At 32.1% G+C, this 72,089-nt stretch overlaps 3 protein-coding genes and 1 long non-coding RNA gene across 5 annotated transcripts; 2 read left to right on the forward strand and 2 right to left on the reverse strand.

Moving 5' to 3' along the window:
- Positions 1-11,075: 11,075 nt before the first annotated feature.
- Positions 11,076-13,098, reverse strand: LOC149583083 (uncharacterized). Of its 2 annotated transcripts, XM_089864084.1 has the most exons (6): positions 12,782-13,098; positions 12,502-12,726; positions 12,217-12,438; positions 11,895-12,157; positions 11,744-11,774; positions 11,586-11,686 (listed from the first exon to the last, which is right to left on the reverse strand). In XM_089864084.1, coding segments are annotated over exons 1-4 (657 nt in total). In that variant the 5' UTR covers positions 12,784-13,098; the 3' UTR covers positions 11,586-11,686; positions 11,744-11,774; positions 11,895-11,949. The 2 variants fall into 2 exon arrangements, with proteins under 2 accessions (XP_089720209.1, XP_089720210.1); XM_089864083.1 differs by having other exon boundaries at positions 11,076-11,774.
- Positions 13,099-13,581: 483 nt separating this feature from the next.
- Positions 13,582-14,559, reverse strand: LOC149583084 (uncharacterized). Its single transcript, XR_016380577.1, has 2 exons — positions 14,434-14,559; positions 13,582-14,363 (listed from the first exon to the last, which is right to left on the reverse strand). It is a non-coding gene; the product is annotated as an uncharacterized LOC149583084 (long non-coding RNA).
- A 159-nt stretch (positions 14,560-14,718) lies between these two features.
- LOC149583085 (uncharacterized) lies at positions 14,719-21,396 on the forward strand. Its single transcript, XM_089864103.1, has 5 exons — positions 14,719-15,088; positions 15,176-19,957; positions 20,384-20,435; positions 20,545-20,966; positions 21,091-21,396. Exons 2-5 carry the CDS (start codon positions 15,176-15,178, stop codon positions 21,394-21,396), a joined length of 5,562 nt encoding a protein of 1,853 aa, XP_089720229.1. The 5' UTR covers positions 14,719-15,088.
- A 643-nt stretch (positions 21,397-22,039) lies between these two features.
- LOC149583086 (uncharacterized) lies at positions 22,040-23,152 on the forward strand. The gene has a single exon (XM_089864104.1). It carries the CDS (start codon positions 22,040-22,042, stop codon positions 23,150-23,152), a length of 1,113 nt encoding a protein of 370 aa, XP_089720230.1.
- The last annotated feature ends 48,937 nt before the right edge of the window (positions 23,153-72,089 follow it).

The following is a 72,089-nucleotide window of genomic DNA, read 5'->3' on the forward strand; positions in this document are numbered from 1 at the left end:
AGCTATCAATGTTTGCCGAATCGTTCGTCCAGCTTGAAGCAGCTTGTTGTGGTCATGGGCTTGTTCTGCTTCAAGTTCGTCATCGGTGTCATCGGTATTTGGTTGCGGATTTAATTCAACTGGTGCAGCTAAAACAAAAACCTTAGATTAAAACTGGTTCTAATCAAATGGAGTCATGAAAGCTGTTGTACCTAATTTAGATTAGTACACACCCTTTACTGACCATGGGGTTAACAGTTAGATTACAGGATGATGCGTAATCTGAGAGAAAAGCGCACGCTTAATGTATCATAGCTCAGGTCGGATAGGACCCCAAAAAGGGGGAGGAATCGCCGGACTCAACACTAAGGGCTACAGATGAAGCAATTCCTATTGAATCCTACTCTTTCTTCCCCATTTTTGGCGACCCATCCAACCTGAGATGTGACACATTAAGCGTGCCGGTTTCTCTCAGATTACGCATACTCCCCCATCATCCTAACCATAATGATGTACATATATCCATGCACATGAATAAATTTAACATTCAACATATATAACTATAATTTACCTTGCTCCCTAGGCATTGGCTCATCCAAACAGAAGTTGTGTAAGATGCAGCAAGCATAAATTATGTCAGTGACCGTTCTAGGGTTATAGCAAAGGGCACCTCCTGATATGTCTAGGCATCTCCAAAATGCCATTGACGGGTTCAATAACCTAAATATTAATAACAATTCATTGACTAAGTTAATACAGCAACACTAGCTTTGATTATGTCAGGTATCAACGTGACCAATTGTTTAAAATATTTTTGAAAATATCACAAGTGACAACTATCACTTAAATAGTTAATGTCAGTCAATAGCTATCACTTGCGTAATTGGTCAGAAAATTGGCCAGAATGGTCTATGTTATTTATCAATTACAGAACTAATCAAAATGCAATTACCTGACATACGACGCTGATTATAGCGTTGTTCATTTGGTGTTTCAGGGTGGAGTATGGGTGTCATTAGGAATGGCTGTAACGGGTAACCACTATCGCCCAAAAGATACCCTTGTGGCATTGTTCCAGCCTTAAAACGTCCAAATATGTCGCTGAAACGCCAAATAATTGAGTCATGCGTCCCACCAGCATGTTTTGCCACAACATCGGTGATACGCATTTCATTATCGCAAATCTGGTACAGAAAAGGACTGTCAGTATGCACATTGTCATTCAAGGTGGACACCATTTACCAATTGGACATTAAGGGAGTAATTTCCTTTCCTATCCATGTGGGCATTTGGTTCAACAACTGGTAGTTTGATTAGCACATGAGTGCAATCAATTGCACCCAAAACATCTGGGAAAAAGCACTTGGCTCTAAATGATGCCTGTAAAAACCATAGGAGATACTTAATTTTCAATTTTGTCTCTATGTTCAAGAAAAATGGAACTCTGAATTGAAGTTAAAATTTTTGGCTCCATAAAAACTTTCTTGCAAACTTAACTCGGCATGATGAATGTAACGCTAAAAACCCCATTTAAAATGCATGAAAGTACATAAGCAAATATCACCAAATCTAAACCAAATCACATTTCCGAAAAAACATTTTGATTGCCTCTGACCAATTCGCGGTTGTTTAACATGAATATCAACATAGTTTTCAAACAAATGTCTAATAAAGGAGACATATACCCGATATATTCAGAGCTTTATGCTGGGGGAGAAGCTACGATCGAAGAATACTTTAAACGGTGCTTCTGATTTTTATACAAAAGTATAGTTGAAACCCCGCATGCCCGCCAAAACCGTGCTAACACTTTGGAAGGTTTCTCGTATCACATAATACCAACCCATACCGCAGCCACTTCAGCTTCACCAGTCGGAAAGTTTACGAGCTCCTTCATGGAAACAACGATTGCCTCGGTAACATTCTTTATGGCTCGGCTCACAGATGGCTAACTCATGCCGTGCTCGTAGTTACTGGCGAGCGCATGCAGAAAGCTATCGGAACCATAAAATAGAAGGGTCACATGAACTTGGTTCTCCACCTTCAAAACATATTCTAGGAGAGCGATAGCTCTCTTAGATAAGACTTCATACCGACTTTAATGTATAAGGATGGTTTTTTGATTGGTTATAACTTTTTTTGTATCGTATTAACTGCTTTGAAAAATTTCCACAGAACTACAATTCGGGCCCTCAATATGTGGTTAAAATTTCAAGAAGATCCACTCATTAGTTTATTGTATAAAAAATAAAGTTGCTAAGGGTGGTTTTCATTTCCATAAAATAAATCAGCCCTTTTGGTGAAAAAGTTAAATTTTCCCATAGAAATAACAGGAGTTTTTTTCAAATTTAGCCATTTTGTCGCCACCCTTTTGAAATGAAATATTCGTTTGTTACGTTTGGGAACGGTTTTATATCAAAATTTAAACCTTTTTCTAGGACCATTTTTAAGGTTTTTGAGAAAAATTAATTTTAAGTATGTTTAATTTTAAATTTTAAAAACTACCCCAATCTGCGATATTTTAGCATGGATACGCTGTTTTATTGGTAAATATCAGCGCGACCAATATTGGCCTTTTTTACGTATAGTTGCGTCATAATAATCCGATGGTTTTTTCTTAATGCCTTGTGGTTGAAATGGCCTATCGATAGTGAGATAAGACTGCTTTAATATTGCCGCCGTGACAAATTACCCCGTTTGTGGCCGCCATTTTTTTAAGGGGAAAAAAATTTGAGAGTGGGTACTTTTTCGTTGCCATTTTCATGTTTTTTGAGGATTTGCTCATGGATGGATTTTAAATATAATATAAAGTAGGTTTCAAGCTTTAATATAAGCCTAATATCATAATTTTCCACCTTTTTATTGTCCCACAATCTATTTCTAAACTTAGCACTTTCTTTAAGGCGGTGAAATTGCGCTAAGCCTTGGCTTACCGTTAATTTTTGCCATTTATAAAAATGTTTACCTCTTGTTGTTACTTCGCCTTCTCGTATCGTCGTATTTTTAAAGTTTAGACTTTGAAAGTAGTGCTTAGTTTTCTTAAATATTACTTAATTGTATAAAATTTCAATATTATAATTGCCTAAAACGTCCGTATTAACGAATTCAATGTTTTTTGTTGAAGGGACGCGCCTTGCATTTGAATTTCGTTCCCTCGAAACTACCCCCTTTAAGAGACCGGCCGCCGGAGGCTTTTTCTTTTACGCCCTCTCGGTCGCTCGTTCAGCCCCGAAAACAGCTGTAGTGACTCTGTTATTTACCAAAAATGTATGCGGTCAGTGTGTTGTTTTTGCATTTTAATGCTTCTAATCGTGATGAACGTCGAGGTTTACGAATCCAACGTGTGGTGCGTAATGAAAACCAAGGGTGGATGCTATATGATCTAATGATCTATGATTTAAAAGGAATTTGACGGCGACAGTCATGCAAAAACGTTATTAGGCCTTGCCAAAAGTTGACTAAGCTATAGTGAGCCTTCGTCAGTCATTGATATAAGAAATTGACACTCGGATATCCTCGGACTAGGAGATGGTTATAAAGTTACTAACTCTCGATTTTGGAGGTAGATACTGTCTAGTGACACTTAAAGTAACGATTTAATCTTATAAACAGACTAACATCATAAGCCCATATCGTAAATTCACCGATGTTGATATCTAAGCTTACTTGAAATACCAATACCAATTTTTTTAACTCCATGAATCTTAAATATCAACATCAAAAATCATCTACTGAAAGAGATATCTACTTATATTCCATTCAAATTTCTCGCAACATTTCAAATTAACGAATAGAAATGTGCAAATGAAGTTCAAACTGATTAATTGGGCAAATTGCTATATTGGTCACCATTACCGATCAGGGCCGAATTAACAATATTTTGGGCCCTAGGCAAGGCCTTAGTTCCGGGCCCCCAACAGACCACAGTTTAAGAGAATCTAAGAGACATACTATCTTTTATATCTTTAATTGACTTAAAACTTAACTGCATATTTAAATTTCTTTTTGAACTCAATAGTTAAATTTCTTTCTTTCTAACTCAAGAAATTTATCAATTATCTCTTCATAGTCTATGAAGTCGTTTAGTAAATCCTATTCAATATATATCAAAGATAAAGAACTTAATTTTTCATGGGCTAATGTGGCTATTAAGTAGTTTTTCACTCTTTTTAAAGCTGAAAAGGATCTTTCGCCACTTGCATTGCAAACACAAGTAAATTCTCAAATTAATTTCAAAGTTTCGAAAAGTAGAAATGACATTATTGGTACGAATGAGGGAATGAAATAATTCTGGGTTTTTGCTTTCTTCATTATTCACGAAATCCTTGAAATGTAGCAGTTCGTTTTCAAGCTCTTCAAAGTTAAATCATTGCAATACGTTTCTGCCAATTCTTGGAAAGCTCCAGAGAAAGATTCATTGGGGGCATTAATGTTAAAAATAGGTTTGATCTTTTCATCAGTGTCCTTGTTAACTTCAGATTGTTTTTTTTTAGTATTTGTCATTAGATTGTCACATAAAACGTAAAACACTCAGTGTGTTATCATCGTTTTTAGCCACATCGTATGATGTACATCTACGATGAGGCTCTTAGTCTGGCCTGCCCTTTTGTACTCGTACTCGTACTAGTAATAGTACCAGTAGACGTGAAAGAGTAGCGCGTTTGGGAGTATAGAATTTTCGTTCGTCATTTAAGGGAGAGTGAATGGGACAGATTTGAGATGTGATTTTTACGTTCGTGTATTTTAAGAGGATGGGGATTATAATAGTAACTTTAAGCATTGCATTTAATTGCACCAGTAAGGTTAAGCATTTTGAATTGTGTTTTACGACTGCTCGACATATTTAATGCGAGATAGAGGATTATGGTGTTTCCTTAATCAAAATGGAAGGTTTAATACTCCCTTTAAAATCCCTGTCATCCGTCGACAGTAAAGGTTTCACGCTTTCAATCCCGCTCCCCTATTTCAAAATTCAAAGAAATCGAAGGGAATTTTTAAAAACCAAAAGGAAGTATATTCCGACGTTATATTTAGAAATGGTTTAAGGTGATGTTTATTATTAGAAGTTACGTGTATTTCACCACAATTCGCGAAGAATTTTAAAAGGAAGTACTAGCTTATGGCCCTAAATATTACAATTATAACGTAATATTTATTGAAGTAAGGATTCAGGGTTATTATTTTTGTTAGGGCATCACCCTCATTTTCTCGACTCCTTTAATTGGGCATTTATGGATATTTCGTTTAACCACTGTTAAAGAATGTATAAGCCTTTACCTGCCTTTCTTCATTTGTTGTTTATGGGGGTGGGGTTAGGTGTTAGACGTCTTACAAGAGGGGTTAAGATGCAAGACAAACACCTACCTCTTTTCACTTATGATTCAACCTCGCTAACGCTAGACAAGATGTTAGAATGCAGTCAGTTGTAGAGAGTTAAGGCCTTTTAACGGGAGCGAGGGGCTTATAAAATTTCTGAATCAAAAGTGACCGCGTTTGATGGTTTGTGTCAATTAAGAGTCAAAATAGTTTCTAATCCAATTTTTAATATTCAACACAATATTCAATCTTATTCATAAATTTTCACAAACTTTTATAGGGGTTAAAATAAAGTAATTAAACAAAAAATCTAACTTATATCTAAGGGAGGTTCATACTTTAAAACCTCTATGGAATGTCTCCTTTAAATTTCAAATTTAGGGGTGTTTGGGTTAAAATCGTGCAGTTATGCACTAAAACAAAAACTGATTTATGTGTGAAGAACGTTGAAGGTAGCAAATTCACTACCCATCCTCGCATACTTTATTGAGAAACGTCGTCTGCTAATATTTTAACTCCACCCACAAATTCTGTATATCTCTATTTTCGTGGTTAAATATACAAAGAAAGAAAAACTAGATGCTTAAAAAAGAAACATCAATTATTAATATTCTTAACTTTAAATCTTAATTCCACTAAATCGGGAGTTATATAGCATTGTTATCCACTTTGCTTTTTTACCACTGGCGCAATTTCGGAAAAAAATATTTAACCACGAAAATAGAGATAAGAATGACATTTTCGATCTTTAGAAGTCGCTATATACAGAATTTGTAGGTGGAGTCAAAATATATGCAGACGAAGTTTCTCAATAAAGTATGCGAGGATGGTACCAGAGGCTAAAGCTATGATCCCACGTTCTTAGCACATAAATCCGTTTTTGACTAAAATAATAATGTTCAAAAATAGAAAGTTAAGATTTAAAAAAAAATGAATCAATCCGTCAACCATAATCTAAGTTCTTTAACCATAGTTTCAAGTCAGTTTATCAAGTTGCTCCTCTTCCATATTCTCCTTAAGGGTTAAGGGTTCTTTTTTCTTCTTTCTCGAGTTAAGAGATAATTATGAATTTTTTCTTTTCTCGCGATTTAAGGGTTAATTATTATTATTCTTCTAATATTTCGCGCACTCGCGCTCCTTCTCTTCTTTTTAGGGGTTAAAAAAATATCTCCGAGTTTTCTCTGAAAAATTAAGGATTAAAATTGATTAAAAATAAAGTTATCAAAATGAATAAAATAAAATCTCCGATTCTGTTCCGAAAAATTAGGGATTCAAATTGATGAAAAATAAAGGTATCAAAATTAATAAAATAAAAGTTTCGATATAAAATTTTCTCCGTACGTCTTTGGATTTCTTAAGGGTGAGCCGACAGGGTTTCGTTTAGACAGTTCAGGTATCGACTGAGGGTGGGACAGGAGGGACTTCGTATATATAACTTCTAGTTTTCGCGAAGATCTCTGGACAATGACGTTTTTTGATTGACTTCGGTTTGGCGAATAGTGGACCATATTTGTGACGTAGCCGGGCGGATTCATGTTATCAGCGAATAGACATAACTTTTAAATCTGGGACCAAATTGGGATTGGTCAGTTTAAGGGTTAAAAAAATGTTCTAGAAGTTTCTCGGGCCCCTCAGATATCCGGGCCCTAGGCAATTGCCTAACTTGCCTAGTGGTTAATCCGGCCCTGTTACCGATCACAGATAGATTTGCGCCCTTCAGTAGTGTTTATTATGCTTGTGAAATGGTAAGCGAAATCTGTGATTAAAATTTAAAATAGACATGAGCAAAAACAGCTATATTTATATCAACTCGATTACCGAATATCTAAATTTGACTAAAATTAACAAAATATTCTATTCAGGGTTAAAAATCTTGTTTGAAGCAGCAAGCCATCTAATCCTTATTTACCTTCTTTTGAAAAAAAAATAATAGGTTGATACCTCTTTCAGTAGATGATTCATTGATATTTCAGTTTCATTGAGTTTAAATAAAATTAGTTCCACCATTGGTTGATTTTCAATATTGACCAATCGATAATCCCAAATTTTAATAACTAAATCACAAAAACCGGTTCAAAACCATATTAGTTTTGAAATGATTAAATTATAATTTTAAACATATATACTAGTGAATTCCTCGTAGTCGTAGGTAATTAGTTTATTTCCTTAGTGAAATTAAAATTAATGCTGAATATTATATACACAAAGTAAATAATAAATTAACTTCTAAAATTTAAATGTAAAGTGTGTGCATTATTTCCCAATTAATAAAAGATATCCACCTATTTTCATTCAAATTAATTACTAATTTGTGGATAATGGATAGAAAATGTCGAGCTCTAATTGCGATATAGCTAAAATCAATCCCACTGGCTATTTATAATACAATATAACCTTTGCCCTATGTTTACTGTTTTGAATTTTATTTGTAAAATTTAAAACATAAAATAGTATTAAAATTTTTTTAATTAAATAATTATTAATAAATTTCAATAAAATAAATTCTGGTTAAATACATAACACTACTTTTTATTAATTTTCTGAAATTATCAGAACTAAATATCAAAGACACATATTTAATTGCTCTCATTTCGACACAACTGCAACCGTATAGATTTATTCATTTAATAACATTTCTCATTTCTAATTATTTAAATTCAAAGGGCTGTATTAACTTTTAAAGGGGAAAACCCAGCTGACTTAGAAGTAAAAAAATAACAGGCTGCCAGGCTGTCTCTTACACAACAGAGTTGGCCATTCTCGCTTATGAGAAATGAATCCTTGTCATATGCATCTCTGGACTTTAGGAGCTCCAGGACTCCCAACTGAAGCAGGGTGGGAAATAGGGATTTTTTTAAAACTAGACATTGGGCCAGCGACCCCCTCCCCTGCCCTGGAATAAATGAACTGGTCCATGACCATTGACCAGGGCGCGGCGTCTGCTAAACTAAAGAAGTGGGTAATTAAAATAGTTGAGATAATGTCTGGACCCTGCTCCCCCTCCGATTTAATTTTTAAACTGGTCATTTTCCCTGTGCCACCGCCTTATTTACAACGCTGAACTGAAGATTTCTTTTGACCGGACCATAGCCTACTCGATCACGCGCAACACGTCGCAAGCTGCTTGCTATAGCGCGAGTCAGGGTGGGAAATAAGGATTTTTTAAACTGGACATTAGGCCAGGGGTACGTTCAGTAACCCTCTTTGATGGCAGCGCTTACTAAGCGATGTGAGATTTTTCCTACTGTACGCTTTTTCGCGTTTCCGGTTTTGACGTCATGATGCTCAGCGCTTGCCCATCAAAAAAACCATCTAATCGATATGGTTTTTTTGATGGCGCGACGTAGCGTTTGACTGATGAACACTTGACAGACGAAAAGTTGGCGCGGGATTTAAAAATTAAATTCCAATAATGCTATTCCTACAGTAATTGTATTAGTTTTCATTTCAAAATTACTTCTACCATTCAAATAGACATAATTTTCTTAAACAATTTCATTATTTGTAAGCTCGTTTATACTTAAAAAAGAGCCATTTGCGCTTCGTAACGTTTTGAGGGCCGGTAAGACGTTTCCCCAACTCCATTTTCTAAACCAGCGCTAACTGGTGTCACTTTTCCGTTCAACAGCCTTTTACGTCACTGTGACGTCTCGAGCCCATCAACCACACATCAAGAAAACAGCGATTTCCTTGAGATTTTCGTTACTGAACGTACCCCTACTCCCAGAGACCCTCCTGACTTGGATTAAATAAACTGGTCCGTGACCATTGGCCAGAGCACGTCGTCTGCTAAGCTAAATAAGTGGATAATTAAAATATTAGAATTTTAATGTGTGGACTCTGGTTACCCTTGAATTTTTTAGTAGTCTCGTGGACCACTGACCCCCCTCCGATTTAATTTTTGAACTGTACCAGGCAATTTTTAAACTCGCCATTTGCCCTGTGTTACCGCCTTATTTCCCACGCTGGCGCGAGTTGCTTTGCGTTGTCGAGTGCGTGATGGAGCGGGCTATGCCTGGAGTCCCAACCCCCGTTACTTACTACCAAAATACCCACTAGCATAGCCCACTCGATCACGCTCTCTTTTCCCCGGCTACATATTTTGAAGAGGGCACTTTTTAGGCGTATTAACAATCTTGGATCACCTTTGTGGACTTTTAGGGTAGCCCTTATAAATTGAGTCGGTATTGCCCTGACTATATTGTGTTTAAGATTTATAAGCTTAATATCAAACAGACGTTAGTTAATGCTACAAAAAAGTTTGAAATTGATAATCTCGGATCGTCTTTGAGAAGTTTTAAGGATATCATATTGGGTTTATGAAAAGTTTGAGCTAAAGGTTAAACAGGCATAAATCAGCGTTTTAAAAAATTGTGTAAAACTGTCAATTTGGTCCTATTTGTGGAATTTTTAGGGGAGCGCCTCGCGTTTCAATAAAGGGTTGTAAAAAATTGTATAGATAGTTTTCACACATGGAGGATTCATACCATTTACACCAGGAGGCCGGGCTATCTGGAGGACAAAACCCGTCTGCTTTTGTCCTCCAGATAGCCCGGCTTCCTGGTGTAAATGGTATGAATCCTCCATGTGTGAAAACTATCTATTATGTTAATTACAATAAGAATACAAACTTTCAATGAGTTACGTTTTTATTTTTTGGAGTATCATTATAAATAAATGACTGATTGAGCTAAATTTACGGTCCCCTTTTTATATGTTTCTGATTAGTGTAGATTTTGAAAATGTAAAACAGTTTCTTAACAATCTTAATTAAAATGAAGACTGAAGGAGCAGATATTAATCAAAAATGTCTTGATTAGAATCAAGTCCTAAAAAGTATCGATAAGACTGAGGTTATCACTTGTCTGAAGGATCAGATATTAATTTTTCTTTTTAATTGAAACTTAAAGGCATGCTTAAGAAAAAACAACGTTAGAGAATAGTAAGCCTCGATACCCGCGGGCAGCGCAGGGGGGATGAATTTTTTTTCCCCCATGGTTTATACCCGCGAAGGGGGGGACGAATTTTTGCCCCCATGCCTCCATCCCCGGAGGGGGGTTGGTGTGTCTCCCCCTCACCTCCTCCACCTGAAGGGTGGAGGTTGTTCTTGAGTGTATGCTCTCTCTTTGCGCTAAGTCCCCTTTTTTTTTATTCTGACTTTCACTTTCTCTTTACCCAGCCCGATACCCGCAAGAGCGCTGTGAAGGCTGGAGAGTTTTTTTTCTCTCTCTTGGTTCCCTCCTGACTTTCACCGTCTCTTTCCCTTTGACCATCTCTTTATTTTTACGCTTGCGAATGTACTAGCGACGAGCGGCGCGAGAGCGCTGTGAAGGAGAGTTTTTTTTTCCTCTCTCTTGGTTTCCTCTCTCCGTTACATGCGCAAGGCGGGGGAATGCATGTACAAGCCTAGCTGCGCTCGTTTTCTCTCCGAATAGCACTGAAATGTTATAGGAATATATCTCTCGGGTTCCTCTTCTCCGTTACGCGTGCAAAGCGGGGGAATGCCTGTACAAGCCTAGGAATTTCTATCCCAACGTTTTTTTAATTTTACACGGAATTTTAATTCCGGTAATATTTTTTTTTTTTACTTTTGCAATATGTATAAATCAAGAGGCGTTAAATACTTTATCCATGTTTTATTTGTCTATATATAATTTTAAATATTTTATCCATGTTTTATTTGTATATATATATATAATTTTAAATATTTTATCCATGTTTTATTTGTATATATATATATAATTTTAAATAGAAAAAAATTGAAAGATTAAAGGCCTGTTTGTAAATGAACATCATTTGCTACAGCTATGAGGAAACGCTTTTGCCTAAACCGGTCTAGGACTCCCTCATTGGGGGTACCCGCTCTCCCCTTGAAATAGTCGGTGATAGCGGCATTGAGACTAAAAATAGAAAGAAAAGATATTAGGGATCCATCTTTAAAAAAATAATGCTAATTAACTTACGAGCCCGAGAGAGACGTGTTAACGTAAACCGGCATAGGGTTTCCGGGAGTGGGTGTTATGTCAACGAATGGTATGAGTCGAGAACTCAACTCCCGGAAGACAACGTCGTCCTCGCGGAGATCAAAACCATGTCCGAGATTCTCCGCGCGAATCCTCACTAAGTCCTTATGGACATCAGCAAGGATCCTATAAAAAATGTTTGAATATAGCCATTAAAGTTTTAAAAAATATAGAGACTTTACCTGAAGAGGCTGCAATCATTTGGCAGATGTTCATTTACTCTCGGCGGGTTTTCCTGGGGTTGATGTGGGGGTGGCTGACGCTGTTGATGTGGGGGTGGCTGACGTTGTTGCCACTCGTAAAAATTTTGTCTCGGGTCCTCCTCGTCGTCCGTGTACAAAAGAACATCGTCAATATGACTGTACGCCCTAATAAGTTCAAAAGTTAGTCTTTCCACGATTTCAGAAAAAAAACAGTATGCTCACATGATAATGGTGGATGATGTTCTGGCCGAAGCTAAAGCGAGAATGATTTTAGTATTGGGAAAATCTCCGTATATATAGTATGGAGGGGGACCGTTGAAACCCAGACACTCTTTACCCCCCCCCCCCTTATAATACAAAAACGGTTTCTTACCTTTGGGGGCTAGGGGCGGGAAATTGAATAGCCCCCCGAGACGCGGATATTTATGTTATCGAAAAAGCCCTAGATCTACCATCTGTTGGGCGAGCACCCCGTAGGCGACTTTGTCGAGGAACAGTTTCGCCCGACGTATGTCGTGCTCGGTTGCTCTCCGAACGGACGCGGCGTCAATCACGCCGTCAGCATCAACCTCCCCTTCGGATTCCCTGTATATTCGGGCTCTCCTTTTAAAAAACTTTAAGATGGCCGTATTGAGACTGTAAAGAAAAAAGAAATTAGAAATGGTCTTAAAAAAGAAAAAAACTATATAACTTACAAGCCGGAATAACAGTTAGCTATGTTTAAGGGCTGTTCCTCGACTAGGGGTGCCCCCTCTAGGGGCTCTACAGGGAATACCATGAAACCCAATAGGGTTTGACCCAGGGCTTCGATAACATAATTTGTCTCGACCGAGTACACTTGTTCGATGGCCGGGCGTACTTCGTTGTTGGCAAGCCATTCTTCTTCCTCGGCCTCCTGACGGATCTGGGCTAAGATCCTGATCAAATTTTATGGAGGAAATATAGCTACTAAAAAATAGGAGAAAACATGGAATGTTTACCGTTGGATGTTGCAATCCAATGGCGTAGGATCTTCATCATCCTCATCCAATTCCTCATCCAATTCCTCATTCTCCCATTCCTCCTCCCCTCCCTCCTCCCCTCCTTCCACCACCACTTCCTCTAGTTCAGCTAGAGGAAAAGGTTCTTCTTCCAAAGGTTCATCTTGGACAGGTGGGTTTAGGAATTCAAATACCTCATTCCCAAACGGTAAAGGGTTGGGTGCCCTAAATAACCAAAAAACTTATTCTATGGTTTCAGGAGAAAAAACATTATACTCACATGTTGAAAGTTTGGTGCAGGATTTAGTCTTAGTAGTAGTGGTTCGTCAGTGTTTAGGCTGAGAGTGATTTTTGTATTGGGTAAATTGCCGTATTTATAGAAACCATGGAGAAACCGGGGGGTTCTTTTAGTCTCCGACGCTCTTTCTATATACCCCAATACAAAAACCTTATGATCTTTCCAATATTCAAAAGTTGTTATTGAAGCAAACGAGACCCCAAAATAATACAAGTCTAGACCACCTCACATATCTAAAAAAAAACAAGAATTTGACCCCGAGTTCAAATGATTTCTAACGATAATAACACATTCCTAGCCGATTTCCATGTACCCTAGCTTTCAATACATTAATAAAAACAAGTCTAGACGCGGTCACATTCCTAAAAAAAACAAGAATTTGACCCCGAGTTCAAATGATTTCTAACGATAATAATAACACCGATTTCCATGTACCCTAGCCGCATGTCTTTCAATAAATTAATAAATAATACAAGTCTAGACCATCTCACATATCTAAAAAAACAGAATTTTGACCCCGAGTTCAAATGATTTCTAACGATAATAATAACACCGATTTCCATGTACCCTAGCCGCATGTCTTTCAATACATTAATAAAAACAAGTCTAGACGCTGTCACAAAAAAACAAGAATTTGACCCCGAGTTCAAATGATTTCTAACGATAATAACACAATCCTAGCCGATTTCTTTGTAGACTAGTTAATGTTGTCCACAATGCTTTAGAAACGTCTTGTTATGGTCCTATAAATATATATGCCTATCCAGATCAAATGACAAAAATTACGTTTTAAAAAATTTATTTCAATACAAATTTACACCAGGCCAAAAAGATTGACAACGCTTATACGTTTCTTTAAATAAGAAGTTTGAGACATTAATATATTAAATATATTATACGATTGAAAATCAAAACTTATTCCGCGTTCCTTTAATCTACTTTCAAAAGCCATTAATATTTTATACGGTGAAACGTACGAGCCAAAATATGATAGTACACGATCAAAATTAATATGATCTTCAATTTCTTCGAAAGAAAAGAATTCACCGTAACCTATGTGTAATATTTTATATATGGTAATAAGTTCAGCGCAGATCAAATCACCAAGTAATAAATACACCTGTTCGTTCGATACAAGCTTTTTCACATGTTCATTAATATATGGCATTAATCGATTTAACTCGCTTGCTTCTGAAGCGTTCAATGTGAAGTCGATACTGTCTCCACCCCTGATATTCGTTTCCAGCTTTAGATTGTTAAAGGTTGCGTGTGCTGATGTCGAAGATAATGGAGTATCGGCTAAAATAGCGTCGTATGATGTGGGTTCTTGGCAACTTGTCCATCCGCTAAGCGGACCAATTTTGGATGCAAAAGCTTGCCAGGTGTCAACATCAAAGCGAAACGTGGACAAATCTGGTTCTTTCTGGCATATTCTAATCTCTATATTGAGATCAGACGTGAATCCGAAAGATAGAAATACTTCTCCCAAATGAAATCTCGAATTGATTTTACGAGGTTTGGACGGGAGTTTTCGTTTACGAAAATTATCAACTTCCATTCTTATCTTAAAAAAAGCAACCGTTGCTATTATACCAAGCGAGCGCCCAAAACTGTTACGCAAAAATTCTACTTACAATTCAAGCGACCTTCTTATTCGACTGTCAAAATCAAAGTGAGCCCTAACATGGCTTATGTCTTCATTCTTTAGAGGGGGGAGAAAGGGGGGTTAGTTCTAGTTCTAGTTAAAGGTTGGCTTCTTTCATATAGGGTAAACATGTCTGGGCAAAGATTTGTTCTAGTTAGAGTTTAGCTTGGGGGTAGAGAGAGAGGGGGAGTTCTAGTTAGAGTTTAGTTTTGGGGAGAGAGGGGGAGCTCTAGTTAGAGTTTAGTTTTGGGGAGAGAGGGGGGGGGGTGGCAGTTCTAGTTAGAGTTTGGTTTTGGGGAGAGAGGGTGGGTGGCAGTTCTAGTTTAAGGTTGGCCTCTTTCATATAGGGTAAACAGGCCTGGACGAAACTGTGTTGGTCGGTTCTTGTTAGAGTACAGGCTCTTTAGAGGGAGAGAGGGGGGATGTATCTAAAAAAGATTACATTTTTGCTTCGTAAAAAGCCGTTACGTACAACATGTGGGGGGAGGAGGGGGGTAAGCTGAGTGTTATGACCTATATAAGGCGATATGTTGAGTATGCAAAACTCATTCTCTACTTCAGAGTTATAAAGTAAAGACGAATAGCATAGTCTCGCTTTTAGAAAAGTTTTACAAAACCTGCCCGGACACGTCTTGATTTGAAAGGTAACGCATTTTTATATTCTTTTTTGTTTTTCATGGGGATAGCATTTAACGTAAGTTTTTTTTTTTTTACTATAAAAGCGCGTAAAGATGGATCAAGAATCTATTTTATTCGAGATCGAGGAATTGGCCGCGTTACGACCATGGCCAATTAAGAAAATTTACGCTTTTTTCTTTAATTTATGTACATTTCTCAAACTTAACCCAGCTACAGTCGGGGAAATTTTACCGCCTTGTTTGTCTAATAGAGGATACGCTATTCTTGAAACATTTACAGACATATTTAAATATATGTTAAGCGTACCGCGTGAACCCGAACAATGCCGCAACGCGGAAGAGTTGGACACACTCTATAATAATGTGCCTTTAGCGTATCGTGATCTATATAGGGCCCGTTTCGAACAAAGAGCGTTAGAAATAAATCAACGCGATATAGACGCTCAAGAATCTATTTTATTAGAGATCGAGTCGTTGGTTGTTTCGCGACCTTGGCCCATTGAGAAAATCTACGCTTTTTTCTTTGATTTATGTACAGTACTCAAACTTAACCCAGCTACAGTCGGGGAAATATTACCGCCATTTTTGTCAAATAGAGGATACGCTATTCTTGAAACATTTACAGACATATTTAAATATATGTTAAGCGTACCGCGTGAGCCTGAACAATGCCGCGACATTAAAGAGTTGGAAACATTCTTTAATAATCTGCCTTTAACGTGTAGTGAGCAATATATGGCTCGTTTCGAAAAAAGGGCGTTTGACATAGGTCAACGCGATATAGACGAAATGCAAGCTGAAAATCTACTCGTTGATGAGCAAGATGAAAACATGATTAAAGCTTTTAACATTTTCGAAAAGGAAGAATCAATTGTGCGGGAATTTGAATCTTCCCAGAACGATCGTATAGCTCGCGACTTTTTAAACAATAATCCAGAGCTGGGTTTCGCCTCTCAAAACGATTTCGCCTCTATAGATTTTTCGGGTCTTAGTAATTTCCCTGACCAATCTGGAGGCGGAGCGAGGGGGGCAGTTATGACGCCAATAGATTCTCTACCTCACTGTGAAATTACGGATCAAAGAGTGCAAATGTACCCTAGATTTAACCTAACGGGTCTCGAAATCACCGTAAGAATAACTAATAATTTGGTTGAAGGCTTAGCCAATATTGTCCAGGCCGTTCTTAATAGGTTAGCTCCATCTGATATGATTCAGATAACGGCCGAAAGTTTAAGCTTGCCAAACAGGGGCGAGATATCACTCTCATTTCGTAGAGCTGACCAATTGGACTCTAAATCTGTTTTAGATGAGATAGAGTCAGTTTTATACGATGATGAGTTTGAAAGATTCTTTTTGGGACCCATCGTCTTAAAATTTCACGTGGTGAGAATCCCGGTAGAAGGGTTTGGCCGTGCTGCTCCCAAAGGAGTGCGGTCCTTTGATATCTTTTCTCGTGACTCTCGAGGAATTATCAGGATAGTGAACAATGATAATCTGTGTCTAGCGAGAGCGATTTCCGTGGCAATTGCACATTCGGAACATAAGAAAAACCCGACTAATATCGCGCTTAAAAACAAATTTAAGTCGATTTCGTACACACGAGCGGATAGAGGCGATACGGCCTCTCAACGAGATGCCGCTATAGAGCTTTGCCGCAAAGCTAAAGTTAACCCGAAAGACTGCGGTAAAGTAGAATCTATACAAAAATTTAAAGCCGAATTAGCGCAATATAATATATTAATATATATTTTTAAAAATAATTTGCCCGAGTTGATTTTGGGGGAAATCGACAATGACGACAATAGACCTCGTTTGATATTAATTAATCAAAATAGACATTACAACGTCGTCACGTCTTTAAGACCTTTGTTCGGGATGGACCATTACTGTGAAAATTGTCTGGTAGGATTTAGAAACAAGAGAGATCATAGTTGCAATCTTTATTGTTACAATTGTTTACGAGATCAAACTTGTACGGGTGCTGACCGAGCGTGTGACAAATGTCTCAAGGTTTTCAAAGGAGATGAATGTTTTAATTATCATAAACAAGATGGTGTAGACGGGAAGAGTATTTGCGCACAACTATTTCATTGCAAACAATGTTTCACGCAAATAAATTTATTTAAGCGTAAAAATCAGCCCCATACGTGCTGTGAGACCTATTGTTCTGTGTGCAGTAGATACACTCCCAGTCCACACTATTGTTACGTTCAGGTAATTAAAGAAGAACCTCCTAAAGTTCGCCAAGCTAAGAAACAGAAAGTTGTCCCTGATTTGCTTTATATTTTTTATGATTTTGAAGCGATTCAGATATTAGAATCTGAGGAAAAAAAAGGGGCGTTAGTCCACCAGCCTCTCCTTTGCGTATCAGAGATGGTATGCGAAAGTTGTATCGATGTGCCCGAGGCTGGTTTCGTCTGCGGGAAATGTGGGTCACTAGGCCCGAGACAGAGAGTTTTTGAAGGAGCAAACCCTGTTTCAAATTTTTTAGCTTTTCTAAGAACATTAGCCTCTGTCAAGAAGGTAACTTTATTGGCTCATAATGCTAGCGGATACGATAATCAGTTTCTATTGCGAGAGATTATGGCTCTAGGCGAAGAATTTAAACCTAACTGCATAATTAACGGCACTAAAATTATAAATTTAACTGTCTTTAATTTAAATTTCCTTGACTCTTTCAATTTTATCTCCGTACCACTCTCTAAATTCGCCGCCACTTTCGGCTTAGAAGATGCGGCAAAGGGTTATTTCCCTCATTTTTTATTTAACGTGGTTAAAGATCACGTCTTCGACCTTAATAATCAATTAGCAACAAATTATGTCTTAGAAAACCAAATGCCTCCTCCAGAAGCTTACGGGTCGGAAAATTTAACCTCCAAAAATCTCAAAGAGTTTATGGAGTGGTACGATAAACAAATTGAGGAGAAAAAAGGCTTTAATTTTCTGGAGGAATTAAAGTTTTATTGCATCAAGGATGTTGTGATATTAAAGTTAGGTTGTCTAGCTTTTAGAAAAATTTTCTTGGACATTGCCCAGGTGGAACCTTTCCAGGTCGCGTGTACTATAGCCGGTTTGTGTAGCTGGGTATACAGGAGACACTTTATGGATAAAGATTCTATAGGCATTATTCCTCATAACCTCTATAGAATGATTGATAATCAGTCACTTGTGGCTATAGAATGGTTATCCTGGTATGCTCACGAAAACGGCGTAAATATACAGTCTGCGTTTAACGGCTCTGAAGCCAAAGTTTTGAAAATGAAAGTGGACGGCCTTTGTGATAAAGATGTTCTAGAGTTTAACGGGTGTTATTTCCATGGTTGCCCCAAATGCTACAAAGTCAACCGTAACCAATCTTTGCAAGGTGATCCTGGTCAAACCTTGAACACCTTGTACGTCAGAACTTTAAAAAAGAAGGAACGAATCGAGAAAGCGGGTTTTAAAGTAATAACGAAGTGGGAATGTGATTGGACTAAAGATAAAACCGATAATCCGGCTATTGGTGTTTTTCTGGAAGCAGAAAACATTAAAGAAAAAGTACGCGAACCTTTAAATCCTCGCGATGCCTTTTTTGGTGGAAGAACGTCGGTACTTAAACTATACCATAAAGTATCCGGCAGCGAGAAAATGCATTACGTTGACGTAACTAGTCTCTATCCTTTCGTCAACAAGAGAAAGAAGCTGCCAGTCGGGCACCCAGAAATTTTACTGGATAATATTCCCGACATTTTCACATTCGATGGATTTCTGAAATGCGAAGTTTTGCCGCCAATTGGCCTCTTTCACCCTGTTTTGCCCACAAGGTTAAACAATAAATTAGTTTTCACTCTTTGCCGGGAGTGTGCCTTGAAACGTTTCCAAGGAGACTGTCGCCATTCCGACGAAGAGCGAAAACTAATCGGCACTTGGGTGATTGATGAACTTCGTGCCGCTGTAAATCGGGGTTATGTTATCCTAAAAAAGATAGAGGCCTGGAAATACAAGGTGCGACAATATAACCCTGAAACGGGCGAGGCCGGCTTGTTTCAAAAATACGTTGATTCGTTCCTTCTTCATAAGCAGACGGCTAGTGGTTACCCCTCGAATTGCGTTACCCCCGAGGAACGTGACAATTATATTAAAAATTTTAAAATTAGAGAGGGGGTACTTTTAGACCCAGTCAAGATTAAAAGAAACGAAGGGTTGCGTAGCGTAGCAAAACTTGCCTTGAATAGTCTTTGGGGTAAATTCGGGGAAAGAGTGAAACCAACCAAAACGGAAATTATCAAAGAACCCCGCAGACTTTACGAACTCTTAAGTAACCCGGATGTTGAAGTAAAAAGCGTTTTAACCATAAATGAAGAAACGCTGCTAGTCAAATGGGTTCCTACGACTGAGGCCGACGTTGTTTTGAAGCATACCAACGTCTCTATAGCCTGCTATACAACGGCCATGGCCCGTCTTTGTTTATTAGAATATCTGGAAATTGTCGGGGATAAATGCTATTACTACGATACAGATTCTCTTGTGTACATGTCCCCCCTGGGAATACCGCTAATAGAAACTGGTAACTTTCTGGGTGAAATGACCAACGAATTGGAAGGTTATGGTAAAAACGCCTACATTGATACCTTTGTCAGTGGAGGATGCAAAAACTATAGTTATTGGGTAACAGATCCAGACTCTGGCAAAAGGTTCAATACAACCAAAGTCAAAGGGTTTCGTCTTAATGTCTCTAACGAGAAACTAGTCAATCACGAAACTTTAAAAGGATTACTAGGCGTTGATTTAGACAAACCCCTTTTGCCCATAACTGTTCCAATTCCGAGACACATTTCGAGGCTTCCCAATCACACGCTTGTCTCTATAGACACTCACAAAGTTTATAGAGCCACGGTCGATAAAATCCGTATACTAGACAATTTCAAAACAGTCCCCTATGGCTACCAGAACCCAACTTAATTTATTAACTAATTTATTGATTTATTTATTTATTAATTTAAAACTAATTTAAAACTAATTTATTAATTTAAAACTAATTTATTAATTTAAAACTAATTTAAAACTAATTTATTAATTTATTGACTAATTTATTAATTTATTTAAAAGTGTATATTGTATATTTAAAATAAAAAAAAATTTAAACTGATTTTGTTCCTTTTTTTCCCGCGCTTCCTGTCATACGCGTTTCCCTGTCATACGCGACACGCGGCGCGTTTCCTTGCTATGCACGACGCGATCATTTCTGCGACACGCTAGAAGAAGAAGACGCGCGCGACCCCTATATTAACGTTTGGCCACTTAAAGTTTAATTTATTTAAGCTCGAGAGCTCGGAGAACAATGATTCCCTTTTATCACCCGTGTACCATAACGGTAAATGGACCGAGTGGGGCTGGAAAGACGTTTCTTTGCGAAAGAATCATTAAAAATCATCGGGAAATGTTTGAACCCAATATCGCTGAAATTATTTTCTATTATTCAGAATATCAACCATTTTACGACAGGTTGAAAGGTTTGGTTGTCTTTAAGGAAGGTTTGCCGGATATGAACGAGTACGATGGCTCTCGAAATTGTCTTCTAGTAATAGACGATTTAATGGATCAGAACAAATCAGGTTTGATCGGTTCAATTTTTACCAAGTTTAGTCATCATCGTAATTTAAGCGTGCTATATTTAACTCAAAATCTTTATCATAAATCCAGCGATGCTAGGGACATAAGTTTAAACACAAATTATTTGATACTGTTCAAGCAGGTTAGAGATAAATTGCAAATAAATTATCTAGCTAGACAAATGTACCCGCGTAACCCGAAATTTTTAATGGAGAGTTACATGGACGCTACAGAACAACCTCATTCGTATTTGCTACTGGACTTTAAACAAAACTGTCCCGAAGATTATAGGGTTAGAACAAACATATTTCCCGATGAGATCATGGTAGTGTACGTGCCCAAAAAGAGATAAATAAGACTCGTATCATACACGAGCATTCATTTGAATTATGAAACGCCGTGCGATTACATCACAGCGAGACGTTCTCGCCCTCTTGAGTAAACTTAAAAAAGGACCTAGACACGCCTTTATAAGATCCGCGGATAAAGGTTTAATAGACGCTATATCAGAATTAGTTTTAAATACGCTACACGGAAACGTGAAATTGAATTTGGCTCAAAGAAGTAGGCTATACAGGTATAAGAATAACCTACGCAAAATAGCTAGTAAAAGAATAGCTTGGAAAAAGAAAAGGGCTATTTTATCGAACCAAAAGGGAGAAGGTCTTTTTTCTTTACTCGTACCGCTTCTTTCCTCGGTTATCGGAGCTTTTAGTTCGTAATGTACCATAAAATGACCTTGGTACCCTTGAATGAACGGCAAATACCGTCTCAACCCGCTATTCAACCCGCTGATACTCTAAAGACAGATGTTATGCAAGAATTGAATAGGGAGATGCAAACGGTTTTAAACAACAAATCGTTAGACGATCGCTCCAAATGGATTATGTACCAACAGCTAGTCCAAAGGTACAATAACGTTTCTCGAGAAATCGTGCCGGATCCGACCGAAAAATGGATTGACATGTTCCCCCTCAAATATAAGGGGAGAGCAAAGAAGGTTTTCACTCAGTTGCAATCGCTTGGCGAGACCTTAAGGTGGTCGAAAGAAGGAAGACTATTTGTAAACGGGCGAGAGATCAAAAATTCTGATATAGCGCAGTTAGTATACCATTACATTTCCCCCCTTAAAGAAATACCCGAAGGCTGGAGCGATTTTCATAGCATTGTAAAAGAAATTGAAGGACCAAAAAACGCCGTCTCTCCCGAACCAGTCCCCATCCTTCCCCCTCCTCCTCTCCTTCATCTCACTTCCCCGCCAAAAAGAACGCCCTTAAAGAGACGGCTAAGAAATTACAATAAAGAAAATTCAAGCGGGGCTCGTTACGTTACGAAAAGGAAATCTTCTTCTTCTATAATACCAAAATGGCTGAGCTTCAACCCAACAACACCGAAAAATTAAAAACCATATACTATGATCCTTCTAACCCCGCTTCGTTTTCAGGAATAGACGCTTTACATCGAGCTGTTAAAGATGATGGTATATCGAAAGCGGAAGTAATTTCGTTTTTGGAAAGTTCCACCCCGTATACTTTGCATAAAACGGCTCGTAAAAAGTTTAAGAGGCGCCAAATTATAGTTCACAATATCGGTGATTTGTACCAAATAGACTTGGTTGACATGCGATCCTTGGCCAAAGATAATGATAACTACACGTTTCTATTGACGTGTATAGATTGTTTTAGTAGAAAACTATGGGTCGTGCCCTTACTACGTAAGACGGGAAAAGAAGTTGTTAGAGCCTTAGCTCTTATATTCAAAGACCAAATACCGATTAGAATAGAAACGGATAAAGGGAAGGAATTTTTGAATTCCTCGGTCAGAAAATTTCTCAAAGAAAAGGGGGTTAAATTCTTTACAACCGAGAATGACGTCCACCACGCCCCCATTGTAGAAAGAGTGAATAGAACGCTAAAGTCTCGTATGTTTAAACTGTTTACCCATCTCCATACTAGAAGGTATATCGACCACCTACGAGATATAGTGTCGGCGTATAACGGCGCTTGGCATAGTACTATTAAGATGACGCCGAATAACGTTAAGCCAACCAATATATTAGAAGTGTATAGAAATATTTACGGGACTGAAAACAAAGGACAGAAAAAACGCCCTCCTCCCCGAATAAAAGTGGGTGATTACGTCAGGGTTAGCAAAGTAAAAATGGTTTTTGAAAAGGGTTACGAAGCCAATTACTCCACCGAAGTTTTCCAAGTTGATTTTATCGGAACTGCCCGTGATCCAGTGATTTACAAGTTAAAGGATCTGGAAGGAAACCCTATAAGTGGCGTGTTCTATCGCGAAGAGGTTCAGAAAACGGTTAAACCTGAAAGGTTCAACATTGAAAAAATTATAAAGCGACGAAAAAGGCGTGGAAAATTGGAGTTATTAGTATCTTGGGAAGGTTACCCGAAAACCCAAACCTCTTGGGTTCGTGGAGAAGATGTCGAATCAATCGTTTTACCTAACCCTACCAAGTAACGTCAACGGCTCGTTATTTCCCGATAATACCAGGGCGCATTACTGTACCAAGCTACCTAACCCTATTCATTTAAATGGAAAATGGGAAGTGTCTCTAGTAGATATAATGTATACGTCTACTTTTTACAACGTGCCAAGGCCTAAGGAAGAACGTGATGTTAGCTTTCATAACGTTTCCAGATACGGGAGCAAATATACAGTAGGGGAGGTAGCCGAAGGCAAGAAAAGAGAGAGAAAAAGTAAAGACGCTAGGCGGGAGACCATAGTTGCGCCCGACGTTCCCCCGGGGTTTTACAAGTCTATAGAACATTTAATAAACGTCATAAATAATTCGTTTGACAAAAATGGCCCATCACCGCGGCTGATTTACGATAACGTAACCGGGCACATTACTATAAACCAACCTGAAAGATTATTGAAACCTTATTTAAAATTCGAAAAACCCATTGCCGAAATACTGGGATACGATGAAGCTAACGAATGTATCGGTCGTAGCCAAAGGCCCTCTAATTTGAATTACCACGTTCCGGACCAGTTATTTATCTATTTAAATATCGCTAGCGATCAGATTGTAGGCGACCACTCGGTTCCTTTACTACGGATCGTTTCGGTTGATGCCAAGAAACCATACGGGTCTCAAATATTTCAAACCTTTACCAATCCTCATTACGTACCCGTTGGTAAAAATTACTTTGATATCATCGAAGTTAATATAAGGAATAGTTTAGGGGAACCGGCGCCATTTGAATACGGGAGCTTAACGGTTAAACTACACTTGCGATGCCTAAGCCAGACGTCTTAGAACGGAGACAATGTTGCTACAAGCAATATTACAATAATCAAGCGGGAACCGGAACCGGAACCGGAAGTTATTATATAGGGACTAACCCTAATTTGAAAGGGCACGGGGGGTTCGGATCCTTTTTTAGCGGATTGGTAAGGTTTGTTAGGCCTTTGCTTACAAGCGGTGCCAAATTTCTCGGCAGAAAAGCCGTTAGTACGGGGACCAAAATTTTCAGTGACGTAGTATCGGGCAAGGATATTAAAGAGGCTGCTAAGAAAAGAGTAACGGAAACTTTAGATGATATTAGAACACAGCATGGGGGAGGGGGGAAACGTCGCAGACGTAAAAAACCCTTGAAACGAAAACGGGCTCAAAGTAAAAAAGGTATAAAACGAGCGGCTACCAGGAAAATAAAGCCAGTTCGCCGTCGTATACCCTACAGGTCAAGACGACACGATATATTCTCCTAAAAATGTTTCAAGCGACAATATCTGAGCTGGACTTTTTCGAATCTGTCCCGATTCAAACATCGGTAGAATCGACCAAGTATGTTTGCTATCGACCTATTTCGGTTTTGGATGGAGACTCTCAGATTGAATTTTACGTTCCCGGAAATGGCGAAGAATATATTGACGCCTCTCTAACTATGCTTTATGTTCGAGCTAAAATAGTACATACGGACGGTACCGATCTTGTTGAAGCCGATAACGTAGGACCCATCAACAATTTTTTACATTCGCTCTGGGATACGGTAGAAGTGACCGCCAATGATACGCCTATTTCATCTTCAACCGGAAACTACGCCTTCAAGGCCTACCTAGAAACATTGCTAAACTATGGCGGAGACGCGAAAAAATCTCATTTAACTTCTTCATTATGGCATAAAGACACGGCTGGGAAAATGGTTTCTGTAACTGAAAACCAGGGACATCTTGTTAGAAAAGAGTTAGCAAAGGAATCGAAAGAGATTGAAATGTACGGAGCCCTACACGCTGATATGTTTAACGTTTCAAAATTCATACCCAATGGCGTCAGTCTTAGAGTCAGGATGACCCGAAATAAACCGGGTTTTGTCTTGCTCGGAGCTCCTCCCCCCGGTGGCGTGTGGTACAAACACGAAATACTCGAAGCAGGTTTATATATTCGTAAAGTGAGAGTAGCCCCTCGGGTAATGCTAGCTTTAGAATCGGCTTGGACTAAAGCCACGGCTAAATATCCATTCACTAGGACAGAAGTGAAAGTTTTTACCATTTCGGCAAATATTCAAAAAACTACTATAGATAACGTATATTTAGGGGTTTTACCAAACAGATTAACAGCGGGTTTAGTAACTCATAACTCGTATAACGGCAAATTGAGTTGGAACCCTTTCGAATTCAACAACTTTAACGTGAATTATATTAATCCGATTATCGGCTCGGAACAAGTACTCGCTAAGCCTTTGCGACCAAATTTCAAAAAGGGTCTTTACACTAGATCATATTATTCTCTGTTTACCGGATCTGGTACTCATTACAAAGACGATGGCAACGAAATATCTATGAAGGAGTATCCCAAAGGTTATACGCTTTACTGTTTTGATTTGACTCAAGATGGTACCGCGTCAGATATAAATCATTACAACCCTATACGACAAGGACAATTGCGACTTGAACTCGGGTTCGAAGAACCAGTACCCGAAACGCTGAGTTTGATCGTTTATTCAGAATTTCAAAGTTTAATGCACATAGATCATAATAGAACAGTCGTTGTAGATTCGCCATGAACGCTTCAACCATAAGAAGGGTTTTGAGATACACCCGCGGTTTCATGGGTGTATACCCGCGCGATGTTCTACCCAAATATATCCTTCGATACCCGGCTTCCATTGTTATAAATCTAGATAATCACAAAGGAAACGGTAGTCATTGGATTTGTCTCTATATCGATGGGAATAAACAATGTTATTATTTTGATTCTTTGGGTTTGGGTCCCTTGACAGAAGATATTAAAACATTTATGAGAGAAAATTCTACGAAAATAAACTATAATAGGAGGGCTTTGCAGCCCCCCGACAGTTCCGCTTGCGGTATATACTGCGTTGTATACATTATGCACAGAACGAGGAGAAGAAGCACAAACATGTTTTTCAAGAAATTTAAGAGGGATCCGTGGATGAATGACGTCATCATTTCCAACCTCTATAAGAGAACCACGCCCTCCCACTGAATTCTCTTACCCAATCCCGACTCGGTATTAGACCGTGTTATGACGTCAGCCGTTCCAGCCTCTATAAGAGAAACACACACCCCGTGAATTCTCGTATCCAATCCCGACTCGGTTGGTGTTATGACGTCAACCAATCTCTATAAAAGAAGCCCTACGGTCGTTAGAAGATTCATATCTACTCCCGGCTCGGTTTTAAACAGTCACCCACAGACTCGCTGCTAGTTATTATTATGAAGTCCGCCGTTATTGAATTAGAATACCTGAACGGACGCACTCGTAGTGATGGCAGCACGGACATTATCGTGAAAGAATTGGCCATAACAACCATCGAGGCCAAGCCGGCTACCGTTTCCTGGACATTCGCGCCGCCGTACAATAAATCACACGTCTCGATTTCAAAACAACGGCAAAACCAGTGGGTTTCGCGTAATCTGCACCGATTGGACTGGAATGCCGGCTTAACCTCATACGCCAAACTCGACGATTGCCTCGCCGCCGGTCTACAGGGGGTCGACCTAATCTTTTCAAAGGGTGACGAAAAAGTCACCTTTCTCTCTGACCGTCTCAACAGAACGGTTCACGACTTGAACGACTTCAAGTGTCCGAAAGCCACGACCGCGGACATCATTTCTCTTCCCGTACGGTGCTTGTACCCTCACCCCGTCGGTGAGCACCGAACGGCTTGCGCCTTTGACAAGGCTTTAATTTACGCCTTATGGGCGCACTCTAACAAAGCCGAAATTAATATTTCGTGCAATCTAGATATCCTTAATGATATTTACATGTAAAAAAAATGAATAAATGTATTTTTTCCTTTAAAAATGATTTTATTTTTTCAACATACACATATTACAGCTTGAAAACAGATTCTCTGAAGGGGGGAGAACATGTCTGGTCGTGTTATTTGCAGACGAGTGACGTAAACAACATTTGTAAAGGTGGGTGAGAGGTTCATAGCAGGGATGGCGAACGGGTCTGGGCACGAATTATCTTTAATCTTGGGGGGATCCATTTGGTTCGAATGTCGTAAACAACTTTGTATACAAAGAACGTCTGCGGGGCTGGCTGACAAGTCTGGGCAAAGATTTGTTCTAGTTAGAGTTTAGCTTGGGGGTAGAGAGAGAGGGGGAGTTCTAGTTAGAGTTTAGTTTTGGGGAGAGAGGGGGGGGGGGTGGCAGTTCTAGTTATAGGTTTAGTTTGGTAGTTAGAGTTTAGCTTGGGGGTAGAGAGAGAGGGGGGAGTTCTAGTTAGAGTTTAGTTTTGGGGAGAGAGGGGGGGGTGGCAGTTCTAGTTATAGGTTTAGTTTGGTGGCATGGGGGTCGGCTCTTGATATATTTTGAGTTTGGTTCTAGTTAAAGTTTAGGGGTGTGGGGGGAAGGCGAACGGGTCTGGGCATGAATTATTATTTTAGCCGCTAGGGGGGTGTTGTACATGCTGAATTATATAAGCAAACGGAAAAGAACGTTGGGTTTCATAACTAGTATGAACACCGAGGCGAAAAGACGTGAAAGTTTCCATCGCTGGAAGGGTCCGTATACAAACCCCCGAGATCTAGCTAGAGACGGATTTTTTTATTTATATACGTATGGTCACGATACCGTAGAGTGTTATTTTTGTCACGGTATATTAAACGATTGGAAAATTCGGGATTCTGTGCACGAAGAACACAAACGTCATTTTCCTAGTTGTCCCTTCATCCGCGGACTTCCAACAAACAACGTACCGATCGAAGACGATAAGGGTCACGACGTACCACCCACCGCCCGCTCTGATTATATGGAGTTTCGCATTCCAAAGTCTGTCATTCAAAAGGCAATTTTGGATACCTACGTCCAAGAAATTTTCAGCGACCCCAAGAACCGCGAGATGTTGAACACGACATGAATTCGGAAGAAGCCCGTTTAAAAACTTTCCAATCGTGGCCGTCGCTTTACGTTGATGCAGGCGAACTAGCGCGAGACGGGTTTTATTTAGGCCGTAGAGATACCTTCAGATGTTTCTTTTGCCATGGTACTCTTCAAGTATGGACAAACTCGGAATCGGTAAACGATAAACATAGACAATTGTACCCAGACTGTCCATACATTTTCGGGCAACAAACGCTAGTCCACACGGACCATACCTTCAGATGTTTCTTTTGCCACGGGACTCTTCAAGTATGGACAACCTCGGAATCGGTACGCGATAAACATAGACAATTGTACCCTGACTGCCCTTTCATTCTTGGAAAACGGACGCTCAATGTGCCTATCGAAGTAGACGTTACTTCGGAAAAAGATGACTATATCTGTCTTATCAAGAAAAGACGAATTTAAAAGACTCTTACAATGGTGAAAAAAAAGGTTACTTTTTGCCCTTTTACCGTAATATATAAAATACCTTACGAGGATCGTTTTAACTATTATTATATCGATAAATTGCATTTTAATGAACGCATCCGTAATATTAATACTTTACTAGAAAAAATACTTTATGTAAAAAAAATAAAACATGGATAAAATATTTAACGCCTCTTGATTTATACATATTGCAAAAGTAAAAAAAAAATGCCCCGCTTTAAAAAAAAAATATTACCGGAATTAAAATTCCGTGTAAAATTAAAAAAACGTTGGGATAGAAATTCCTAGGCTTGTACAGGCATTCCCCCGCTTTGCACGCGTAACGGAGAAGAGGAACCCGAGAGATATATTCCTATAACATTTCAGTGCTATTCGGAGAGAAAACGAGCGCAGCTAGGCTTGTACATGCATTCCCCCGCCTTGCGCATGTAACGGAGAGAGGAAACCAAGAGAGAGGAAAAAAAAACTCTCCTTCACAGCGCTCTCGCGCCGCTCGTCGCTAGTACATTCGCAAGCGTAAAAATAAAGAGATGGTCAAAGGGAAAGAGACGGTGAAAGTCAGGAGGGAACCAAGAGAGAGAAAAAAAACTCTCCAGCCTTCACAGCGCTCTTGCGGGTATCGGGCTGGGTAAAGAGAAAGTGAAAGTCAGAATAAAAAAAAAGGGGACTTAGCGCAAAGAGAGAGCATACACTCAAGAACAACCTCCACCCTTCAGGTGGAGGAGGTGAGGGGGAGACACACCAACCCCCCTCCGGGGATGGAGGCATGGGGGCAAAAATTCGTCCCCCCCTTCGCGGGTATAAACCATGGGGGAAAAAAAATTCATCCCCCCTGCGCTGCCCGCGGGTATCGAGGCTTACTATTCTCTAACGTTCCATTACCGTTTTCCGTTGAAATAACTTATTTTACAGGTAATCAATTTCAAAAATTTACTTATCTCGGGTTTTCGGGCACAATTCCATTCCCCCAAAACATTTTATCATTACATTAATTACTTTTGAGAGATAACGTGTCAAAATAAGCTTTAAAACAATAAAAAACTGAATGAGCGGTCTGTTTAGCCATGACCAAAACCTTCAAATCACTGTTGCTAATGTTTGAAAGTGGATGTTCCCACTTCCATTTTAAAAATTTGCCTCATTTCCCACACCCCCTTTTTTACAGTCATATTTATCTGGACTATTTTATCATACTAAGTTTAATATAGAATATCACTCCGCATGGCTTTGACACTATGTACAGACTGTTAAAAAAGCCTTTGCGCGTTGCAGTTTTCGCACATATTTTACTATATTTCAAAAACTATTCAAGCTAGCGCTCTGGAATAAAGTGCGTTATAAAAGTTTTGCATTTCTCTTTCATATTTTACCCGTTTCACAGTTGTCCTTTGCATACTTATACCGGAAACCGGAAATGTCAAAATTATCAACTTTGAAAATATTGGATTCTCGAGGATTTAAATGCGATTTTCGGATTCCTTGGGGTTGATTCATATTTGAAAAGTTTTAACCAAATTCAATTCGGATGAATAGGTCACGAGTAATCAGCCTTTATTCAAAATCTGGCAAACTTGGTTAGAGTGGCGATAATTCATAATCGAGTATCGAATCTTTGTCGTAATAATGCTTGTTAGATGTTATGGCACTTTATGCATATATATATGATTGGTCTTGTGGCGCGATACTTTGAAACAATTCAGACGCTCATTAAAGGGATGGCGAAGTGGAAAATTAATTAATTTTTTATTGATTCTTCTATAAGACCAATCTGCATAGTGAATTATCCAGGAAATAACACCGAACGATTTTTATACGTCAATTAGTTTGAGATTTCATGGATAATTTTAAATAAGGATCTCCGACCAATCGCGTAGAGCCCTGTCCTTTTATAAACAATTTTCTCGTGGCACGTTCCGTGTTGAATCAATTTATCGCGAGATTTGAAAAAATTTGCGTGATGTGACAATTGTGGCGCGAGACATGGGGCGTGCCACGAGAATTGTGTTAACAAAAAGGCACGGCGATACGCGATTGGTCGGAGGCCCTATTTAAAATTATTCATAAAATCTTAGCCTAATTTGAATATTAAAATCAATGGGAGGTATTTCCTAAATTTTCATTATGCAGACTGGTCTTATAAGAACCGATAAAAAATCACTTTAATTTCCACTTCCCCTTCCTTTAAGAGAAAACTCGCGTCTTTTGAAGAGGATAAGCGGTTTGAAAATATTGTTATTTGGGCCATTATATCATAATATTTAGAACTCATATTAATTACGTCTAGGTCTTCAGTCCGACTCATTGCAGCCTAGTGAAAATCTCATTCATGATGGCATATGCGCTTCACGAGATCCCTTCAAATAGACATATTCGACTATTCCATTTAAGAAACAACTTCAGAGGAGATGGCTTCTATGCTAGGAAGGTTCGTTACGCGATTGAGCTTCGCTAAACGGAGCCTGGGGTTGCCTATAGCCTCCTGCGTATAGAGCAAATGTCAGGCCTTTGAAAGATTTTATTTTAGAGGTAGGAATAGGGAACAGAGTAATCCAGGCGCGCGTCAAAGTCCCGGACCCCTTCCTCGGGACGGTGTGATATGAAAGAAGAGGCGGGTCATAGAGACAGAGGTAAAAAGGAATTAAGTATTTTTCGCCGTCCCAGTCAGTAACGTCATAAAAACCTATTTTTAAATTTTAAACTTTAATAACGTGTTGGAGGGAGGGGCTCTATACTGGGCTATGAGTCGAACTGAATTAAACACTAACCTTTCTCTATTCCTACTTCTAAAATTAAATATATCTCTGGTGAGGCTTAAAAATAAAGCCGACCACAACCAAAGCATGGGAAAGGCGTATTTCACAACTGACGTTCAAAGATACCGATGGAAAAGCCAAAAAATTAAATGAAAAATAAATGAAAGCCGGTAACAATGATCACAACTGAAAATAACAGCTAACAGCTAAAACGAGCTCGAACGGTAAAAACTTGAAGTTGGTCTCTGCGCTGCTGGTCTGCTACTCCTTTTGTTTATTTTCTAAGGCAAAAACACTATTTTTGGGCATCGAGGGGTAGTGAAAAAAAAAACATCAATGCAGTTACTTGCTCGATCATTTATATAAAAATATTACTTCAGGTTTGATAAATGCAGTTAGGGAGTAATGGGGATATTAGGGAATTTTGTGTTTTAAGACTTTTTTAATGAGGGAAAGATGACATGCCTTTTTTGAAGAATTTTCCGAAAACTTTTATTATCTTTATTAATAATTAGTTAAAAGCTGACAAATATTAATAAAATTTGGAGGAAAATTTTCAAATAACAATACTTCCTACGAGTTTCAAATTACAAGACTTCCTTCGAGTTTTAAATTAAAGATAGTTCGTTTGCTTTATTAAACTATTTATTACAAACAAGACTGTCACTTTCAGTTTCAATTGTTGCTTAATATTTTACTTAACCTTCCCTAGCCCTTAAACACTTCTTTTATTTAATGAGAGACATAAACGCTAAATAGGGTTCAAGTCGGGCGAAAGAGCGGCCCCGTGAAAAGCGTCACTTCCTTCGTTCGCCCGAAATCTTGCAACGAGTCGGGACGCATGAGCTGGCCAATTGTCCTTCAGAGCCTGAAACCATACACAAAAACTATTTTTTATGTTAGATAAGAACAATTGTTAGCTTATTAATTATATTAATACCGGTCACAATTAGGGCTGGTTAATCTTACGCAGAAAAGAATACCAGCGAACCGGGCGGATCTGTTGAATATTACAATGCTTTACCTCCTAATTTCATTAGACTATATCCAGGAAATATCTCAGAATGATTTTAAAATTCAAATTCAGTTTAGGTTTTATGGATAATTTAAAGTAATAACCTCCGACCGATCGCGTAAAGCCCTGCCTTCCTGTTGACAAAATTCTCGTGGCACGCTCCATGCCCAATGGAATTTATCGCGAGATTTAGTAAAAGTTTCTCACGATGTGACAATCATGGTGCGTGATATAGAGCGGGCAACGGAAATTTTGTTAACAGGAAGGCAGGGCGTCAAGCGATTGGTCAGACTTGCTTATTTCAAATTATCTATAAAATCTGAGCCTAATTTGAATTTTAAAATCATTCGGAGACTTTATTTCCTGGAAGTTTCACTATGCGAAATGGACTTATAATTAGAAGAAGAATCGATAAAAAATCACTTTATTTTCCTCTTCATCCTCCCTTTAAAGTATAGGGGAGGTCCAATAAAAAATCAAACAATAATTAAAACTGAAAGTGACTGCCTTGTTTGTAAAAAATAGTTCAATAAAGCACACGAACATTCTTCAATTTGAAACTCGAAGGAAATCTTGTTATTTGAAAATTTTCGTCCAAAAAATTTTATAGATATTTTTCAACTTTTAAAGATATTAAAAGTTATTCGAAATATCTTGTTTTCTTTCCTTCACAATAAATTTTTGAAAAAACACAAAATGCCCTAATATCCCAATACCTCCTTAAGTTAGTGTTTTTGCCAAAGAAAATAAACAAAAGGAGTAGCAGACCATCAGCGCAGACACCAACTTCAAGTTTTTACCGTTCGGGCTCGGTTTAGCTGTTAGCTGTTATTTTTAGTTGTGATCATTGTTACCGGCTTTAATTTTTTTCATTTAATTTTTAGGCCTTTCCTTCGGTAGCTTTGAACGTCAGTTGTGAAAAACGCCTTTGCCCATGCTTTGGTTGTGGTCGGCTTTATTATTAAGCCTCACCAGAGATATATTTAATTTTAGAAGTAGGAATAGAGAACGGTTAGTGTTTATTTCAGTCCAACTCATAGCCCAGTATAGAGCCCCTCCCTCCAACACGTTATTAAAAGTTTAAAATTTCATATTGGCTCACTTAAACTAGGTTTTTATGACGTTACTGACTGGGACCGCGAAAAATACGTAATTCTTTTTTACCTCTGTCGCTATGACCCGCCTCTTCTTTCATATCCCACCGTCCCGAGGAAGGGGTCCGGGACTTTGACGCGCGCCTGGATTACTCTGTTCCCTATTCCTACCTCTAAAATAAAATCTTTCAAAGGCCTGACATTTGCTCTATACGCAGGAGGCTATAGGCAACCCCAGGCTCCGTTTAGCGAAGCTCAATCACGTAGCGAACCTTCTAGCATAGAAGCCATCTCCTCTGAAGTTGTTTCTTAAATGGAATAGTCGAATATGTCTATTTGAAGGGATCTCGTGAAGCGCATATGCCATCATGAATGAGATTTTCACTAGGCTGCAATGAGTCGGGCTGAAGACCTAGACGTAATTTATATGAGTTCTAAATATTAGGATATCATGGCCCAAATAACAATATTTTCAAACCGCTTATCCTCTTCAAAAGACGCGAGGTTTCTCATAAAGGGAGGGGGAAGTGGAAATTAAAGTGATTTTTATCAGTTCTTATAAGACCAGTCTGCATAATGAAAATTTAGGAAATACCTCCCATTGATTTTAATATTCAAATTTGGCTAAGATTTAAAGAATAATTTTAAATAAGGCCTCCGACCAATCGCGTAACGCCGTGCCATTTTGTTAACAAAATTCTCGAGGCACGCTCCATGTCTCGCGCCACAATTGTCACATCACGCAAATTTTTTCAAATCTCTCGATAAATTGATTCAACACGGAACGTGCCACGAGAAAATTGTTTATAAAAGGACAGGGCTCTACGCGATTGGTCGGAGATCCTTATTTAAAATTATCCATGAAATCTCAAACTAATTGACGTATAAAAATCGTTCGGTGTTATTTCCTGGATAATTCACTATGCAGATTGGTCTTATACAGAGCTGTGCTAATTAATTAGTTAGCTAATTGAATTTCTAATTAATTAGCAAAATTTACTAATTGAAAATGGTAATTGTATTTTAATTACCTTAGTGCTAATTGAGAAGTAATTCTAATTAATTAGTATGAATCGGAAAGGTAATTATCTAATTAAAATTTAATTAGATTTAGGATTAACTAATTAGCTAATTGAATTTTCAATTAATCTTTTACGCCAATTTGTTGTAAAAAAATCGAGGAATTAACTCTTGATTCATCTATTTGAATATGAAAAAGCCTTATTATATCGATGAGGAAACCTTAGTGCTACTCTAAATTTTTCAGCTCCTCAAACATGAGAGAATACTAGTACTAGTAGAAAATTTCGTAGTTCGCAACTGCCCCATTTCGAAATTTCCACTGTTTTACCTACTGGAATTAATAGCAGTGCGCATGTATTTACTACTCAGGGGTCCATTATAGGAACTGTGGGAAGAAAATGAAGAAATGAGACAAATTTTAACATGACGGAAGGCTCGAGGCTTGTCTCATTTTTCGAGAATAATTCATGGCTTCCGTACCCGTTTTTCAATGACATTAAAACATTAAACTTTGCATTACCAAAGTACTAAATCCATGGGCACTTTTAAACTTTTATGTTTACTTATGGTCTCTTTTTTACCTTAATTAGACAAGTAATTAATTAGAAATTAGTAATTCTAATTAATTAGTTTGATAAATAAATGCCTAATTTCTAATTGAATTGAATTAGTTTCTATGTCTAATTGCTAATTGGCTAATTAATTAGTTCATAAATATTTCCCTAATTGCTAATTCTAATTCAATTAGTTGTCAGCTAATTAGCACAGCTCTGGCAGAAGAATCAATAAAAAATTAATTAATTTTCCACTTCACCATCCCTTTAATGAGCGTCTGAATTGTTTCAAAGTATCGCGCCACAAGACCAATCATATATATATGCATGAAGTGCCATAACATCTAACAAGCATTATTACGACAAAGATTCAATACTCGATTATGAATTATCGCCACTCTAACCAAGTTTGCCAGATTTTGAATAAAGGCTGATTACTCGTGACCTATTCATCCGAATTGAATTTGGTTAAAACTTTTCAAATATGAATCATTCCCAAGGAATCCGAAAATCGCATTTATATCCTCGAGAATCCAATATTTTCAAAGTTGATAATTTTGACATTTCCGGTTTCCGGTATAAGTATGCAAAGGACAACTGTGAAACGGATAAAATATGAAAGAGAAATGCAAAACTTTTATAACGCACTTTATTCCAGAGCGCTAGCTTGAATAGTTTTTGAAATATAGTAAAATATGTGCGAAAACTGCAACGCGCCAAGACCTTTTTAACAGCCTGTACAAATGCTATAAAGCTTTAAAATTCTCAAAATATGCTTTCTTTTTTTTTTCAGTGCCAAACTTAAAATCACCGAATTTATTTCAAAATGTCGCTTGAAATTATTAAACCGGATAAAATTTTCGAAAATGCACTAATTTTAACTGTGCAGTTAAAATTAGTGCATTTTGCACTATTAACCCTTGAATAGGAAAATTCCAACATTTGATTGATTTCGGAAAAATATTACTTTTTCCCCACAGAGCCTAAAACCAAACCTAAATCTCCCACGATGTGGGAAATTACCCACACATTGGCAACACTGCTTTAAAAACTTACAACAAGCACACTTTCGAGACATGATCTGAACAAATTAGTGCTTAACCCGCTAATAGTACGACCACGGAGAATTGATGTAAACTGTAGTTGAAATATATTCATGTGCGACCTGCGGCACTGAATGGTCTCTAACCATTGTTTGAAACTAGAGAGAGAAACAGTGAGCAGCATTAATCATGTCCTGAGCTATGAGAATGAACAGTATGACTTTTGACTGAAGTACACTAGACATTACATCATTTTGCATAACCACGAGTAAAAATCTAACTGTCCCTACTTAATTTTCCGCCATTGTTTTAAAACGTATCCACTGCGAAGCATGCCGGGCACAAATGAGGGAACCTTTTAAAACTCAATGTCATACACGTACTCTCTCAAAAGTAATTAATGTAATGATAAAATATTTTGGGGGAATGGAATTGTGCCCGAAAACCCGAGATAAGTAAATTTTTGAAATTGATTACCTGTAAAATAAGTTATTTCAACGGAAAACGGTAATGGAACGTTGTTTTTTCTTAAGCATGCCTTTAAGTTTCAATTAAAAAGAAAAATTAATATCTGATCCTTCAGACAAGTGATAACCTCAGTCTTATCGATACTTTTTAGGACTTGATTCTAATCAAGACATTTTTGATTAATAAAACAAGGGCGTCAAGCCCATAACTAAGCCACATCGCTTGCCATCTCTCTCTCCCTAATTCAATAAATTTTCTTCTACTGAAATATCACCTAGCATACCAGTCAAGTGTGGGGAGCAACAGAATATTTCAGAGCACAGTCTTGCGATTAGTCTTGGAATTTGGGCCTCAAATTACAACCTCTAATCTGTTTGGTACACATCAACGTCAACGTAAATGTTCAATGTGATTACCATTGTGGTGCAGGCACTCTTCATCTGCCCATGTCTTGCAATAACTTTTCAAGCAACGAACTCATGACGCAGGAAGTCCAATTAAATGCCTTCAGAGATTTTCTTATCAAGAAAAAGGGTCCGACAATTTGGTTTCCAAGAATGCCCTCCCAAAAATACACGTTATGAAGGTTTAAAGTACCATCCCTAAATAGCCTCGTTAGAGAACAGTACCTTTCTAAAAAATAATGGATCGGCTTCAATTAGTTCACGCAAAGGTTTTGCCGTCTTAAGTAATCCTCGTAAACTTCATGCTCAATTTGCCCAGGTTTGAATACACTGGCATTTTGCTAAGAGACGAGACTAATTAAATTCGATCCTAACTGCTACGTAACGACGATTATTTTTCACTACAGCCTTTTTTCTCGGTTCCACAGACAACTCGGACCTTCTTCAAAGTTATTCCCAAAGAAACCTTTATGTTTTCCTAATTTTGTCCAAATTTTAAGGTTAGGGGTGTTTAAAAATTGGCCAACCATTATTACAATGGTTTTTTTACAGTATTTGTGCCTTTTTAACAGGCGTATTGTTACAATTGTAACACTACAGACCTTGTATTTCTAATGGGACCAGCAATACCGCAACACTGATCCGAAAAACCAAGATGGTAAATGTTTGGACCTATCGGGTCAGGACATTGGAGGACCAAACATACCGTGGTGTCACGTGTCGAACGTTAAAGCGACCTTCACCACTATACACACCATGACCTGCTCAAGCTGGCAATCTTTGAAAACTCAACTTTGAGGAACTTCCGGTCTCTTTAGATATACAGGGTCTTTCAGTAGTAGTATTACAGTAGTTAGTCTCGTTTCCTAGCAAAATGCCAACCTATTCTAACCAGGACAAATTGGACAGCACGTTAATTTTGGGTGAAGGTCGCGGTAACGTTCAACTAAAGGCAGTGCTTTATGCCGAACGGTCTCCACACCGACAACATTCGGGTGCGAGCACCTTCGTGATTTCGGGAGTGCAAGATCGTGAACGTAGAAGAGACTGTATAGTCTGTAATGAGGATAGAGACTTTGACATCGTAGATAGTTTTGAAGCCAATCTCATGCTAGTAGTAGAGCGGTGGAACATGAAGTTGCACTAAGCCATTCTACTGTTCGTGCCAGTTTACAAGGGCATTACTACCGGCATAATCATATCCCCCTACATCAAGCTTTAACGGCAATACCATTAGTCTTACCATGCGTCATGAGTTTAGTGGTTGCAAAGACACGGACAATCCTCTGGAAGAGTGCCTCAACCACAATGGTAGACACTTTGAATATTTACGTTGAGTTGTTTACCAAACAGTTTAGAGGATGCAATTTGAGACCCAGGTTCTAAGAGACTAAGACTAATCGTAGGACTGTGCTTTAATATATTTTGTTGCATTCAGGCATACAATAAAACATGAATTCTAAACATTTATCTACACCCTTATAAGTTAGTATGACATCTCCCGTTGGCCGTATTGGGGGGTTGTACATAAAGGAAGCTGTTGGTCTGATCTCGACAACACTGTATATGTATACAGTGTACGAAACAAATATTTTTCTTCCATATTTCAAATACCGTCGTTGTTAAACTTCTTTCACAAATAAAGTACAACATTATTTGCTTATCGAAATCAATGTTTTTGAATATAAGTTAATTATAATTAACGATACTTAAGTACTTCTTTAAGCAATTAGAAATACATCAACCCCAAATGTATGACGGTAAAGCAAGAAAAAAAAATTATTCAAATTTTAATTACAAAAAGACTGAAGAGACAGATATTTTAAAAAAAACGTCCTGGTTTGACCAAGGCCGAAAAAACAAACGATATGTGTGAGGTTTATCATTTGACTGAAGTTTCAGATAATGCAATTGTTTTAGCTATTTTTATCCATTTAATCCTTAATCAATACTAAATTCAATCAACTGATTTTACTGTTAATCGATCCATTCCCTCTAAATTAATTGAAAAAATTACATATCTACGCTTTTTCAAGAACAATTACTTTTTCCGAAAACATTTTATCATGAAATTAATTATTTTGAAGGGATTTCGTGTCGTTGCTCACTAACTTGTAAGCACCTTGACGGACATAGTTTTAATTGTTGCTGGCTTAACAAATTTTCAAGTTTGCACCAAAAAGTTTAAATTTGTAGTAAGTTTCTGAGAAGACTGATGTTAGAGAAAATATGATAAAGAACTTTTTTTCTCAAACCAATTTATTCTACAGGGCCGGTAGGCCCTTGTAGATATGACTTGATACTCTTTTGTAACGTTAAAGCAAAATTCACATGCTTTTGCCAATTTTCCTTTGGAGATTAACATGGGGTTTTTCGTGATATTTAGCCACCTCTAACCGAAAAACTAGAGCGAAGTTACTCTTCGGAATACTCTTAATTTAACAATTAAGTATTCAGGGTGTGCGATCGGCTAGTCTAATCACAAACAATTAAGTCTAAGTATGTTAATTTTAGTTTATTACGGAAGTACAGCTCTTGAGTTAAACGTCAGGTTAACCTGTTAGCGCGCTGATACCCATTTCTTCAATTTTCAAGCATATTGAGAACAAGGGAGGGCCTAGCTTTGTGCCTAATAACAAGTTAAGTTGACATTTTCAGTTTGATTCATTCTGTGGAAGTTGAACCATGGAGCCTGAATCTTAAATAGATACAGGCTCCATGGTTGAACTTGTTTTTGAGCAGTCGACGCTTGTTTAGTATTTTACCGGCTTAAAATATTTATTTCATTTTATAAATTTTCTGTAACACTCTTGCTAAGAAACACTTTGCTATCAGGTCGAAATTTTGTTTAATAAAGCAATCCTGGTAATTGATTTCATTATATTATAAGATATTGGTTTTTGGATGTTCTTTAAGACCAAGGCTTAGGTTATTTATGTATTGTATTTGTATATATTCTTGATTCTCGGAGTCGAGACTCGGGAGAACCCAGTTACACTTACCCAGCTTCCGAGCCTCCAGTGTCGTCTAGTTTGGCTTACGCCCTCGTGTTTTTAACCTGAAGGTTATGTTGCAAAGTTTTTGGTTTACAGACTTGGATAATTTTAATTATAGTGATGCTTCTTGATCTTTACTCTTTAGGATAGTAACAGTATGTTGTTGAAGGACTTATCTTTATTTTATTTTAGAAGTATTATTAAAATTTCAGAAGCTCCGCAACCGTCACAATAACTGTTTCTATAGCAGTTAATTCAACATTCCTTTGAGGTATACAGGGTTTTAGTATTTGTTAATCTCACTAAAATGCTACTAATTCAGAAGGTGTGTGGTATAATTCCTGAAACTCAACCAATGTAGAGGACGACATCATTCGTTAAAACAATTTTTTCCTGTTGCAACAGTCCGTATATGATATTTCGTTTTATAAATTATTTGTTACCAAGAGTGGATTGTTTAATTCAGAAATATAAGTAACAGTGGTGCTGGTTAATCCAGGAGAACATTGTCTTTACGTAATTTAATTAGTCAAATAAATTACATGTGGAGATTTTTTCAACGTAACCATGTGGGAAACAGAGGGTTACGTTCGCTATTTCCACAGTCCTCATTGCCATTTGTTTAGTTGTCAGAATTGCTATGAATTGTTTAGGTATTTGATTTAATTACTTGTATTTAAGCGAAACTATGGAATCACATCATTCATTAACATTGTAAACTTTGTAGTGATCCCTTGCAACGGGCTCCCCGTTACAACATATTTTATTGTTAATCTTCACGTTACCGCAAATTGGAACTAATCAAAAACTCATCTAAACAAGCTCAATTTATAAGCTAAATCAATACTGCCAAACCACAATCCTTCATTAATTTTAACTCAATTAAGTATAATTAGAGTGAATTTAAACATAATATATGCATATTTTGGATAAAAACTCGAAAACTTTTAAATGAACTACTTAATTAATATTAAAACTATATAGCTGTTGATAAAGCCTCGTATTTCTATTCACACTTAAGTTAATTTCAATTATCTTCAAAGTACATTAATAGGCTCGAAATTCAAAAGTTTATAGTAAAATAAGAATCAAAAATTCCACTAAAAATGCAATTAAGATGAATTATTTATTGACATTCATTTTAGAGCCTAATCAAGATATACCTTTAAATCAAACTTAATCAAGATATACCTTTAAATCAAACTTAATCAGGATATACCTTTAAATCAAACTTAATCAGGATAAACCTTTAAATCAAACTTAATCAGGATAAACCTTTAAATCAAACTTAATCAGGATAAACCTTTAAATCAAACTTAATCAAGATATACCTTTAAATCAAACTTAATCAAGATATACCTTTAAATCAAACTTAATCAGGATAAACCTTTAAATCAAACTTAATCAAGATATACCTTTAAATCAAACTTAATCAAGATATACCTTTAAATCAAACTTAATCAAGATATACCTTTAAATCAAACTTAATCAGGATATACCTTTAAATCAAACTTAATCAGGATATACCTTTAAATCAAACTTAATCAGGATATACCCTTAAATCAAACTTAATCAGGATATACCTTTAAATCAAACTTAATCAGGATAAACCTTTAAATCAAACTTAATCAAGATATACCTTTAAATCAAACTTAATCAAGATATACCTTTAAATCAAACTTAATCAGGATATACCTTTAAATCAAACTTAATCAGGATATACCTTTAAATCAAACTTATTCAGGATAAACCTTTAAATCAAACTTAATCAGGATATACCTTTAAATTAAACTTAATCAGGATATACCTTTAAATTAAACTTAATCAGGATATACCTTTAAATCAAACTTAATCAAGATATACCTTTAAATCAAAATTAATCAAGATATACCTTTAAATCAAAATTAATCAAGATATACCTTTAAATCAAACTTAATCAGGATATACCTTTAAATCAAACTTAATCAGGATAAACCTTTAAATCAAACTTAATCAGGATAAACCTTTAAATTAAACTTAATCAGGATTAACCTTTAAATTAAACTTAATCAGGATATACCTTTAAATTAAACTTAATCAAGATATACCTTTAAATCAAACTTAATCAGGATATACCTTTAAATCAAACTTATTCAGGATAAACCTTTAAATCAAACTTAATCAGGATATACCTTTAAATTAAACTTAATCAGGATATACCTTTAAATTAAACTTAATCAGGATATACCTTTAAATCAAACTTAATCAAGATATACCTTTAAATCAAAATTAATCAAGATATACCTTTAAATCAAAATTAATCAAGATATACCTTTAAATCAAACTTAATCAGGATATACCTTTAAATCAAACTTAATCAGGATATACCTTTAAATCAAACTTAATCAGGATAAACCTTTAAATCAAACTTAATCAGGATAAACCTTTAAATTAAACTTAATCAGGATAAACCTTTAAATTAAACTTAATCAGGATAAACCTTTAAATTAAACTTAATCAGGATAAACCTTTAAATTAAACTTAATCAGGATATACCTTTAAATCAAACTTAATCAGGATAAACCTTTAAATTAAACTTAATCAGGATATACCTTTAAATCAAACTTAATCAGGATATACCTTTAAATCAAACTTAATCAGGATATACCTTTAAATCAAACTTATTCAGGATAAACCTTTAAATCAAACTTAATCAGGATATACCTTTAAATTAAACTTAATCAGGATATACCTTTAAATTAAACTTAATCAGGATATACCTTTAAATCAAAATTAATCAGGATATACCTTTAAATCAAACTTAATCAGGATATACCTTTAAATCAAACTTAATCAGGATAAACCTTTAAATCAAACTTAATCAAGATATACCTTTAAATCAAACTTAATCAAGATATACCTTTAAATCAAACTTAATCAAGATATACCTTTAAATCAAACTTAATCAGGATAAACCTTTAAATCAAACTTAATCAAGATATACCTTTAAATCAAACTTAATCAAGATATACCTTTAAATCAAACTTAATCAGGATATACCTTTAAATCAAACTTAATCAGGATATACCTTTAAACCAAACTTAATCAGGATATACCTTTAAATTCAACTAAATCAAGATATACCTTTAAATTAAACTTAATCAGGATATACCTTTAAATAAACTTAATCAAGATATACCTTTAAATCAAACTTAATCAAGATATACCTTTAAATCAAACTTAATCAGGATATACCTTTAAATCAAACTTATTCAGGATAAACCTTTAAATCAAACTTAATCAGGATATACCTTTAAATTAAATTTAATCAGGATATACCTTTAAATTAAACTTAATCAGGATATACCTTTAAATCAAACTTAATCAAGATATACCTTTAAATCAAAATTAATCAAGATATACCTTTAAATCAAAATTAATCAAGATATACCTTTAAATCAAACTTAATCAGGATATACCTTTAAATCAAACTTAATCAGGATATACCTTTAAATCAAACTTAATCAGGATATACCTTTAAATCAAACTTAATCAGGATAAACCTTTAAATTAAACTTAATCAGGATATACCTTTAAATCAAACTTAATCAGGATATACCTTTAAATCAAACTTAATCAGGATATACCTTTAAATCAAACTTATTCAGGATAAACCTTTAAATCAAACTTAATCAGGATATACCTTTAAATTAAACTTAATCAGGATATACCTTTAAATTAAACTTAATCAGGATATACCTTTAAATTAAACTTAATCAGGATATACCTTTAAATCAAACTTAATCAACATATACCTTTAAATCAAAATTAATCAAGATATACCTTTAAATCAAAATTAATCAAGATATACCTTTAAATCAAACTTAATCAGGATATACCTTTAAATCAAACTTAATCAGGATATACCTTTAAATCAAACTTAATCAGGATAAACCTTTAAATCAAACTTAATCAGGATAAACCTTTAAATCAAACTTAATCAGGATAAACCTTTAAATCAAATTTAATCAGGATAAACCTTTAAATCAAACTTAATCAGGATAAACCTTTAAATCAAACTTAATCAGGGTAAACCTTTAAATCAAACTTAATCAGGATAAACCTTTAAACTAAACTTAATCGAGATAGACTTTTAAACTAAACTTAATCGAGATAGACCTTTAAACTAAACTTAATCGAGATAGACCTTTAAACTAAACTTAATCGAGATAGACCTTTAAACTAAACTTAATCGAGATAGACCTTTAAACTAAACTTAATCGAGATAGACCTTTAAACTAAACTTAATCGAGATAGACCTTTAAACTAAACTTAATCGAGATAGATTTTTAAACTAAACTTAATCGAGATAGACCTTTAAACTAAACTTAATCGAGATAGACCTTTAAACTAAACTAAATCGAGATAGACCTTTAAACTAAACTTAATCGAGATAGACCTTTAAACTAAACTTAATCGAGATAGACCTTTAAACTAAACTTAATCGAGATAGACCTTTAAACTAAACTTAATCGAGATAGATCTTTAAACTAAACTTAATCGAGATAGATCTTTAAACTAAACTTAATCGAGATATACCTTTAAATCAAACTTAATCAAGATATACCTTTAAATCAAACTTAATCAGGATATACCTTTAAATCAAACTTAATCAGGATATACCTTTAAATCAAACTTAATCAGGATAAACCTTTAAATCAAACTTAATCAGGATAAACCTTTAAATCAAACTTAATCAGGATAAACCTTTAAATCAAACTTAATCAAGATATACCTTTAAATCAAACTTAATCAAGATATACCTTTAAATCAAACTTAATCAGGATAAACCTTTAAATCAAACTTAATCAAGATATACCTTTAAACTAAACTTAATCGAGATAGACCTTTAAACTAAACTTAATCGAGATAGACCTTTAAACTAAACTTAATCGAGATAGACCTTTAAATCAAACTTATTCAGGATAAACCTTTAAATCAAACTTAATCAGGATATACCTTTAAATTAAACTTAATCAGGATATACCTTTAAATCAAACTTAATCAAGATATACCTTTAAATCAAACTTAATCAGGATATACCTTTAAATCAAACTTAATCAGGATATACCTTTAAATCAAACTTAATCAGGATATACCCTTAAATCAAACTTAATCAGGATATACCTTTAAATCAAACTTAATCAGGATAAACCTTTAAATCAAACTTAATCAAGATATACCTTTAAATCAAACTTAATCAAGATATACCTTTAAATCAAACTTAATCAGGATATACCTTTAAATCAAACTTAATCAGGATATACCTTTAAATCAAACTTATTCAGGATAAACCTTTAAATCAAACTTAATCAGGATATACCTTTAAATTAAACTTAATCAGGATATACCTTTAAATTAAACTTAATCAGGATATACCTTTAAATCAAACTTAATCAAGATATACCTTTAAATCAAAATTAATCAAGATATACCTTTAAATCAAAATTAATCAAGATATACCTTTAAATCAAACTTAATCAGGATATACCTTTAAATCAAACTTAATCAGGATAAACCTTTAAATCAAACTTAATCAGGATAAACCTTTAAATTAAACTTAATCAGGATTAACCTTTAAATTAAACTTAATCAGGATATACCTTTAAATTAAACTTAATCAAGATATACCTTTAAATCAAACTTAATCAGGATATACCTTTAAATCAAACTTATTCAGGATAAACCTTTAAATCAAACTTAATCAGGATATACCTTTAAATTAAACTTAATCAGGATATACCTTTAAATTAAACTTAATCAGGATATACCTTTAAATCAAACTTAATCAAGATATACCTTTAAATCAAAATTAATCAAGATATACCTTTAAATCAAAATTAATCAAGATATACCTTTAAATCAAACTTAATCAGGATATACCTTTAAATCAAACTTAATCAGGATATACCTTTAAATCAAACTTAATCAGGATAAACCTTTAAATCAAACTTAATCAGGATAAACCTTTAAATTAAACTTAATCAGGATAAACCTTTAAATTAAACTTAATCAGGATAAACCTTTAAATTAAACTTAATCAGGATATACCTTTAAATCAAACTTAATCAGGATAAACCTTTAAATTAAACTTAATCAGGATATACCTTTAAATCAAACTTAATCAGGATATACCTTTAAATCAAACTTAATCAGGATATACCTTTAAATCAAACTTATTCAGGATAAACCTTTAAATCAAACTTAATCAGGATATACCTTTAAATTAAACTTAATCAGGATATACCTTTAAATTAAACTTAATCAGGATATACCTTTAAATCAAAATTAATCAGGATATACCTTTAAATCAAACTTAATCAGGATATACCTTTAAATCAAACTTAATCAGGATAAACCTTTAAATCAAACTTAATCAAGATATACCTTTAAATCAAACTTAATCAAGATATACCTTTAAATCAAACTTAATCAAGATATACCTTTAAATCAAACTTAATCAGGATAAACCTTTAAATCAAACTTAATCAAGATATACCTTTAAATCAAACTTAATCAAGATATACCTTTAAATCAAACTTAATCAGGATATACCTTTAAATCAAACTTAATCAGGATATACCTTTAAACCAAACTTAATCAGGATATACCTTTAAATTCAACTAAATCAAGATATACCTTTAAATTAAACTTAATCAGGATATACCTTTAAATAAACTTAATCAAGATATACCTTTAAATCAAACTTAATCAAGATATACCTTTAAATCAAACTTAATCAGGATATACCTTTAAATCAAACTTATTCAGGATAAACCTTTAAATCAAACTTAATCAGGATATACCTTTAAATTAAACTTAATCAGGATATACCTTTAAATTAAACTTAATCAGGATATACCTTTAAATCAAACTTAATCAAGATATACCTTTAAATCAAACTTAATCAAGATATACCTTTAAATCAAAATTAATCAAGATATACCTTTAAATCAAACTTAATCAGGATATACCTTTAAATCAAACTTAATCAGGATATACCTTTAAATCAAACTTAATCAGGATATACCTTTAAATCAAACTTAATCAGGATAAACCTTTAAATTAAACTTAATCAGGATATACCTTTAAATCAAACTTAATCAGGATATACCTTTAAATCAAACTTAATCAGGATATACCTTTAAATCAAACTTATTCAGGATAAACCTTTAAATCAAACTTAATCAGGATATACCTTTAAATTAAACTTAATCAGGATATACCTTTAAATTAAACTTAATCAGGATATACCTTTAAATTAAACTTAATCAGGATATACCTTTAAATCAAACTTAATCAACATATACCTTTAAATCAAAATTAATCAAGATATACCTTTAAATCAAAATTAATCAAGATATACCTTTAAATCAAACTTAATCAGGATATACCTTTAAATCAAACTTAATCAGGATATACCTTTAAATCAAACTTAATCAGGATAAACCTTTAAATCAAACTTAATCAGGATAAACCTTTAAATCAAACTTAATCAGGATAAACCTTTAAATCAAATTTAATCAGGATAAACCTTTAAATCAAACTTAATCAGGATAAACCTTTAAATCAAACTTAATCAGGGTAAACCTTTAAATCAAACTTAATCAGGATAAACCTTTAAACTAAACTTAATCGAGATAGACTTTTAAACTAAACTTAATCGAGATAGACCTTTAAACTAAACTTAATCGAGATAGACCTTTAAACTAAACTTAATCGAGATAGACCTTTAAACTAAACTTAATCGAGATAGACCTTTAAACTAAACTTAATCGAGATAGACCTTTAAACTAAACTTAATCGAGATAGACCTTTAAACTAAACTTAATCGAGATAGATTTTTAAACTAAACTTAATCGAGATAGACCTTTAAACTAAACTTAATCGAGATAGACCTTTAAACTAAACTAAATCGAGATAGACCTTTAAACTAAACTTAATCGAGATAGACCTTTAAACTAAACTTAATCGAGATAGACCTTTAAACTAAACTTAATCGAGATAGACCTTTAAACTAAACTTAATCGAGATAGATCTTTAAACTAAACTTAATCGAGATAGATCTTTAAACTAAACTTAATCGAGATATACCTTTAAATCAAACTTAATCAAGATATACCTTTAAATCAAACTTAATCAGGATATACCTTTAAATCAAACTTAATCAGGATATACCTTTAAATCAAACTTAATCAGGATAAACCTTTAAATCAAACTTAATCAGGATAAACCTTTAAATCAAACTTAATCAAGATATACCTTTAAATCAAACTTAATCAAGATATACCTTTAAATCAAACTTAATCAGGATAAACCTTTAAATCAAACTTAATCAAGATATACCTTTAAACTAAACTTAATCGAGATAGACCTTTAAACTAAACTTAATCGAGATAGACCTTTAAACTAAACTTAATCGAGATAGACCTTTAAATCAAACTTATTCAGGATAAACCTATAAATCAAACTTAATCAGGATATACCTTTAAATTAAACTTAATCAGGATATACCTTTAAATCAAACTTAATCAAGATATTCCTTTAAATCAAAATTAATCAAGATATACCTTTAAATCAAAATTAATCAAGATATACCTTTAAATCAAACTTAATCAGGATATACCTTTAAATCAAACTTAATCAGGATAAACCTTTAAATCAAACTTAATCAGGATAAACCTTTAAATTAAACTTAATCAGGATAAACCTTTAAATTAAACTTAATCAGGATAAACCTTTAAATCAAACTTAATCAGGATAAACCTTTAAATCAAACTTAATCAGGATAAACCTTTAAATCAAACTTAATCAGGATAAACCTTTAAATCAAACTTAATCAGGGTAAACCTTTAAATCAAACTTAATCAGGATAAACCTTTAAACTAAACTTAATCGAGATAGACTTTTAAACTAAACTTAATCGAGATAGACCTTTAAACTAAACTTAATCGAGATAGACCTTTAAACTAAACTTAATCGAGATAGACCTTTAAACTAAACTTAATCGAGATAGACCTTTAAACTAAACTTAATCGAGATAGACCTTTAAACTAAACTTAATCGAGATAGACCTTTAAACTAAACTTAATCGAGATAGATTTTTAAACTAAACTTAATCGAGATAGACCTTTAAACTAAACTTAATCGAGATAGACCTTTAAACTAAACTTAATCGAGATAGACCTTTAAACTAAACTTAATCGAGATAGACCTTTAAACTAAACTTAATCGAGATAGACCTTTAAACTAAACTTAATCGAGATAGATCTTTAAACTAAACTTAATCGAGATAGATCTTTAAACTAAACTTAATCGAGATATACCTTTAAATCAAACTTAATCAAGATATACCTTTAAATCAAACTTAATCAGGATATACCTTTAAATCAAACTTAATCAGGATATACCTTTAAATCAAACTTAATCAGGATAAACCTTTAAATCAAACTTAATCAGGATAAACCTTTAAATCAAACTTAATCAAGATATACCTTTAAATCAAACTTAATCAAGATATACCTTTAAATCAAACTTAATCAGGATAAACCTTTAAATCAAACTTAATCAAGATATACCTTTAAACTAAACTTAATCGAGATAGACCTTTAAACTAAACTTAATCGAGATAGACCTTTAAACTAAACTTAATCGAGATAGACCTTTAAATCAAACTTATTCAGGATAAACCTTTAAATCAAACTTAATCAGGATATACCTTTAAATTAAACTTAATCAGGATATACCTTTAAATCAAACTTAATCAAGATATACCTTTAAATCAAAATTAATCAAGATATACCTTTAAATCAAAATTAATCAAGATATACCTTTAAATCAAACTTAATCAGGATATACCTTTAAATCAAACTTAATCAGGATAAACCTTTAAATCAAACTTAATCAGGATAAACCTTTAAATTAAACTTAATCAGGATAAACCTTTAAATTAAACTTAATCAGGATAAACCTTTAAATCAAACTTAATCAGGATAAACCTTTAAATCAAACTTAATCAGGATAAACCTTTAAATCAAACTTAATCAGGATAAACCTTTAAATCAAACTTAATCAAGATATACCTTTAAATCAAACTTAATCAAGATATACCTTTAAATCAAACTTAATCAGGATAAACCTTTAAATCAAACTTAATCAAGATATACCTTTAAACTAAACTTAATCGAGATAGACTTTTAAACTAAACTTAATCGAGATAGACCTTTAAACTAAACTTAATCGAGATAGACCTTTAAACTAAACTTAATCGAGATAGACCTTTAAACTAAACTTAATCGAGATAGATTTTTAAACTAAACTTAATCGAGATAGACCTTTAAACTAAACTTAATCGAGATAGACCTTTAAACTAAACTAAATCGAGATAGACCTTTAAACTAAACTTAATCGAGATAGACCTTTAAACTAAACTTAATCGAGATAGACCTTTAAACTAAACTTAATCGAGATAGATCTTTAAACTAAACTTAATCGAGATAGATCTTTAAACTAAACTTAATCGAGATATACCTTTAAATCAAACTTAATCAAGATATACCTTTAAATCAAACTTAATCAGGATATACCTTTAAATCAAACTTAATCAGGATATACCTTTAAATCAAACTTAATCAGGATAAACCTTTAAATCAAACTTAATCAGGATAAACCTTTAAATCAAACTTAATCAAGATATACCTTTAAATCAAACTTAATCAAGATATACCTTTAAATCAAACTTAATCAGGATAAAACTTTAAATCAAACTTAATCAAGATATACCTTTAAACTAAACTTAATCGAGATAGACCTTTAAACTAAACTTAATCGAGATAGACCTTTAAACTAAACTTAATCGAGATAGACCTTTAAATCAAACTTATTCAGGATAAACCTTTAAATCAAACTTAATCAGGATATACCTTTAAATTAAACTTAATCAGGATATACCTTTAAATCAAACTTAATCAAGATATACCTTTAAATCAAAATTAATCAAGATATACCTATAAATCAAAATTAATCAAGATATACTTTAAATCAAACTTAATCAGGATATACCTTTAAATCAAACTTAATCAGGATAAACCTTTAAATCAAACTTAATCAGGATAAACCTTTAAATTAAACTTAATCAGGATAAACCTTTAAATTAAACTTAATCAGGATAAACCTTTAAATCAAACTTAATCAGGATAAACCTTTAAATCAAACTTAATCAGGATAAACCTTTAAATCAAACTTAATCAGGATAAACCTTTAAATCAAACTTAATCAGGATAAACCTTTAAATCAAACTTAATCAGGATAAACCTTTAAATCAAACTTAATCAGGGTAAACCTTTAAATCAAACTTAATCAGGATAAACCTTTAAACTAAACTTAATCGAGATAGATCTTTAAACTAAACTTAATCGAGATAGACCTTTAAACTAAACTTAATCGAGATAGACCTTTAAACTAAACTTAATCGAGATAGACCTTTAAACTAAACTTAATCGAGATAGACCTTTAAACTAAACTTAATCGAGATAGATCTTTAAACTAAACTTAATCGAGATAGACCTTTAAACTAAACTTAATCGAGAAAGATCTTTAAAATAAACTTAATCGAGATAGATCTTTAAACTAAACTTAATCGAGATATACCTTTAAATCAAACTTAATCAAGATATACCTTTAAATCAAACTTAATCAGGATATACCTTTAAATCAAACTTAATCAGGATATACCTTTAAATCAAACTTAATCAGGATAAACCTTTAAATCAAACTTAATCAGGATAAACCTTTAAACCAAACTTAATCAATATATACCTTTAAATCAAACTTAATCAAGATATACCTTTAAATCAAACTTAATCAAGATATAACTTTAAATCAAACTTAATCAGGATAAACCTTTAAATCAAACTTAATCAAGATATACCTTTAAACTAAACTTAATCGAGATAGACCTTTAAACTAAACTTAATCGAGATAGACCTTTAAACTAAACTTAATCGAGATAGATCTTTAAACTAAACTTAATCGAGATAGACCTTTAAACTAAACTTAATCGAGATAGATCTTTAAAATAAACTTAATCGAGATAGATCTTTAAACTAAACTTAATCGAGATATACCTTTAAATTAAACTTAATCAAGATATACCTTTAAATCAAACTTAATCAGGATATACCTTTAAATCAAACTTAATCAGGATATACCTTTAAATCAAACTTAATCAGGATAAACCTTTAAATCAAACTTAATCAGGATAAACCTTTAAATCAAACTTAATCAAGATATACCTTTAAATCAAACTTAATCAAGATATACCTTTAAATCAAACTTAATCAGGATAAACCTTTAAATCAAACTTAATCAAGATATACCTTTAAACTAAACTTAATCGAGATAGACCTTTAAACTAAAGTTAATCGAGATAGACCTTTAAACTAAACTTAATCGAGATAGACCTTTAAATCAAACTTATTCAGGATAAACCTTTAAATCAAACTTAATCAGGATATACCTTTAAATTAAACTTAATCAGGATATACCTTTAAATCAAACTTAATCAAGATATACCTTTAAATCAAAATTAATCAAGATATACCTTTAAATCAAAATTAATCAAGATATACCTTTAAATCAAACTTAATCAGGATATACCTTTAAATCAAACTTAATCAGGATAAACCTTTAAATCAAACTTAATCAGGATAAACCTTTAAATTAAACTTAATCAGGATAAACCTTTAAATTAAACTTAATCAGGATAAACCTTTAAATCAAACTTAATCAGGATAAACCTTTAAATCAAACTTAATCAGGATAAACCTTTAAATCAAACTTAATCAGGATAAACCTTTAAATCAAACTTAATCAGGATAAACCTTTAAATCAAACTTAATCAGGATAAACCTTTAAATCAAACTTAATCAGGGTAAACCTTTAAATCAAACTTAATCAGGATAAACCTTTAAACTAAACTTAATCGAGATAGATCTTTAAACTAAACTTAATCGAGATAGACCTTTAAACTAAACTTAATCGAGATAGACCTTTAAACTAAACTTAATCGAGATAGACCTTTAAACTAAACTTAATCGAGATAGATTTTTAAACTAAACTTAATCGAGATAGACCTTTAAACTAAACTTAATCGAGATAGACCTTTAAACTAAACTAAATCGAGATAGACCTTTAAACTAAACTTAATCGAGATAGACCTTTAAACTAAACTTAATCGAGATAGACCTTTAAACTAAACTTAATCGAGATAGACCTTTAAACTAAACTTAATCGAGATAGATCTTTAAACTAAACTTAATCGAGATAGATCTTTAAACTAAACTTAATCGAGATATACCTTTAAATCAAACTTAATCAAGATATACCTTTAAATCAAACTTAATCAGGATATACCTTTAAATCAAACTTAATCAGGATATACCTTTAAATCAAACTTAATCAGGATAAACCTTTAAATCAAACTTAATCAGGATAAACCTTTAAATCAAACTTAATCAAGATATACCTTTAAATCAAACTTAATCAAGATATACCTTTAAATCAAACTTAATCAGGATAAACCTTTAAATCAAACTTAATCAAGATATACCTTTAAACTAAACTTAATCGAGATAGACCTTTAAACTAAACTTAATCGAGATAGACCTTTAAACTAAACTTAATCGAGATAGACCTTTAAATCAAACTTATTCAGGATAAACCTTTAAATCAAACTTAATCAGGATATACCTTTAAATTAAACTTAATCAGGATATACCTTTAAATCAAACTTAATCAAGATATACCTTTAAATCAAAATTAATCAAGATATACCTTTAAATCAAAATTAATCAAGATATACCTTTAAATCAAACTTAATCAGGATATACCTTTAAATCAAACTTAATCAGGATAAACCTTTAAATCAAACTTAATCAGGATAAACCTTTAAATTAAACTTAATCAGGATAAACCTTTAAATTAAACTTAATCAGGATAAACCTTTAAATCAAACTTAATCAGGATAAACCTTTAAATCAAACTTAATCAGGATAAACCTTTAAATCAAACTTAATCAGGATAAACCTTTAAATCAAACTTAATCAGGATAAACCTTTAAATCAAACTTAATCAGGATAAACCTTTAAATCAAACTTAATCAAGATATACCTTTAAATCAAACTTAATCAAGATATACCTTTAAATCAAACTTAATCAGGATAAACCTTTAAATCAAACTTAATCAAGATATACCTTTAAACTAAACTTAATCGAGATAGACTTTTAAACTAAACTTAATCGAGATAGACCTTTAAACTAAACTTAATCGAGATAGACCTTTAAACTAAACTTAATCGAGATAGACCTTTAAACTAAACTTAATCGAGATAGATTTTTAAACTAAACTTAATCGAGATAGACCTTTAAACTAAACTTAATCGAGATAGACCTTTAAACTAAACTAAATCGAGATAGACCTTTAAACTAAACTTAATCGAGATAGACCTTTAAACTAAACTTAATCGAGATAGACCTTTAAACTAAACTTAATCGAGATAGATCTTTAAACTAAACTTAATCGAGATAGATCTTTAAACTAAACTTAATCGAGATATACCTTTAAATCAAACTTAATCAGGATATACCTTTAAATCAAACTTAATCAGGATATACCTTTAAATCAAACTTAATCAGGATAAACCTTTAAATCAAACTTAATCAGGATAAACCTTTAAATCAAACTTAATCAAGATATACCTTTAAATCAAACTTAATCAAGATATACCTTTAAATCAAACTTAATCAGGATAAACCTTTAAATCAAACTTAATCAAGATATACCTTTAAACTAAACTTAATCGAGATAGACCTTTAAACTAAACTTAATCGAGATAGACCTTTAAACTAAACTTAATCGAGATAGACCTTTAAATCAAACTTATTCAGGATAAACCTTTAAATCAAACTTAATCAGGATATACCTTTAAATTAAACTTAATCAGGATATACCTTTAAATCAAACTTAATCAAGATATACCTTTAAATCAAAATTAATCAAGATATACCTTTAAATCAAAATTAATCAAGATATACCTTTAAATCAAACTTAATCAGGATATACCTTTAAATCAAACTTAATCAGGATAAACCTTTAAATCAAACTTAATCAGGATAAACCTTTAAATTAAACTTAATCAGGATAAACCTTTAAATTAAACTTAATCAGGATAAACCTTTAAATCAAACTTAATCAGGATAAACCTTTAAATCAAACTTAATCAGGATAAACCTTTAAATCAAACTTAATCAGGATAAACCTTTAAATCAAACTTAATCAGGATAAACCTTTAAATCAAACTTAATCAGGATAAACCTTTAAATCAAACTTAATCAGGGTAAACCTTTAAATCAAACTTAATCAGGATAAACCTTTAAACTAAACTTAATCGAGATAGATCTTTAAACTAAACTTAATCGAGATAGACCTTTAAACTAAACTTAATCGAGATAGACCTTTAAACTAAACTTAATCGAGATAGACCTTTAAACTAAACTTAATCGAGATAGACCTTTAAACTAAACTTAATCGAGATAGATCTTTAAACTAAACTTAATCGAGATAGACCTTTAAACTAAACTTAATCGAGATAGATCTTTAAAATAAACTTAATCGAGATAGATCTTTAAACTAAACTTAATCGAGATATACCTTTAAATCAAACTTAATCAAGATATACCTTTAAATCAAACTTAATCAGGATATACCTTTAAATCAAACTTAATCAGGATATACCTTTAAATCAAACTTAATCAGGATAAACCTTTAAATCAAACTTAATCAATATATACCTTTAAATCAAACTTAATCAAGATATACCTTTAAATCAAACTTAATCAAGATATAACTTTAAATCAAACTTAATCAGGATAAACCTTTAAATCAAACTTAATCAAGATATACCTTTAAACTAAACTTAATCGAGATAGACCTTTAAACTAAACTTAATCGAGATAGACCTTTAAACTAAACTTAATCGAGATAGATCTTTAAACTAAACTTAATCGAGATAGACCTTTAAACTAAACTTAATCGAGATAGATCTTTAAAATAAACTTAATCGAGATAGATCTTTAAACTAAACTTAATCGAGATATACCTTTAAATCAAACTTAATCAAGATATACCTTTAAATCAAACTTAATCAGGATATACCTTTAAATCAAACTTAATCAGGATATACCTTTAAATCAAACTTAATCAGGATAAACCTTTAAATCAAACTTAATCAGGATAAACCTTTAAATCAAACTTAATCAAGATATACCTTTAAATCAAACTTAATCAAGATATACCTTTAAATCAAACTTAATCAGGATAAACCTTTAAATCAAACTTAATCAAGATATACCTTTAAACTAAACTTAATCGAGATAGACCTTTAAACTAAACTTAATCGAGATAGACCTTTAAACTAAACTTAATCGAGATAGACCTTTAAATCAAACTTATTCAGGATAAACCTTTAAATCAAACTTAATCAGGATATACCTTTAAATTAAACTTAATCAGGATATACCTTTAAATCAAACTTAATCAAGATATACCTTTAAATCAAAATTAATCAAGATATACCTTTAAATCAAAATTAATCAAGATATACCTTTAAATCAAACTTAATCAGGATATACCTTTAAATCAAACTTAATCAGGATAAACCTTTAAATCAAACTTAATCAGGATAAACCTTTAAATTAAACTTAATCAGGATAAACCTTTAAATTAAACTTAATCAGGATAAACCTTTAAATCAAACTTAATCAGGATAAACCTTTAAATCAAACTTAATCAGGATAAACCTTTAAATCAAACTTAATCAGGATAAACCTTTAAATCAAACTTAATCAGGATAAACCTTTAAATCAAACTTAATCAGGATAAACCTTTAAATCAAACTTAATCAGGGTAAACCTTTAAATCAAACTTAATCAGGATAAACCTTTAAACTAAACTTAATCGAGATAGATCTTTAAACTAAACTTAATCGAGATAGACCTTTAAACTAAACTTAATCGAGATAGACCTTTAAACTAAACTTAATCGAGATAGACCTTTAAACTAAACTTAATCGAGATAGACCTTTAAACTAAACTTAATCGAGATAGATCTTTAAACTAAACTTAATCGAGATAGACCTTTAAACTAAACTTAATCGAGATAGATCTTTAAAATAAACTTAATCGAGATAGATCTTTAAACTAAACTTAATCGAGATATACCTTTAAATCAAACTTAATCAAGATATACCTTTAAATCAAACTTAATCAGGATATACCTTTAAATCAAACTTAATCAGGATATACCTTTAAATCAAACTTAATCAGGATAAACCTTTAAATCAAACTTAATCAGGATAAACCTTTAAACCAAACTTAATCAATATATACCTTTAAATCAAACTTAATCAAGATATACCTTTAAATCAAACTTAATCAAGATATAACTTTAAATCAAACTTAATCAGGATAAACCTTTAAATCAAACTTAATCAAGATATACCTTTAAACTAAACTTAATCGAGATAGACCTTTAAACTAAACTTAATCGAGATAGACCTTTAAACTAAACTTAATCGAGATAGACCTTTAAACTAAACTTAATCGAGATTGACGTTTAAACTAAACTTAATCGAGATAGACCTTTAAATCAAACTTATTCAGGATAAACCTTTAAATCAAACTTAATCAGGATATACCTTTAAATTAAACTTAATCAGGATATACCTTTAAATTAAACTTAATCAAGATATACCTTTAAATTAAACTTAATCAAGATATACCTTTAAACTAAACTTAATCGAGATAGACCTTTAAACTAAACTTAATCAGGATAAACCTTTAAATCAAACTTAATCAGGATAAACCTTTAAACCAAACTTAATCAAGATATACCTTTAAATCAAACTTAATCAAGATATACCTTTAAATCAAACTTAATCAAGATATACCTTTAAGTCAAATTTAATCAAGATATACCTTTAAATCAAACTTAATCAGGATAAACCTTTAAATCACACTTAATCAAGATATACCTTTAAACTAAACTTAATCGAGATATACCTTTAAACTAAACTTAATCGAGATAGACCTTTAAACTAAACTTAATCGAGATAGACCTTTAAACTAAACTTAATCGAGATTGACGTTTAAACTAAACTTAATCGAGATAGACCTTTAAATCAAACTTATTCAGGATAAACCTTTAAATCAAACTTAATCAGGATATACCTTTAAATTAAACTTAATCAGGATATAGCTTTAAATTAAACTTAATCAGGATATACCTTTAAATTAAACTTAATCAGGATATACCTTTAAATCAAAATTAATCAAGATATACCTTTAAATCAAAATTAATCAAGATATACCTTTAAATCAAAGTTAATCAGGATAAACCTTTAAATCAAACTTAATCGAGATAGACCTTTAAACTAAACTTAATCGAGATAGATCTTTAAACTAAACTTAATCGAGATAGACCTTTAAACTAAACTTAATCGAGATAGACCTTTAAACTAAACTTAATCGAGATAGACCTTTAAACTAAACTTAATCGAGATAGACCTTTAAACTAAACTTAATCGAGATAGACCTTTAAACTAAACTTAATCGAGATAGATCTTTAAACTAAACTTAATCGAGATAGATCTTTAAACTAAACTTAATCGAGATAGATCTTTAAACTAAACTTAATCGAGATATACCTTTAAACTAAACTTAATCGTGATATACCTTTAAATCAAACTTAATCAGGATATACCTTTAAATCAAACTTAATCAGGATATACCTTTAAATCAAACTTAATCAGGATAAACCTTTAAATCAAACTTAATCTGGATATACCTTTAAATCAAACTTAATCAGGATAAACCTTTAAATCAAACTTAATCAGGATAAACCTTTAAACCAAACTTAATCAAGATATACCTTTAAATCAAACTTAATCAAGATATACCTTTAAATCAAACTTAATCAAGATATACCTTTAAATCAAACTTAATCAAGATATACCTTTAAATCAAACTTAATCAGGATAAACCTTTAAATCAAACTTAATCGAGATAGACCTTTAATTCAAACTTAATCGAGATAGACCTTTAAACTAAACTTAATCGAGATAGACCTTTAAACTAAACTTAATCGAGATAGACCTTTAAACTAAACTTAATCGAGATAGACCTTTAAACTAAACTTAATCGAGATTGACGTTTAAACTAAACTTAATCGAGATAGACCTTTAAACTAAACTTAATCGAGATAGACCTTTAAACTAAACTTAATCGAGATTGCCGTTTAAACTAAACTTGATCGAGATAGACCTTTAAATCAAACTTATTCAGGATAAACCTTTAAATCAAACTTAATCAGGATATACCTTTAAATTAAACTTAATCAGGATATACCTTTAAATCAAACTTAATCAGGATATACCTTTAAATCAAACTTAATCAAGATATACCTTTAAATCAAAATTAATCAAGATATACCTTTAAATCAAAATTAATCAAGATATACCTTTAAATCAAACTTAATCAGGATATACCTTTAAATCAAACTTAATCAGGATAAACCTTTAAATCAAACTTAATCAGGATAAACCTTTAAATTAAACTTAATCAGGATAAACCTTTAAATTAAACTTAATCAGGATAAACCTTTAAAGCAAACTTAATCAGGATAAACCTTTAAATCAAACTTAATCAGGATAAACCTTTAAATCAAACTTAATCAGGATAAACCTTTAAATTAAACTTAATCAGGATAAACCTTTAAATTAAACTTAATCAGGATAAACCTTTAAATTAAACTTAATCAGGATAAACCTTTAAATTAAACTTAATCAGGATAAACCTTTAAATTAAACTTAATCAGGATAAACCTTTAAATTAAACTTAATCAGGATATACCTTTAAATCAAACTTAATCAGGATAAACCTTTAAATCAAACTTAATCAGGATAAACCTTTAAATCAAACTTAATCAGGATATACCTTTAAATCAAACTTATTCAGGATAAACCTTTAAATCAAACTTAATCAGGATAAACCTTTAAATCAAACTTAATAAAGATATACCTTTAAATCAAACTTAATCAGGATATACCTTTAAATCAAACTTAATCAGGATAAACCTTTAAATCAAACTTAATCAAGATATACCCTTTAAATCAAACTTAATCAAGATATACCTTTAAATCAAACTTAATCAGGATAAACCTTTAAATCAAACTTAATCAAGATATACCTTTAAATCAAACTTAATCAAGATATACCTTTAAATCAAACTTAATCAGGATATACCTTTAAATCAAACTTAATCAGGATATACCTTTAAATCAAACTTAATCAGGATATACCTTTAAATCAAACTTAATCAAGATATACCTTTAAATTAAACTTAATCAGGATATACCTTTAAATCAAACTTAATCAAGATATACCTTTAAATCAAACTTAATCAAGATATACCTTTAAATCAAACTTAATCAGGATATACCTTTAAATCAAACTTAATCAGGATATACCTTTAAATCAAACTTAATCAGGATATACCTTTAAATCAAACTTAATCAAGATATACCTTTAAATTAAACTTTATCAGGATATACCTTTAAATCAAACTTAATCAGGATATACCTTTAAATCAAACTTAATCAAGATATACCTTTAAATCAAACTTAATCAGGATATACCTTTAAATCAAACTTATTCAGGATAAACCTTTAAATCAAACTTAATCAGGATATACCTTTAAATTAAACTTAATCAGGATATACCTTTAAATTAAACTTAATCAGGATATACCTTTAAATCAAACTTAATCAAGATATACCTTTAAATCAAAATTAATCAAGATATACCTTTAAATCAAAATTAATCAAGATATACCTTTAAATCAAACTTAATCAGGATATACCTTTAAATCAAACCTAATCAGGATAAACCTTTAAATCAAACTTAATCAGGATAAACCTTTAAATTAAACTTAATCAGGATAAACCTTTAAATTAAACTTAATCAGGATAAACCTTTAAATTAAACTTGATCAGGATATACCTTTAAATCAAACTTAATCAGGATAAACCTTTAAATCAAACTTAATCAGGATAAACCTTTAAATCAAACTTAATCATGATATACCTTTAAATCAAAATTAATCAAGATATACCTTTAAATCAAAGTTAATCAGGATAAACCTTTAAATCAAACTTAATCAGGGTAAACCTTTAAATCAAACTTAATCGAGATAGACCTTTAAACTAAACTTAATCGAGATAGATCTTTAAACTAAACTTAATCGAGATAGACCTTTAAACTAAACTTAATCGAGATAGACCTTTAAACTAAACTTAATCGAGATAGACCTTTAAACTAAACTTAATCGAGATAGACCTTTAAACTAAACTTAATCGAGATAGATCTTTAAACTAAACTTAATCGAGATAGACCTTTAAACTAAACTTAATCGAGATAGATCTTTAAACTAAACTTAATCGAGATAGATCTTTAAACTAAACTTAATCGAGATATACCTTTAAATCAAACTTAATCAAGATATACCTTTAAATCAAACTTAATCAGGATATACCTTTAAATCAAACTTAATCAGGATATACCTTTAAATCAAACTTAATCAGGATAAACCTTTAAATCAAACTTAATCTGGATATACCTTTAAATCAAACTTAATCAGGATAAACCTTTAAATCAAACTTAATCAGGATAAACCTTTAAACCAAACTTAATCAAGATATACCTTTAAATCAAACTTAATCAAGATATACCTTTAAATCAAACTTAATCAAGATATAACTTTAAATCAAACTTAATCAGGATAAACCTTTAAATCAAACTTAATCAAGATATACCTTTAAACTAAACTTAATCGAGATAGACCTTTAAACTAAACTTAATCGAGATAGACCTTTAAACTAAACTTAATCGAGATAGACCTTTAAACTAAACTTAATCGAGATTGACGTTTAAACTAAACTTAATCGAGATAGACCTTTAAATCAAACTTATTCAGGATAAACCTTTAAATCAAACTTAATCAGGATATACCTTTAAATTAAACTTAATCAGGATATACCTTTAAATCAAACTTAATCAAGATATACCTTTAAATTAAACTTAATCAAGATATACCTTTAAACTAAACTTAATCGAGATAGACCTTTAAACTAAACTTAATCAGGATAAACCTTTAAATCAAACTTAATCAGGATAAACCTTTAAACCAAACTTAATCAAGATATACCTTTAAATCAAACTTAATCAAGATATACCTTTAAATCAAACTTAATCAAGATATACCTTTAAGTCAAACTTAATCAAGATATACCTTTAAATCAAACTTAATCAGGATAAACCTTTAAATCACACTTAATCAAGATATACCTTTAAACTAAACTTAATCGAGATAGACCTTTAAACTAAACTTAATCGAGATAGACCTTTAAACTAAACTTAATCGAGATAGACCTTTAAACTAAACTTAATCGAGATTGACGTTTAAACTAAACTTAATCGAGATAGACCTTTAAATCAAACTTATTCAGGATAAACCTTTAAATCAAACTTAATCAGGATATACCTTTAAATTAAACTTAATCAGGATATAGCTTTAAATTAAACTTAATCAGGATATACCTTTAAATCAAACTTAATCAAGATATACCTTTAAATCAAAATTAATCAAGATATACCTTTAAATCAAAGTTAATCAGGATAAACCTTTAAATCAAACTTAATCAGGGTAAACCTTTAAATCAAACTTAATCGAGATAGACCTTTAAACTAAACTTAATCGAGATAGATCTTTAAACTAAACTTAATCGAGATAGACCTTTAAACTAAACTTAATCGAGATAGACCTTTAAACTAAACTTAATCGAGATAGACCTTTAAACTAAACTTAATCGAGATAGACCTTTAAACTAAACTTAATCGAGATAGATCTTTAAACTAAACTTAATCGAGATAGACCTTTAAACTAAACTTAATCGAGATAGATCTTTAAACTAAACTTAATCGAGATAGATCTTTAAACTAAACTTAATCGAGATATACCTTTAAATCAAACTTAATCAAGATATACCTTTAAATCAAACTTAATCAGGATATACCTTTAAATCAAACTTAATCAGGATATACCTTTAAATCAAACTTAATCAGGATAAACCTATAAATCAAACTTAATCTGGATATACCTTTAAATCAAACTTAATCAGGATAAACCTTTAAATCAAACTTAATCAGGATAAACCTTTAAACCAAACTTAATCAAGATATACCTTTAAATCAAACTTAATCAAGATATACCTTTAAATCAAACTTAATCAAGATATACCTTTAAATCAAACTTAATCAGGATAAACCTTTAAATCAAACTTAATCGAGATAGACCTTTAATTCAAACTTAATCGAGATAGACCTTTAAACTAAACTTAATCGAGATAGACCTTTAAACTAAACTTAATCGAGATAGACCTTTAAACTAAACTTAATCGAGATTGACGTTTAAACTAAACTTAATCGAGATAGACCTTTAAACTAAACTTAATCGAGATAGACCTTTAAACTAAACTTAATCGAGATTGCCGTTTAAACTAAACTTGATCGAGATAGACCTTTAAATCAAACTTATTCAGGATAAACCTTTAAATCAAACTTAATCAGGATATACCTTTAAATTAAACTTAATCAGGATATACCTTTAAATCAAACTTAATCAGGATATACCTTTAAATCAAACTTAATCAAGATATACCTTTAAATCAAAATTAATCAAGATATACCTTTAAATCAAAATTAATCAAGATATACCTTTAAATCAAACTTAATCAGGATATACCTTTAAATCAAACTTAATCAGGATAAACCTTTAAATCAAACTTAATCAGGATAAACCTTTAAATTAAACTTAATCAGGATAAACCTTTAAATTAAACTTAATCAGGATAAACCTTTAAAGCAAACTTAATCAGGATAAACCTTTAAATCAAACTTAATCAGGATAAACCTTTAAATCAAACTTAATCAGGATAAACCTTTAAATTAAACTTAATCAGGATAAACCTTTAAATTAAACTTAATCAGGATAAACCTTTAAATTAAACTTAATCAGGATAAACCTTTAAATTAAACTTAATCAGGATAAACCTTTAAATTAAACTTAATCAGGATATACCTTTAAATCAAACTTAATCAGGATAAACCTTTAAATCAAACTTAATCAGGATAAACCTTTAAATCAAACTTAATCAGGATATACCTTTAAATCAAACTTATTCAGGATAAACCTTTAAATCAAACTTAATCAGGATAAACCTTTAAATCAAACTTAATCAAGATATACCTTTAAATCAAACTTAATCAGGATATACCTTTAAATCAAACTTAATCAGGATAAACCTTTAAATCAAACTTAATCAAGATATACCCTTTAAATCAAACTTAATCAAGATATACCTTTAAATCAAACTTAATCAGGATAAACCTTTAAATCAAACTTAATCAAGATATACCTTTAAATCAAACTTAATCAAGATATACCTTTAAATCAAACTTAATCAGGATATACCTTTAAATCAAACTTAATCAGGATATACCTTTAAATCAAACTTAATCAGGATATACCTTTAAATCAAACTTAATCAAGATATACCTTTAAATTAAACTTAATCAGGATATACCTTTAAATCAAACTTAATCAAGATATACCTTTAAATCAAACTTAATCAAGATATACCTTTAAATCAAACTTAATCAGGATATACCTTTAAATCAAACTTAATCAGGATATACCTTTAAATCAAACTTAATCAGGATATACCTTTAAATCAAACTTAATCAAGATATACCTTTAAATTAAACTTAATCAGGATATACCTTTAAATCAAACTTAATCAGGATATACCTTTAAATCAAACTTAATCAAGATATACCTTTAAATCAAAATTAATCAAGATATACCTTTAAATCAAAATTAATCAAGATATACCTTTAAATCAAACTTAATCAGGATATACCTTTAAATCAAACTTAATCAGGATAAACCTTTAAATCAAACTTAATCAGGATAAACCTTTAAATTAAACTTAATCAGGATAAACCTTTAAATTAAACTTAATCACGATAAACCTTTAAATTAAACTTGATCAGGATATACCTTTAAATCAAACTTAATCAGGATAAACCTTTAAATCAAACTTAATCAGGATAAACCTTTAAATCAAACTTAATCATGATATACCTTTAAATCAAAATTAATCAAGATATACCTTTAAATCAAAGTTAATCAGGATAAACCTTTAAATCAAACTTAATCAGGGTAAACCTTTAAATCAAACTTAATCGAGATAGACCTTTAAACTAAACTTAATCGAGATAGATCTTTAAACTAAACTTAATCGAGATAGACCTTTAAACTAAACTTAATCGAGATAGACCTTTAAACTAAACTTAATCGAGATAGACCTTTAAACTAAACTTAATCGAGATAGACCTTTAAACTAAACTTAATCGAGATAGATCTTTAAACTAAACTTAATCGAGATAGACCTTTAAACTAAACTTAATCGAGATAGATCTTTAAACTAAACTTAATCGAGATAGATCTTTAAACTAAACTTAATCGAGATATACCTTTAAATCAAACTTAATCAAGATATACCTTTAAATCAAACTTAATCAGGATATACCTTTAAATCAAACTTAATCAGGATATACCTTTAAATCAAACTTAATCAGGATAAACCTTTAAATCAAACTTAATCTGGATATACCTTTAAATCAAACTTAATCAGGATAAACCTTTAAATCAAACTTAATCAGGATAAACCTTTAAACCAAACTTAATCAAGATATACCTTTAAATCAAACTTAATCAAGATATACCTTTAAATCAAACTTAATCAAGATATACCTTTAAATCAAACTTAATCAGGATAAACCTTTAAATCAAACTTAATCGAGATAGACCTTTAATTCAAACTTAATCGAGATAGACCTTTAAACTAAACTTAATCGAGATAGACCTTTAAACTAAACTTAATCGAGATAGACCTTTAAACTAAACTTAATCGAGATAGACCTTTAAACTAAACTTAATCGAGATTGACGTTTAAACTAAACTTAATCGAGATAGACCTTTAAACTAAACTTAATCGAGATAGACCTTTAAACTAAACTTAATCGAGATTGCCGTTTAAACTAAACTTGATCGAGATAGACCTTTAAATCAAACTTATTCAGGATAAACCTTTAAATCAAACTTAATCAGGATATACCTTTAAATTAAACTTAATCAGGATATACCTTTAAATCAAACTTAATCAAGATATACCTTTAAATCAAAATTAATCAAGATATACCTTTAAATCAAAATTAATCAAGATATACCTTTAAATCAAACTTAATCAGGATATACCTTTAAATCAAACTTAATCAGGATAAACCTTTAAATCAAACTTAATCAGGATAAACCTTTAAATTAAACTTAATCAGGATAAACCTTTAAATTAAACTTAATCAGGATAAACCTTTAAAGCAAACTTAATCAGGATAAACCTTTAAATCAAACTTAATCAGGATAAACCTTTAAATCAAACTTAATCAGGATAAACCTTTAAATTAAACTTAATCAGGTTAAACCTTTAAATTAAACTTAATCAGGATAAACCTTTAAATTAAACTTAATCAGGATAAACCTTTAAATTAAACTTAATCAGGATAAACCTTTAAATTAAACTTAATCAGGATATACCTTTAAATCAAACTTAATCAGGATAAACCTTTAAATCAAACTTAATCAGAATAAACCTTTAAATCAAACTTAATCAGGATATACCTTTAAATCAAACTTATTCAGGATAAACCTTTAAATCAAACTTAATCAGGATAAACCTTTAAATCAAACTTAATCAAGATATACCTTTAAATCAAACTTAATCAGGATATACCTTTAAATCAAACTTAATCAGGATAAACCTTTAAATCAAACTTAATCAAGATATACCCTTTAAATCAAACTTAATCAAGATATACCTTTAAATCAAACTTAATCAGGATAAACCTTTAAATCAAACTTAATCAAGATATACCTTTAAATCAAACTTAATCAAGATATACCTTTAAATCAAACTTAATCAGGATATACCTTTACATCAAACTTAATCAGGATATACCTTTAAATCAAACTTAATCAGGATATACCTTTAAATCAAACTTAATCAAGATATACCTTTAAATTAAACTTAATCAGGATATACCTTTAAATCAAACTTAATCAAGATATACCTTTAAATCAAACTTAATCAAGATATACCTTTAAATCAAACTTAATCAGGATATACCTTTAAATCAAACTTAATCAGGATATACCTTTAAATCAAACTTAATCAAGATATACCTTTAAATTAAACTTAATCAGGATATACCTTTAAATCAAACTTAATCAGGATATACCTTTAAATCAAACTTAATCAAGATATACCTTTAAATCAAACTTAATCAGGATATACCTTTAAATCAAACTTATTCAGGATAAACCTTTAAATCAAACTTAATCAGGATATACCTTTAAATTAAACTTAATCAGGATATACCTTTAAATTAAACTTAATCAGGATATACCTTTAAATCAAACTTAATCAAGATATACCTTTAAATCAAAATTAATCAAGATATACCTTTAAATCAAAATTAATCAAGATATACCTTTAAATCAAACTTAATCAGGATATACCTTTAAATCAAACTTAATCAGGATAAACCTTTAAATCAAACTTAATCAGGATAAACCTTTAAATTAAACTTAATCAGGATAAACCTTTAAATTAAACTTAATCAGGATAAACCTTTAAATTAAACTTGATCAGGATATACCTTTAAATCAAACTTAATCAGGATAAACCTTTAAATCAAACTTAATCAGGATAAACCTTTAAATCAAACTTAATCATGATATACCTTTAAATCAAACTTAATCAAGATATACCTTTAAATCAAACTTAATCAAGATATACCTTTAAATCAAACTTAATCAGGATAAACCTTCAAATCAAACTTAATCAAGATATACCTTTAAACTAAACTTAATCGAGATAGACCTTTAAACTAAACTTAATCGAGATAGACCTTTAAACTAAACTTAATCGAAATAGACCTTTAAACTAAACTTAATCGAGATAGACCTTTAAACTAAACTTAATCGAGATAGACCTTTAAACTAAACTTAATCGAGATAGACCTTTAAACTAAACTTAATCGAGATAGACCTTTAAACTAAACTTAATCGAGATAGACCTTTAAACTAAACTTAATCGAGATAGACCTTTAAACTAAACTTAATCGAGATAGACCTTTAAACTAAACTTAATCGAGATAGACCTTTAAACTAAACTTAATCGAGATAGATCTTTAAACTTAACTTAATCGAGATAGACCTTTAAACTAAACTTAATCGAGATAGACCTTTAAACTAAACTTAATCGAGATTGACGTTTAAACTAAACTTAATCAAGATAGACCTTTAAACTAAACTTAATCGAGATAGACCTTTAAACTAAACTTAATCGAGATTGACGTTTAAACTAAACTTGATCGAGATAGACCTTTAAATCAAACTTATTCAGGATAAACCTTTAAATCAAACTTAATCAGGATATACCTTTAAATTAAACTTAATCAGGATATACCTTTAAATCAAACTTAATCAAGATATACCTTTAAATCAAAATTAATCAGGGTAAACCTTTAAATCAAACTTAATCGAGATAGACCTTTAAACTAAACTTAATCGAGATAGATCTTTAAACTAAACTTAATCGAGATAGACCTTTAAACTAAACTTAATCGAGATAGACCTTTAAACTAAACTTAATCGAGATAGACCTTTAAACTAAACTTAATCGAGATAGACCTTTAAACTAAACTTAATCGAGATAGATCTTTAAACTAAACTTAATCGAGATAGACCTTTAAACTAAACTTAATCGAGATAGATCTTTAAACTAAACTTAATCGAGATAGATCTTTAAACTAAACTTAATCGAGATATACCTTTAAATCAAACTTAATCAAGATATACCTTTAAATCAAACTTAATCAGGATATACCTTTAAATCAAACTTAATCAGGATATACCTTTAAATCAAACTTAATCAGGATATACCTTTAAATCAAACTTATCAGGATAAACCTTTAAATCAAACTTAATCAGGATATACCTTTAAATCAAACTTATCAGGATATACCTTTAAATCAAACTTAATCAGGATATACCTTTAAATCAAACTTAATCAGGATAAACCTTTAAACCAAACTTAATCAAGATATACCTTTAAATCAAACTTAATCAAGATATACCTTTAAATCAAACTTAATCAAGATATACCTTTAAATCAAACTTAATCAGGATAAACCTTTAAATCAAACTTAATCAAGATATACCTTTAAATCAAACTTAATCAGGATATACCTTTAAATCAAACTTAATCAGGATATACCTTTAAATCAAACTTAATCAAGATATACCTTTAAATCAAACTTAATCAGGATAAACCTTTAAATCAAACTTAATCAAGATATACCTTTAAACTAAACTTAATCGAGATAGACCTTTAAACTAAACTTAATCGAGATAGACCTTTAAACTAAACTTAATCGAGATAGACCTTTAAACTAAACTTAATCGAGATTGACGTTTAAACTAAACTTAATCGAGATAGACCTTTAAATCAAACTTATTCAGGATAAACCTTTAAATCAAACTTAATCAGGATATACCTTTAAATTAAACTTAATCAGGATATACCTTTAAATCAAAGTTAATCAGGATAAACCTTTAAATCAAACTTAATCAGGGTAAACCTTTAAATCAAACTTAATCGAGATAGACCTTTAAACTAAACTTAATCGAGATAGATCTTTAAACTAAACTTAATCGAGATAGACCTTTAAACTAAACTTAATCGAGATAGACCTTTAAACTAAACTTAATCGAGATAGACCTTTAAACTAAACTTAATCGAGATAGACCTTTAAACTAAACTTAATCGAGATAGATCTTTAAACTAAACTTAATCGAGATAGACCTTTAAACTAAACTTAATCGAGATAGATCTTTAAACTAAACTTAATCGAGATAGATCTTTAAACTAAACTTAATCGAGATATACCTTTAAATCAAACTTAATCAAGATATACCTTTAAATCAAACTTAATCAGGATATACCTTTAAATCAAACTTAATCAGGATATACCTTTAAATCAAACTTAATCAGGATAAACCTTTAAATCAAACTTAATCTGGATATACCTTTAAATCAAACTTAATCAGGGTAAACCTTTAAATCAAACTTAATCAGGATAAACCTTTAAACCAAACTTAATCAAGATATACCTTTAAATCAAACTTAATCAAGATATACCTTTAAATCAAACTTAATCAAGATATACCTTTAAATCAAACTTAATCAGGATAAACCTTTAAATCAAACTTAATCGAGATAGACCTTTAATTCAAACTTAATCGAGATAGACCTTTAAACTAAACTTAATCGAGATAGACCTTTAAACTAAACTTAATCGAGATAGACCTTTAAACTAAACTTAATCGAGATAGACCTTTAAACTAAACTTAATCGAGATTGACGTTTAAACTAAACTTAATCGAGATAGACCTTTAAACTAAACTTAATCGAGATAGACCTTTAAACTAAACTTAATCGAGATTGCCGTTTAAACTAAACTTGATCGAGATAGACCTTTAAATCAAACTTATTCAGGATAAACCTTTAAATCAAACTTAATCAGGATATACCTTTAAATTAAACTTAATCAGGATATACCTTTAAATCAAACTTAATCAAGATATACCTTTAAATCAAAATTAATCAAGATATACCTTTAAATCAAAATTAATCAAGATATACCTTTAAATCAAACTTAATCAGGATATACCTTTAAATCAAACTTAATCAGGATAAACCTTTAAATCAAACTTAATCAGGATAAACCTTTAAATTAAACTTAATCAGGATAAACCTTTAAATTAAACTTAATCAGGATAAACCTTTAAAGCAAACTTAATCAGGATAAACCTTTAAATCAAACTTAATCAGGATAAACCTTTAAATCAAACTTAATCAGCATAAACCTTTAAATTAAACTAAATCAGGATAAACCTTTAAATTAAACTTAATCAGGATAAACCTTTAAATTAAACTTAATCAGGATAAACCTTTAAATTAAACTTAATCAGGATAAACCTTTAAATTAAACTTAATCAGGATATACCTTTAAATCAAACTTAATCAGGATAAACCTTTAAATCAAACTTAATCAGAATAAACCTTTAAATCAAACTTAATCAGGATATACCTTTAAATCAAACTTATTCAGGATAAACCTTTAAATCAAACTTAATCAGGATAAACCTTTAAATCAAACTTAATCAAGATATACCTTTAAATCAAACTTAATCAGGATATACCTTTAAATCAAACTTAATCAGGATAAACCTTTAAATCAAACTTAATCAAGATATACCCTTTAAATCAAACTTAATCAAGATATACCTTTAAATCAAACTTAATCAGGATAAACCTTTAAATCAAACTTAATCAAGATATACCTTTAAATCAAACTTAATCAAGATATACCTTTAAATCAAACTTAATCAGGATATACCTTTAAATCAAACTTAATCAGGATATACCTTTAAATCAAACTTAATCAGGATATACCTTTAAATCAAACTTAATCAAGATATACCTTTAAATTAAACTTAATCAGGATATACCTTTAAATCAAACTTAATCAAGATATACCTTTAAATCAAACTTAATCAAGATATACCTTTAAATCAAACTTAATCAGGATATACCTTTAAATCAAACTTAATCAGGATATACCTTTAAATCAAACTTAATCAGGATATACCTTTAAATCAAACTTAATCAAGATATACCTTTAAATTAAACTTAATCAGGATATACCTTTAAATCAAACTTAATCAGGATATACCTTTAAATCAAACTTAATCAAGATATACCTTTAAATCAAACTTAATCAGGATATACCTTTAAATCAAACTTATTCAGGATAAACCTTTAAATCAAACTTAATCAGGATATACCTTTAAATTAAACT

The sequence above is a fragment of the Phalangium opilio genome, unplaced genomic scaffold, assembly GCF_054372755.1.
Source record: "Phalangium opilio isolate 3A_F unplaced genomic scaffold, DU_Popi_V2 ptg001662l_1, whole genome shotgun sequence".
In the NCBI taxonomy this organism is placed as follows: domain Eukaryota; kingdom Metazoa; phylum Arthropoda; class Arachnida; order Opiliones; family Phalangiidae; genus Phalangium; species Phalangium opilio.

Bases quoted from the DNA above. Each gene is read 5' to 3' on its own strand.
- LOC149583083 (XM_089864083.1), bottom strand. The intron at 12,439-12,501 runs GTAAACATTCCA...AAATTTGATCAG, and splicing joins TTGGATTGCAACATCCAACG to GATCTTAGCCCAGATCCGTC. The intron at 12,158-12,216 runs GTAAGTTATATA...TTTTCTTTACAG, and splicing joins GCTAACTGTTATTCCGGCTT to TCTCAATACGGCCATCTTAA.
- LOC149583085 (XM_089864103.1), top strand. From the start codon at position 15,176: ATGGATCAAGAATCTATTTTATTCGAGATCGAGGAATTGGCCGCGTTA. The intron at 19,958-20,383 runs GTCGATAAAATC...AATTTATTTAAG, and splicing joins ACAAAGTTTATAGAGCCACG to CTCGAGAGCTCGGAGAACAA. The intron at 20,967-21,090 runs GTTAGAACAAAC...ATTACATCACAG, and splicing joins ACTGTCCCGAAGATTATAGG to CGAGACGTTCTCGCCCTCTT.
- LOC149583086 (XM_089864104.1), top strand. From the start codon at position 22,040: ATGGCTGAGCTTCAACCCAACAACACCGAAAAATTAAAAACCATATAC.